This window comes from Quercus suber, unplaced genomic scaffold (assembly GCF_002906115.3).
Source record: "Quercus suber isolate HL8 unplaced genomic scaffold, Cork oak 2.0 scaffold_438, whole genome shotgun sequence".
NCBI classification, from domain to species: domain Eukaryota; kingdom Viridiplantae; phylum Streptophyta; class Magnoliopsida; order Fagales; family Fagaceae; genus Quercus; species Quercus suber.
Window position 1 is genome coordinate 113632 of NW_027069889.1, and position 72089 is coordinate 185720.

Consider the following 72089-nt stretch of genomic DNA (forward strand, 5'->3'; position numbering starts at 1 on the left):
CTACAGCTCCTCTAGTGGCTTTGCGGAGTGACATTGCCTCTACCCACTCGGTGAAATACTCTGTGACCACAATGATCCATATGTACCCATTGGAAGGTGTATTGACTAGTCCCACCAAGTCAAGCTCCTAGGTGTGGAATGATCATGCTCTGCAAGCTTTGCAAATGGTTATGGATCAAATTAGCTTGCACTTGGCAGCCATGGCACTTCCTTACAAATTCTGCTGCATCCCTCCTCATAGTGGGCCAATAATAGCCCATCTGTAATATACATCGGTATAGCTTCTTCCTTCCCTGGTGCTCTTCACATTCTCCTATGTGTACCTCCTTCAACATCTCGTTGGCCTCTTCTAGCCCCAAACATCACAATGGGTCTCCGTCGTATCCCTTCTTAAAAAGAACTCGTTCGGGAAGTAATGGGTTGCCAACTTCCTAAGTTTATACATTTCTCCATGCTTCTGTGGCAGGACACCTTCTGTCAAGTATCCCATTAATGGGCTTCTCCAATCCTCTGTGGTAAACACAGCGTAACTCTCTTCCCTATCTATGACTAGATGGCAGGCTTCACATCGGGTTTGGATTAGGTCTGCGTCCTTACTCATATTTGGCCAATAGAAACCCACTCTTTGCAACCTTCGGTATAAGCTAACCTCCCCGCAAAACCCACAAGTTCTACTGTGCACTTCCTCTAGCTTTCTCTGGGTCTCCTCATACCCCACACATCTCGATAAAATTCCTCTTGGCATTCTGTGATACAGCTCGCCTTTCATCAGAACATAGTATTTTACTGTCTTCAATTCTGCCACGTCTTCTTCCTTCAACAGGGCTTCCTGATGGGAGCCCTCCAATCTTCTTTGCATTCCTCCCTTTCCAGAAACCTTTCTTGGAGTATTTCAATTACAGATTCCCTTCGCTTGTTAATCTCAACTCTGGCACTTCCTCCTTTAAAGGCTATTTGTGAGCCCAACGTGGCCAGTACATCCGCATACCGGTTCTCACTCCTCTAAGTGTGCTCTATCTCAAATGTACAAAACTTTTCCTTCATCCTTTGCATTAACGTTCTGTACAGGGCCAAACTTGGTTCTTTTAAAGAAAAGCTCCATTTAGCCTGGTAGACCATCAAATTGGAGTCGCCTATCACCCTCAGGAGTTTGATCCCCCTCTAGAGGGCCGTTGCCAACCCCGTCAGGTAAGCCTCGTATTCCGCTTTATTGTTTGAACATAGAAATTCTAACTTGAATGAGAGTGCCAATGTCTCTTCACCATTGTGATAAAGGACCAGTTCTGCACCTCTTGAGTTTACTGTAGAGAAGCCATCGAACTTCATGATCCACTATTCTTCGGCCACTTCTATCGAGGCTACTTCTCCTGGTACCTCATCATCTAGCAAAAATTTCTCTTCTCCATGAAATTGGGCCAACAAATCTGCTATGGTCTGGCTCTTTACCATTTTGGGTGTTTCTGCTTTCAACTCATACTGTGATAATTGTAACAACCATTGAGATATTCTGCTGAACAAAATGGGTTGCCGAAGAAGTGCTTTGATCACGTGAGACTTCATCATCTGATTTACTTCATAGGCCAAAAAGTAATTACGCAGCCTTTGCGATGCATAGACGATTGCCAAGCATACCCTTTCTACCCTGGGATAATGCGTCTCAGCATCCCATAAGGTATGACTTATGTAATAGACTGGCTGCTAAACACCACCTCCATCCTCTTGAGCTATCAAAGCCCCAATGGCAGACGAGCTTGAGGCTAAGTAAAGCAGTAACGGTTTTCTACAAACTGGAGCTTGCACTGTGGGGAGGTTCATCATAATCTGCTGTAGCTTTTGAAAAGCTTTTTGTTGTACATCCCCCCACTCGAAACTTTACCCCTTCTTTAATAACTTCGTAAAAGCTAAAGTAATTGATGCTAGACCAGGGATAAACCTCTTGATATAAAAGACTTTGCCTAGAAAACTTTTCAACTTTTTGACCGTGGCTAGTGGCTTCATAGTTGCTATTGCCACTACTTCGGCCTGATCTACATCTATCCCTCTGCTATGGACCAAAAATCCTAGAAATTTCTCGACAAATACTCTAAAGGCACACTTCAACGGGTTCATCCTTAGCTTGAAAAGCCTACGTCTTTCGAACACATTTCTTAGAAACTTGACATGATCTTCCCGCCTTCTTGACTTCACTACTATGTCATCCACATAACTCTCCATTTCTTGGTGCATCATGTCGTGGAATATGGCAATCACGGTGCGCTGATAAATTGCACTTGCTGAATCCGCTAAATCAGTCCATAAAAGAGAACATGGCATTCCCTACAGCAAAATCTATTAGCAGGTCCATGTTAGGCAACGGGAATTCGTCTTTAGGACAAACCCGATTAAGATTTCTAAAATTGATGCAACATCATATCTGCCTGTTCTTCTTTTTCACAGGTACAATGTTGGACAGCCACCATGGGTGTTAAATTGGTTTGATGAACCCAACAGCTAATAATTTATGTACTTTCTTTACTATTTGATCTTCTATTTCAATGTGGAACACCTTGGTAGGCTAGGCTACTAGGTTAGCCCCAAGATCCACATTGAGCATGTGTACCACCAACCCTAGGTCTAGCCTAGGCATTTCATTGTAATCCTATGCAAAAACATCTCTGAACTCCTTCAACAGCAGGATTAATTCTCTTTCCTCTCCCGACAACTTTGAACTTATTGAAATTGGTCTTGGCTTCTGTGGGTCTGTGCCTTGGTTGATTTCTTCCATCTTTTCTTCTGCCATTACTTGTGCTTCTTTTTCTACCGCAATCTTCTTTTCACTTTCTGTGTCACTTTCTTCTTTCAAACCTTCTTGGGCCACATAGCATACTAGAGTCTTATTTTATGGCTCTCTTTCGAGACCCCCTTACGTGCTGTAAATAGGCCCTGCACACCTTCATAATTTGTATATTATCCTACCTTCAAGTGTTCAGACCCTAACGTATCGTGGCATATAGCCTTACTCCGGAGTTGGTGCTTCTTTCCTTTTTCTTTTTCGCATCAACAATTCCCTCAAATCAGGTTCTAGGTCATCTTGAATGTCCTCCCACTTAGGGACGAAAGTGCCAGTTGGCTTAGATAATGAACTTTCTCTAGATAGTGCCCATTCGTCGTAGAACATAGTCTCAACCAAATGGAAGGCCTACTCGTATAGGGATAGGTTTGCTGCTATCTATATCATCCTGCCATTTAATCTCCCTTTCACACACTAGTGATAGGTGGATGGAATGAGGAGATGCTTGTGTAGCCATGGCCTTCCCAATAGTATATGATAGGAAACTTATGTCTTCACCACATGGAATCGGGTTAGAAAGGCTATTAGGCCTACCTTCAGCCATAGTTGTATGTGTCCTATTGTGTACTTGCTTCTTCCTCTAAACCCCGTCACCTCCATTAGGCATCCTTGAATCTTGCTTTCCGGTATTCCTACTGCTTGCAGCGTGCTGAGTGGGATAAGATTTACTGAAGCGCCCGTGTTGACCAGGGCTCTATTAATGGGAATTTGATTTATGGAAGCCTCTAAGTAAAGGGGCCTTCTGTGGTTTGAGTATCCCATCCCCATGTCTTCATCACTGAAAGTGATCTCATTAGTGTCTTGCAGGAAGACCCTGTTAGTCTAGGCTTCTGCAGTAAGGCATTCTACTCCTGCTCCTGAAGCAATGCCTACTAAAGCCTCTATGGCCATCCTTCGTTCATTTGCTGTGAGCTCTAGTTAGTCGAACAATTTCTTGAACCGAGAGCTTTTCTACAGGGTTGTGATGGCTGCGGCATGCAGTGCCAGTCTTTCCTCTTCGTCCTCATCTGAATCTGCATAAATGACAACTACTGCTATCCCCTTCCCATTATGATTGGGGTGTGGGTTCCTTTATACCTCTAGTTGGGACAATTCAAGGGTTCCTTTTTTGATCCTGCGATGTACCAGTCTGCGAAGTGCCCAACATTCTGTGGTAGCGTGCTGCAAATAATTATGCAAGTGGCAGAAATGTGGGTCCCTCCATTCTTCTTCAATGGGCTCTCTGGAAACATGATTGGGTTTGAAAACCCCGTCTGCAATCCCTTTGTCTAAAAGCACATCCTGCTCCTTTGGTGTGCATCGTATTGGAGGAGGGCTCTCGTACTCCTTTCCTTCTGACTTCCTTTTCTTCTCGCCGGTGGACACTGTCATGGCTTGCAATGTGGACCTCCGCTCTTTGTGCTTGTCAAAGCTAGGCCTGACTGATTGGGCCATCTTTCTGGCCTTTTGTAGCAACTGGGCAAACTGGGAGATTTCTAAATTTTTCAAGATAGCTCTATATTCCATGATCATATTGCCCATACAAATTTCCACCAACGTCTTCTTTTCACAGTGATCATAGCAATCAAGGTTTATGTCCCTAAACATCTTGATATACTCCATGAGGTCTTCGCCGCTTCTCTGTTTAGTACCTTGCAAAGTTGCGAGTGTCACCATTTCTTCTCCGTGGAAATACTTGGTGTAGAACACATCTACCATATCCTCCCACATTGGGATTGATCCTGGCTTCAAGCCAGTGTACCAGGTATATGCCTAGTCACATAAGGACTTTGAAAACTCTCGGAGGCAAAGGTCCTCGTCTGCTGTGTAGGGACCAAGGGTGTCAATAAACTTGCTTACATGCTCAACGATGCTTCCCCTTCTGCCATCATACTATGCTCAGGTTCGTGGATCGTATCTATCAGGATAAGACTTGCTGAGTATCCTTAATGAGTAAGGAGGTCTTCGTGAATAGAATCTCTCCTTAAGCACCTTGGCCTTTTCTTGCTCTAGTAGCGATACTACATCAACCATCATGACGAAGCATTGTTCTGCGTTCAACAGGATTCCTTTGCTACTATTGTGGCCTAGCCCCCACTCCATTGGCACCCTTTGCTTGGTTGGGCTAGTGTGGCGTGGCTAGCCTTGACTCTGCCTATGATGGCACAGCACTCATATTTCGCATCGTCTTCAATCTTGGGGGCATAACTTGCGAGGGATTAGCTTACTTTCCCTATCTTTCTCCCAACTCCCTAGTGAAGTTGTCAATTTAAATGTGGTGGGCCTTTTTTGCGTAGTTGAGCCTCAACCCTCCTGCTACGCTACAACCTGTTAGTTTAAGGTAAGAGAGTTAGGACTGGCCGTACTAGGGCTACGCTTCAAGCCAACTTGTGCACAAGTTGAGCCAACCCAATGTAGACGCATCTTAACATGAGCACTGTGGGCTGAGTGTATGGCCTGGCCACAGCAGCAACAACTGTTACAAATGTTATGGCAAGAATACAGTATAGCAAGGTAACTACAATACTATATGGAATAAATACAACTAATGCCAAGAAATTGGTTAACAGAGTTACAACAGAATAATACAGCAAATAGAGATAATACTACAGTAGAAAAGGTAAATAACTCAATAACTGAACAAGAGGCAAACCACTCAACAAGTACAAATAGTAAAGAAAAAGGAAAGAGTTTGTCTACCAAACAATAGGCTGAACTTTTCAGCAGAAGCAGACCCAAGAAAGGAACCAGTCTTCAATGCGAGTAACCTCAAGAAAGGCTCCTGCCATAGAAGTTACACACTTTGGAGAAAGGGCATAAATGGTTTGAGCTTCGATTCTTAATCTCTATAAAATGGGTCTATCAAGAGGGAGAGAAAAGGTAGCTTGTTAATGCATGCCTTTATTCCTACCATTCATTTTTCCTCTTTGGTTTTCTTTCCAGTCTTTATTTGTTTTCTCTCTAGTTTTTTTGTGTATTCTTTTGTTTTCTATTCTCTCCTTTCTTTCTATCTCTCCTCTGTTTGTCCCCCTTTCACTGCATTGTGGGATTTACCATTTTTGTCCCTCAACTACTTTTGGCTCTTTATGGGTATCCCTCCAGAACTGCTCACTAGCCTACCGACTACCCAGCCACTACCTCTACACAAAGTGTGTTGGTTGCACCACTCTCCATTCCTAGACAAAATTACTTGTCTTGTTTCTTACCTCTCTCTGATTTTGTTTCACTTATTTGGATAAAGATTAAGCTACCTCATCACCTACCTCGATAGCATGTATCAAGTGGTCCCAGCCCGTACTTACCTTTTTTGGGTGAGATGTCATCCTAACAGGACATTTCTTCCAAAGAAGCTTAAGCAAGAACCCTAAAATAGACCCCATTTTCTCCCCACCACCAAACCACGCCCTCTGAAAACCTTGACCCGTGGCCCACCTCCCATGTATTGGCTGGGTACAAGTAAGTAGTGCCTTGGCCCTTTGTGCATGCTCCACTCCATTTGAATTTGTCTTTCTGGCCTTCACACCATTTCTGCTACCTTTGCGTTTGTTTGATTATGTTGTGCATACTAGTTGATATTTATCTTTTATGGCGTGAAGGATGTGTAGGCATTTAGGCTCATATTTTCTTCCTTTCATCCCTTCTTGGACTGGGTATCGCTTGGGCAAAAGCCTTCATCTTCCTGCTTAGCCCGTGCTTTTCTTCTCTATGACCATAGGCCTTTTGGGCACTAATCCTGTCATATCACCTCATTGTGTCTGTTATAACTTTACCTCTTTTTTTATTTCTTATTACCCTGTGGGCTTATGGGCTGATGTTCTTGCCATGTCAACCCATTTCTTCATCAATCTTTTGCTCAGAGCTTCCTTGGCCCACTTTTCACATCTTTACTTCTATTGGGCTTATTGGCCAACATTTCTACCTTGCTGGCCCATTTTACTACTTTATTCCTTGGGTTTCCTCGCTCATTTGTTTCTTCTTTACCTCTTTTACTCTCATATGCTTTTTTGTTAAATTCTTTAAACTTCCTCAGCCCATTTACTACATATTTACCTCTTATTACCCTTTTGAGCTTATTAGCCATTAAGCCAACCCATTAAGTTTACCAATTCATTTCCTGAGCTTCCCCGGCCCATTTACTTCCTCTTTATCTCTTATTATTCCAACAGGCTTACTACTTCATTCATTGGACTTCCTCAGCCCATTTACTTCTTCTTTACCTCTTTTTATTTTCGTGGGCCTGCTGGCCATCAATCCTGCTACTTCAACCCGCCAAGTTTGTTTCCTTATTTCTTTACCATTTTGCCCATCATTTCCTTCTCACCTTCTCTATTGTTGGGCTTCTTCTGCTGTTGAGCCCTTTGTCAAAAAATGGGCATCAATAAAGGGCCAACTCCTATTTTGTAGCCTATATCTTAAAAAATGTTTAACAGTTATAAATATTATAATGGATTTAAAAAAATAAAAAAAAATAATAATTGGGGGCACAGTCCCCACACCCTTGGTTGTAGTTCTACCCCCGTCTCCAATTTAATATTTTCTTTCCTCCATTTTTCAATCATAGGCCATCCTTGTCTACTTTGTGTGATCTTATTTATACCAATTGACATGGTGCATTGGGTCATAACGGAGAGAAATGACTAAAATAACATAGTAATATTTCTTAAATACCTCATAATATCATTCCAACTAGCTTCACTGTTCAAATAAATTTTTTTTTTTCAATGAATCAAAACAAAGAAAAAGGAAAAGAAATAGTTGTGCATTGGTTATAAGAATCAAAACTGGGTTTCTTGGTGAGTTCTATCTTGTGTCAATACTAGAGAAGCCCTGCATCCTTTTCCGGACGGCCAGCACCAAATATGAATAAATCACAGTTGCAGCCACAAAAGACACACCTATATAGACGCATAATGTTGTTGCACAGACATAGAGGTACCTGAAAGAATAATGCACACAATAAGTTTCAATAATGTATGGAAATAGCTAACTTAGACAACATACAAGCAGCCAAGAGCCTTGTAGCTTGCACTTTCTAGTGTTTCCAATGGAGATGTCCAGGGTTTAAATCTCCACTCCCCCATTGATGTAAGTTGTAACTATTGAATCATAACAAAAAAATAAAAGGACAACATACAAGGAAATACTTGATGAACAGAATTCTAGACGGAAAAGAAAAGGGAGAGAGAGGAGGGAAGATGGAATTTTAGTTAGAATCATGGAATTATAGCAACCCCTTGGCCCATGCAACTAAATGTCAATTCCTACATGCACATGCTACTAGTATAATGATGGTCAGCACACTTTAGGTTCAATTGAAGACTTACTTTGGAGAAAAGACACTCCAAACAAATAGATGATTCCTCATCAACAGCAGTACGATGGTGTATGCCGTCAAGATAATGGAATTCACGCCCAGTGGAACCAGACAAGGAAATGCAAGCATATTCTTGAGAAGATGTTCTGAATCTGCTTTCTGGGGAATTACAAGATAGCTTGTGTCCACTGATATATACATCACTATGCTAAGAAGAAAAAAGCTGGGGGATGCATAGGTGATGATGAACATTAAGATGCCAGAAAGTAGGGTTGAGTAACTTGACATACCCTGCATTGGGTAAAACAATTAGGGAAAATTAGATAACCCAGGGCTTTGTAGATCACAAACACAGTGCAGATGACAAAGTTTGTTTATAAAAAAGTACTTTTCTCTATGTTGTAAACTAAAATAGACAAGAAAAGGATATACAATGAAAGCTCCAGCAACATCAATGGTAGCCAAAGTATTGCTGTTCCCTAGTGCAAAATGGCCTGCCATTCCCAAATAGTACAACGCAGCAATCTAGAAGAAAACAACATTTCCCAGAATTAGTTCATGAAATACATTTAGTCCCAATGAAATACATTTAATCACAAGACAATAAATGCGACAGTGCGACTAACCTATTTTACCCAATATAGAGTACAAGTTCAAGTGCAGTCATTGTTCTCAAAGTCAGCCTTAATGAGATACAAGAAAGCACAATACTACAATTGCTCTAACTTATTGTGGGTTAAAGCCAAGGTCTTCCAACACAAGCCCAAGATTTTACAAATAATTTTACAGATCCCATAAATTCCCACCCTTATTAACATTCACATCTTATTAATCTGAAATATATATTTACCCAATTCTTATACAAAGAGTACTATGCATGCAAGCCTATAATTTGTATTAACACCTTAGAAAGCAAATCTATTGTTATTTTCAGGAATGTTGCTAAATAATTAGCACACCAGAAATCTGTACACTAAAATAACATAGTGATATTTTCTCCTTTGTATTAAACAAAAGATAAAATAAAATCTAACCTTATAAGTGTTTTTAAGGAAAGAGTTGTGCCAACAAGAACATTTTAAAAAATCTTAAAAGTGCTTTCATTAACCACACATTTGCCAAGTTAAGAGCCATGGTGCTGTAATTCAGGCAAACATTGTTCTCAATTTGGACAATCATCCTACCCGTCAATTTTGTTAAACTAGAAGGGTCTCTTTCCCTTCATACTAAACAAAGCAAGATTATAAGTCCACAAAGCAGTTGAATTTTTACACACCCATTTTAAGGTGTCATTACTAGTCAAAGATTCAGGCCCCAGTTTATTTGGAAGTATAAATTGAATTAATATGCTGTATGTTGTATGTATCTGGTTAGGCCAGTATTCTTTAAGATTTGGCCCCAGCAAAATAATTATTTGCTTTCAACATAAAGAAGAGGAAATCAACATTTACTCATAACAAGATGATACCGAAACTGACCTCAACCCACTGCTTATGATGTACACCGCCATTAGAAGCATAAATTAAGCTTGCCAAGATTTGCACAAAAAGCAATAACATAGGCAGTGCATTAATTGGTTGTTGTAGTAGTAGCTGAAGAAGACACCAACAGAACAGGTATGCCCATCCAATCAAATATAAAGAATTTTTCAATTCAAGAAGCGGATACTCGTTTTGAATTTCAATGGGAACAGAACCTGACATGAAGCTATGATGACTTGAGTAAATCTTAGATACACAAATAGGCATTAGCCATGGATAGGCCACAAAAGTCCCAATTGTGGCAATACCCAGACCTGCAAAGATGATTTGTACCAATAAGGTAGCATTATAATTTGATGACGCAAATATGTTGTCTTGATATTTCTGGATATGTTGCAAAACCAACAGCCCAAACATCAAAAAGCTAAACCCAACCACCAGACTAATTTTTCTCCTTGATCCTGATAAAGATAGAGCAAACAAGCACAAGCTGATCATCAGGAGGCCAGAGACTAGCTGAATGGATTTTACATGGTTGCTTCCAGCATTCTCAAGCCACTTTGAAATGTCAGGAAGATAGGTCCAATTCACACCTCCTTGATGCCAGCCTCTCAAAGTTCTTCCCGAAATAATAAGCACAAAGATGGAGCACATTTGAAAAGCAATTTTCTTATTTCCCTTGTACAATCTAAACAAACTTCGTGATGCCTCCACTAGGAGGGACTGCATCATTTTACGGAGTAATAACATATTTAATGTGGAGGTCACAAAATGCCAAATATATTGCTCTTCCTCTACCATGGAACTTGAACCCATACTTACAACAAGTATCAAAATAACTCCCAAGACAAAAGTCTCGTCTAAACTCCAAGTGTGCATACTATACTTTGAGTCAAAACACTGTTGCATCTTTGTATTGTAAACTTCTTTGTAGAAAAAAAATATAAGGCTCAACAATATCAGACATGACAGCATCATTGCTGCAACTCCAAAAGCAAGAAGGTTAACAGGTTTCTGGAAAATAACAAGAATTGTCAATAAAAGGGATAAAATAGGAACACAAGATCAACAGGATGACAAAATTGACAATTTGCTGATATCCCCACACTGAGAATAACCATGGATTTTTTCTTCACCTTCACATTGAAAAGACTTTCAATCAACACAGAAACTTTAAAAAGGAATAGACATACATCAGTAACTCTGCGTGATAACCACTCACTTGCAGTTTTCAGGAACTCATAATATGCTGCAACTATGCCACTGTAGTCTTCCCTATTATAAGACCTACTGGATTTACAAAAGCAGCAACATTAGGCACCAGTAATGTTTCCAACGAATTTCACTTTCATGATTATTATGATATATGGCATCATGTACCCACCTGGAGACATCCTTCAACCTCCATGAACTGTGAAGCATTGTGGCTTTCAAATATAAGCAGCAAATCGTATTCTCTATATTCCCACTGCACTTATTTATCCTACACCCTTGATCATCACTAAAGCCATCACATAGGGAATTTTCACATGATAAACCAGGTAATTGTGCTTGCAGTAATCTGAGTAACTGCCAGGAATTTAACTCCAATGCTTTCAGTTGTTGATCATCTAAACTCATCAAGAACAAAAAAACATTTTTTTTTTAACTTTAGGAGAGTTTTGTGTACACATCCATTTTACAAGAACTTTCCCCTCTATTCTAATTATAAAAAAAACTATTACTAATTAAAAAAAAAAACGTAAAAATAAAAACAAACAAGGAAACAGGATCAAATCAGATGACAACATATATTATAAATGCAACTCAACTAAGCCTTGACCCAAACTTTAATTGTAGTACACAAGTTCACATATAATATGAGAATAAAAGGTATTATAAGTTTTCTGCATGCCGGCCTTTAATCTGATTAGTCCACTGCAAGATCTGACACTACAGAAACTATTAACAGTCTGCACCTATTTCAGTGTAATATATGCCAACAAATATCTATCAGTCTCAAATGTACACGACTAGATTTTTCAGAGGTACAGATGATGATAAAGACACAGAAAAAGTTAACATTTACACAGGAATTCTAGAAAACCAATCTACATTTAGTTCATAAAATGAAAAACTAATCAAGAAGTAATCAGCAATCAGTGTGGAAGTCAAATAACTAAAGAAAACAAATATAACCCCATTTTAGAAGAATGCTCAAGAATCACATGAATCATCAAAACTCCAAGTGAAAATCTTAAAAACACTGAGCAGTCAACAATCTCCATGAAAAAATTTATATGTTCACATAAATGTTTGGACAATGATCCTTTCTCAATAATAGTTACACTACCATGTTATCCATCGGTAAGATACCTCCCGAAATAAAGATCCTAACAATAAATGTGGTTCATCCTCAAAAGCTTTCAAGTCAGCTTCCTAATGAAGTTTTAAGTCAAAATAAAGAAACTCAATTTTTTCATACTTAAATCAAAAACATAACAAAAAATAACCTAGTTAATCTGCAACATACTGCCAAGTTATTGTAAGCACACTTGAAGTTGTAGAATGTTGTAGAACCAATTTCAAAGGTTTCTGTGGCTGTTAACCAAAAGGTTAGAGGTTCAAGCCCTCCCTCTAGCACTCATATGTTTTAACTTTATTAAAAAATAAATAAATTAAAAATTAAATATAAAAAATTAAAAATTTAAAAAATTTAAAAAAATTTTAAAAAAAAAAAAAAAAAAAAAAAAAAGCTAAGCTTCCAAGGCCATCCTACATACAAAATGTTGTAAGCAACAAATAGCATAGTACAGACACAGTTCCAATTTTGGGTGATCCCGTTTAGTAATATGGATGAGTATTTCTTATTCTATCATTTCCTTTCCTGTCACTCATCCAATGCTTACAGGGCATAACTTAATAGCTAACTTTCTGAAGTACCTCTCCTCTCCATCCATCCATCAATCTATTTGTATGAAAAATCCTATGACAAACAACCAGATATTGAGTACACATACAGTTAATAGGACTAACGTATAATTTTAACCAAGTGTGAGCAGACAACAAAGGGTTAATTCAAACAGCATTTGTGAATTAAAGCATTTGATCTAACTTCAATGAGGATAATGAGTAATGAAGCCCTCCATTATTAAAGCAGCTTTTGATTTCATACTCATATCATCTACTTCTATTTCCTTCTTTAAAAGCTTTTTTCTGAACTCTTTTCTTTTGTTTTGCAATTGAGAGAGAGAGAGAGAGAGAGAACCTGTAAATGAACCAAAAGTGCCCGAGAGAAGGACACCTACATTGTTTTTAGGAATTGGCACACCAAATAGAAGGGCTAATGTAGGTGCAATGTCAACCTGGGTCACAAGAATCAGAGTCTATTAATGAACATCATTACAACCTTGAATGAAGTCATCAATTAAAGAATTTGTTAGAATTATGATTAAGTGATTATTCACCATTTTCTAACAACTTAAGCTTTTGGGCCAAGCGTTAATTTATAATGGTATCAAAGCAAGAAATCCTAAATTCGATCCCTGACTCCATTCTACCTCCCATTTAAAATATTAAAAACTCCACGTGTTAGGCCCCACTTTAGGCCCACACATGATGGAGAATGTTAGAATTATGATTAATTAATTAAATTCACCATTTTCTAATAGCTTAAACTTTTGAGACAATTGATAATTTATCTGAATTTAATATCTTCTACATAGAAATAAACAAAGAAATAATCTAAAGGAAGCCTAAAGTTCAATAGCTTAATTACCTGGTAAACTGTATTGAGAGTGTACAATGCATAATCAGAGACATGATTTCTCAGGCCAATAAAAAGAGCTAAGGAGTCGGTTTCTTCAAATGAGGAGCCCCCATGATTACCGTTGTATGTCATGCCATGGTCACTTACAACCACCTATGAGTAAAACTCATTAAAGAGACAGATACCTAAGAAAATTCAATGTATTGAATGGACTTTACAGCTTGAACAGCTAAACAGAAGTTATGACAATATGAATATCAAACTATTCAAACAAGTACAACCAGGAGGGTATAGCAGTAGAGTTCTACACAAAATGAAGAAAGATAGCCAAAAACGGGCAATAGAAACACATCAACAAAACAGAAGTTATGACCATGTGAATATCAAACTGTTGAAACAACTACAACTAAAAGGGCATAGCAGTATGGTTCTACATAAAATGAAGACAATGATAGCAAAAAAAAAAGCTAACACAAAACATTAACAATCATAATCAGTGTGCACATTACGTGTTAGTATACTACTTACTAATACTAAGAACATAGAGTCCTGCATGAAAACATATATAGCTGCTTTACACAAACAGGACTCCAAAAAGGGATAAGCAAGCAATTAATGTGGATAATCAGATATTTCCAGATTAGATGGGTAAAAGCATGTATCATATTCCTAAAAAATTTGGGGGGGAGGAAACAAACAATCATTAATTCATCATTTGACCTTCAATATGCTAAAGGGCCACTCTTATAAAATAAAGGCCAAAAATGGCAGTCAAAAAGACATTAAAGTTTTAGAATAGAACTGAAGAGCCACTCTTTTTGCCCCCCAAAAAGACGAGATCATCAATCCCAAATGCTTAGATCTTTAGATAGTGGGCCAGCAATTAATATCATGCTCACAAACTACACTAACATTAGGCACACAAAATTCACATATTCCTATTTATATGGATCAAAGTAATCTGAATGATAATCAATAATACACTAAAATTCTCAAGAAGGGTAAAAAGGAGGAATCACAAACCAAAAGGGTCTGTCCTTGGCCATTCTCTTGATCCGCAATAACACTTGTATGAATCATATTCACCACCTTATCCATCTCCAAAAGTTTTGGGGCCATTAAGATGCTGAAATAGTTTAATAAAAATCAATAGTGAAGCTAAGAAAAATAATATCCAAAATAATTTGGATAAGATTCGCAGTGTTATACCTGTTACGCCCACCAATATGTCCCACATGATCCAGCCCTAGATAATGTAGAACCTGACACAATAGCTTCAGTTAAAGCAAGAGAATGAATTACCTCTCAAAGTGGAAATTGAATTCATCATCCAAACAGCAATATTATAACTTTTATAAAGAATTATTAAACAAACATTAATCTGAATACATTACATTGGACGCTGTTGCAATACAAATAAATAAATTTAATATACATAGTTTACAAATTAGAAAGAGAAATTTCTGAAGTACAAAGCAAGTATCAAAGCACACAACCTTGTGCAACGTATGTATCTTCTGCAACAGAAATCTATGTAGTGGAAAGAAAGCTTATGATCAAATTTTATTCTTAAGATTTTGAATAATAACAAGTAAGCAGAGTTACTAGTAATCCTAAGAAGAACTAAAGCTAAGACAGGAAAAGTTATGTTAGGCTCAAGAAGAAGCCAGCAGACATTAATTTCAAAGGCATTATAACCATTATCACTAGTGGAAATACTAAGAAGATATTATTGGTCGACTAGTAACAAAGACTAACCATAAGATCCCAGTCATCTCTGCTTAGCTCATCCCCCAAATGCCGAGAAACATTTTGATCTACTTGTACAGTATCTTTTACCTGTCACAAGAAGAAACTTGAGTATCTGTTGCAATTAGTCAATGATAAAACCTTCATTCCTGAACCACTCCAGAATCTCAGATGAAAGTTGCAAATTATTAAAGCTGATTTTATGAGTGTTGACAAAAGATCATGTAGAAACAACAAAAACAAGTAGTAACCATTTATGACCAACCAGAAATGTCAAAATACTGGCCTAACTAGATCGTGGTAACATGGCATGGGAAATGTGCAATTTCTCCAGTTTATTTGGATATGAGATAAGATACATATTTTTTCACAACAGGGTATACACAATTTATATCATCACATGCAATCTTGCAACATTCTGGTGTGGGGAAAAATATAAAAATACTATCAATCATCATGCTGACTATTAAAAATCAGGATGAACTTTTTCTTTAAAAGAAAAAGAAAAAAAACTCATTTGTAAATGAACCCACAAAATGGAGCTATGAATACTTAGAGCATTCACAGCAGTGGGGGCAAAATTTTAGCTATTTAGCTACACCAAAAATCACTTTATCTATTATACCTGCATACGTGCTGCAGCAGTGGATCTATTTTAGCTTCTAACACAATAAAATAATATAAATATTACAATAAAATAATATAACTACTCTAATAAAATAATATATCACACCCAAAAAAAAATCAACAGCACCACCCACAACCCACTCTACCATTAGCCACAGTCACAACCACCATCACTACCACCCCCACCACCACCACCAGTCCACAGCAGAAAAAAAAAGAGAAGCCGGAGAGATAGAAATGGGAAAAGATTATTTAAATGAGAGATGAGAGAGGAATGTAATAAAAAAATAATTTTTTTTTTTTACCTGTGTGCTACAGTACACATCTAAATATAGATGTGTACTGTAGCTGTGGAGCTAAATCTTTTAGATTTAGCTCCACTGCTGCATGATGTTTTTTGTGATTTTAAGCTAAAAATATAGCATTATACCTATTTAGCACCACTGCTGTGAGTGCTCTTATGTATTGTATTTTATAAAACTGCCACACGCCCCCAATAACTTGATTTTTCCTTTTTTTTCTTTTTTAAATACCGAATCCAACTTTTAGAGGGTGATTAATAAAGCAGTTTGATTAATGTTATTTGTAGTTTTTTAAAATATGTGTAAGTGAAAATGTGTGTAATATTATTTAAAATGTAACTTTTTATTTTTCTAAAAGATAATTTTTTTTAATTAATGGATTTTTCAGTCACAAAATTACCTAAGAGTGTGATGCGATTTATATACAAAATTATTTCACCCAAAAAATGCACAAATCATCACATTCCTTAGATATTTTTGTCATTAAAAATTTAGCAATCTCGAATTATTAAAAATGAAAAGTATTACATTGTAGGGAAAAAAATTGGAAATTAGACTTGACACATATGTGATTAGGCAAAGTTTTGATAGTCTTTCCTTCTCTTAAACAATTTCAAAAAGTAATTTTCATCATTCTATTTTTACAAATATATAATTTTATAATTTTTTTATGTTTTTAATTGATACTAGGGACCACCCAACTGAATTTAAAATTACACTGATCTCTAACTTTCTCTACTTTCTCTTTATTTTGTTTTTAGTCTTTATAAGGAAGACTAAAATGAGCTCTTCTTGTTGTACCATCTTTTGCAATAAATGCAATATCAAAATGCATGTGGAGAGGAAGAAGGAAATAAATGTTACCTTTTATGCAAGTAAATTGATCTTTAAATTTATAAGAGAACATTATTAACTTTGTTAGAGTGCATCATAATTCTTGTGTTTATTCACAATACCACTTAACCATTATAGTAAATAATAAATAAACATACAGAGAATAACTTTCTCTATATATATTCATACTATTTCAGATAAAAATAATATATGATTTTGTAAGTATAAAAACTTTGTAATACAATTTTTATTTTTTAAATATATATATATATATATAAAGAAATGATGTTTCAGCCTTTGGTCATAAATTAATATTGTGTTAAATTGAATATAGATTAATATTGTGTTAGATGCTTGATTGAACATGATATTTCATACCAATAAATCCATCATCGAATACATCCAAGATAATACATACAAATTATTATTTTTTTACTCATGATAATTCAAACGGATTAATGTATAACTAGCCTTTCACGTGCATGCTCAGAGGCTCTTCTATTTTTTGGGTAAAGATTAATAATTTACATTTATTATAATTTGGGATTTTTACTTTTTCCAAACACCAAAAAAAAAAAAATATATATATATATATATATGTGTGTGTGTGTGTGTGTGTGTGTGTGTGAGACTGAGTGTACGGCATAGCGTCCATCAAAGCCTTGGGCGGAGGCTTATCATCCTTACCAAGCACAAATTCTGCTGGAAGACCATCAATAACCTAAACTGACATGGTTGTAATAAATGACAAACTGAACCTTATCCCATTATATTACATAGCATCATTTAATGGCCCAACATTTATCGATTTAACTAAAGTAAAATTTAAGTTTGGAGTTGTTTTCATTCTGGCCCTCCATGTTTGATTCCATTTCATATTGGCCATGCCATCGCCATCCATTTCGGTAACTAATCTAGTGAAACGTGGCATTATCCAATATCCAGGTAACATTGCTTAATCGAGAAACAAAAAGCATGGTCAATATGAATGCGAAATCAAACATGATATAAATTTTGAAACGTAAAATGCCAAAATGAAAACAATCTCAAACTTTAATTTTCGAGACATTGATTTTTAACGGATATGGTTCATAAGGTAAGCTTTACATACCATTAAAACCAGTCTGTCAAATGGAGCAATTCCAGATAGTTCCTACATTAACACACACCACCAATTTTCAAATACAGCATCAACAAGAATTTAAAAAAATTAAAAAAATAATAATAAAAAATAAATTGATACAAATTACATAGAGCACAAATCAATAAAAACAGACCTCATAGAGCGATTTGAGGTTGTGCGGAGGCAGATCTGAGTCAGTCTGATTGTGAACCGGAGTACACGTCGGAGCTCGGAAACTCTCGGCGCCGCTGAATCGTAAGCGAAGGAAGGAAAAGAAACTGTGAAATTGTTTTGATTGCAGAGAGAGAGAGAGAGAGAATTGAGGGATTATAGTTATACCTGACGCCGGAGAGGGCTGGTTTGACGGGAAAGAAGCCATAAACGAAGAGTAAGAGGCCAATGATTTGGATTGTAACTCCGGTTATTGTGAGTATTGTTAGCTTAGTGCAAGTTAACGAAGAAGACATTTCATTTCATTTAGGGGTTTAGACTCAGACTCAAAGAGAAATTAATTGGAAAAACCCCAAAGACTACCACTGTGTCTTTTTGCTATGCTTCGTGGATCTCAACTGCTGATGGAAGAGCGAGCGAATACGAATTCAGTTGGAAGGAAGCATTTTGCATCTCTTTTCTTTTCTTGTGTTTAAATTTTAAATTGAAATATACAAAAAGAAGGTAGTGGAGCTTGAGCAGTCTTATTTGTAATTTTTTTGAAAAACTTAGGTAAAAAAATATGCGTAATATTGTTTAAAAACTAAAAATATACATTTAAAATGCCCTACTAAACGGGTCATTCGTGTGAGTTATACACTACCATACCATTTAACTTGAATGCATGTTTTTATGTTTTAGTTATAGTTGTAAAATGATGAAATTGTGTACGTGTTTTTAACTGTGCTTCGAATACACAATGTGTAACATATGTAACTGTCACTACTCATATTAAGAAATGATTATACTCTGTTATGATATGCAAATGAGACAAAGGTCTCATGAGACCACCATTTCTAAAGAGTACCAAAATGATGCAACCAAATCACCTATGATCTACATAAAGGAACAATTGATGTAATACTAATTCACACACCTTCCTATCAAAAATAAAATAAAATAAATACACACCTCTTCTAACTAAGATATCAAAATTTGTTATAAAGTATACGTCTTCCATCTAAGATATCAATTTGGGTCAAATAGATGTCAATTTGTGTCAAATAGATGTTCAACTAAACTTTTTGAATTGTTTTAAATTTGTGAATAAATTCTTCAGATATCCAAATTATTAAGTGTAATTTATTAATCAAATAAATGATCTATTTTGAAGTAAAAGTTATACAACATTTTTTAAAATTGTATCTATTCTTTATAAATTCATAAACAAAAAATATTATATTTAATTAACCGAAATAATTAAATTTCTACTATAAATTCATTATTAATATAGATTTGTGAACTAAAAACTGCTTGGTCATAACGTTAATTATATTTGGAAAAAAAAAATAAATTAATTAAATAACTTGCAAATAAAATATGAAAACCAAAATTAAACGCTTAATCTAACTTAGTGATAAACTCAAACTCAACTTGTGTTCAATAAAATTAAATGAAAAGATTCTGGCTTTTAATACTTGACTCAACCTATTCACAACTCTAATTTCAGACAATTAAGGGCAAGTATAAACATCACACTGTTTCCAAAACTTTAAGGATCAAATATTTAAATTTTGATACAATATTTAAGGACAATTAAAATCTGACAGTTTAATAAGAATCAAAGGAAATAGATGGGTCTATTCAAAAAAAAAAAAAAAGGAAATAGATGAGTAAAACAAGGCAGCGTTGTATTCACAAGAAGCTTCACTAATTTACACAAAAAATTGATACAAAAATCAGCGATGACTCTCATATCGAATACGTGTATACAATCCCCATTACGGCAAAATAACAGTTAGAATTGGAAAAGAGAGTGTTGCCAGGCGAGCCACGCTATATATTACAACGCCAAACTGGACAAACCCCCCACACTAATACAAACAGACCTCGCACAAGACAGTCGAGCACAAGGCATAAAATCATTTCACAAGAAAAAATTTCAATCATGATCTCACATCTTTCAGTACTCCCCCCTTTTCAAGCTCACCGACGAGATCCCTCAATGAAGGAACTTTCATGGCCAAAGTTCTGTACAGTCTAGAATAACGAGCTCGAGTTCCATCTGCAGTCCTTGCTAAGGAAAGCAAGCTTAGAGCCTCAGGAAGTTGAGAGAACACCTGTTTAATCTCTTCCAAGCTCATGTTTTCCAAAACAGATGGTCTTGGAACAACCCTCACTATCTCACCACCTTTAGGTTCCTGAACCCTAGCATCTGCTTTAATAACCAGTTCGGAATTTGAGTTTGCACCACATTTAATTATAAACGGGGTTGTTGAGCCTGTGTTAAACTGCAAGACATTCCACTGAGCCACATCGACTTCAGAACCAGACCCCAAATCTGCAGATGCTCTGTGAGCATGTGATGTCTCTTGAAGGTGATCATCTTCTTCCGGAATTGCCTGCAGCAATGTAGGGCAAATTGAAATTCTAGATAAGGGATGAAAATATATTAGTGCAGTCTCATACAAAAGCCAGATCAACCAATATAGAGTGTGTCTTGATTGCACACACCCCCCCCCACCCCCCCCCCCCCCCCCCACCCAAAAAAAACAGCTCCTTTCTTCATATTTAGAAGTTGGCAGTGAACAAAAAATTAAGAGCATTACTATTCCACATGAATTGCACTAAGCCCATTTTGTTTCTTTCACAAATTCAGTTATTTGTTTCCATACCCACCATACAACTTAAGTTCATTCCAAAAAAATGAAGATTGTCTTCTTTTTTGCTTCCTGGAGATGCATGAAAAGGAAAAAGATTTGAACAACATTATTGTCCATCAAATGTATGCCTGTTTTCTCTTAACTGTAACAGTCCTCATAAACTTATCAAAAACTTTTTCTCTAACATGTAGATCTACAACAATGCACTCTGGGAGAGGGAGAGAGAGATCTACAACAATCCATGTGATTCCCCTACCCAACAAACAGGAAACAAGAGTTGAAAAAAAAAAAAATTATCTCCTCCAATTGCAAAACTTTTACAAACCTCAATCACACGGCGAGCATCAGCAATTTGCCTCTGTGCACATGGATGATCAATATCAAGAAGGGAAGGCATCCGTTCCATAAGTTCATCTAATGATGCAAGCAGTGCTTTCTTCTTACTTTTGCTCAAGGTGCTAACAGAGGATTGCCTCATTATATCCTGGTCAATATATATTTAGGATGCTGCTTGTTTGCATTCCACATAAAATTATCAAGTAAAGCACTAAACTAGTTTTGAAAAAGGCAAAAACCTTGATTTGCTTCAATATGCCATCAAGGGAAATTAGAGATGCCAATCGTGCATCTTCAGCTGCAGTAGAAGGATTCTGAATAGGAGAACCACCATCTTCCAGTGTTAATAACGCTATATCACCCCTCATTTGTTGCAAAAGCTGATTGTAAACATGAAAAATAAAAATGGCATCACAATACTGCCATTGAAAATTTATATTCAGGCATAAATATAGTAGGTATTAGGTAACATATTTGTCATGGCACAAAACGAATATCTTCAGTAACTCTGATGTATACAAAGGGATAAAAAAAAGAATGGAATTTAAAGCCCAACTGTAATAGTGGGCTTACTAAGTCTTCCGTCAAACACAAGACAAGCAACATCAGAACTAGATAAGAAGCTAAGAAGAGTCAGCAACTTCTTTAAGAGCAAGATGCAGGACAGCAAAAGATATAAGCAGTCTAACAAGATGAGCAACTGAGCAGAAACCTTTTGATTTAACAAGTGCAGTGACAATAACACTATTGACCTATTGGAGATCCAATTTGAAATGTGCTATGTTTGGTTCGACGGAAATTCATTTTTGGAAAATATTTTCCACATTTACAAGTGTTTGGGTGTGACGGAAAATGGTGAATTTTACGATTTCATTTTCTGTAAACTATTTCAGCCTCACCCAAAACTTATCAACCTAACCTCCACCCCCCAACCACCAACCCCCCACTAACGTCCCTAGCCTCCTATGGCCAACCACCTCCGCCAGTGGCCGCTGCCACCGCCCCAATCGTGATATTTTAATATCTAGAATCTTCCTTTTTTATTATATATGTGCTTGGGAGATAAGAAAATACGAGAAAATAGTAGAAAATATGTTTTTCATAGCATTTTTAGGAACACAACCAAACATTTCTGAAGTATTTTCAAGAAAAAAAATCAAACACTTGAAAATAATTTCTTTTCCAGAAAATATATTCACCCAAACCAAACACAGCCGTAATTCAAACAAAAGAAAATATACTAGAATATGTTAAGTGAATATATGATTTAAACAGAGCAGAATTGCAACTTTCCAACACATAAAACTTTACCCTAAAAGAAAGTGGGAATTAAGAAACACCAAAATCTGAGTAGAGACTAAGGAGCACCAGACCTAGTAAGATTTTAAGCACTACATACACAAAAATTGGTCTTCTGTCTAACCTAAATATCTAGTAGAATTTTAATCCATATTTTGTCTGGGATTTCAGATGTACAATTTTTTTAATTTTAAATAACAGAGGAAATTGCAATTTACCACTCTACCCCCCATTTACACTTATCACCATGAACTTTCAGAATGCACAATTACCAGCCTAAACTCCAACCTGTGTTTCACTTTGCATCCTACCGTCAATTAGGCTAGTAACTTGGACGGAAAAGTATGTCACGTATGACTCACATGACCTCTACATACATGGCACCACATGAAAAGACCAAATTGCTCCTCTTCAATCCCTTAAAACAAAATCTTTTAACACATTTAACCCTTGTGATGCCACATAACCTTTGTTTTAAGGGATTGAGGAGGGGAAATTTAGTCTTTTCATGTGGTGTCTGTCAAGTAAGTAGAGGTCATGTGAGGGGAAATTTAGTTTTTTCTTTTCTGTCTAAGTTAACAATCCAATTGACAGTAGGGTGCAAAGTGAAACAAATGTAATAGATTAGGGTGGTAATCGTGCGTGCTGAAAGTTTAGGGTAGTAGGTGTAAAGGGGGTATAGTTTAGGGTGGTAAAATGTAATTATTCCTAAATAATATATAAGTCCACAACAACTAAAAAAACCAGTAATAACTTGGATACTTAGACATGAGAAATGGTTATAAGTGAAACTTTCTCAGGTGAAAACTTAAAATAAATGACTAAGTATGACACTCATAGAGATGAAGAAAAAGATGATGGTTGAAAAAATATGACTACCTTTCTTCTTTTGTGATCAACAGACTCCAGAGCTGAACGCAGCTTTGATACTTGCACTGCATCTTGTGCCTCTTCTGTTGACAAGGTACCAGCAATATCCTGATAAAAGAATGAGAAAATAGTGTCAGGAAAACTTTTAGAGAGGACAACTATAAAACCTTCATATCAAGCCAATGTCAAAAGCCACAGGAGCTGGCGCAAATATCATCAAATTGACTTGATACAGATTTCATTTTGATAGGTAAGAATAATTTTATTGAAGAAAGAGAAAGACTACTTCATGCATAACAGACACAAAGTAGACTAAAGAACTGTATACATAATTTATATTATCATAAAAAAGAGCTTCTCAAGAATATGTCCCACCTAAGACCCAGACATACCTTCAAGTGCTGCAATTGAGAAGTGTAGACCCGCTTTGCATACTCATATAAAAGCTGTCCCAGAGCATCCGTATGGGGAGGCAGTGCAGCACCAAGTCCAGCCATCCAACCATCCATAATAGCTGTTGAAAGAAGCTCCAACTGACCAGTTGTCCCCCCTGACGCATCATCTCCAGTAACAGACAGAAACTCAAAGCTCTCCGCCAGCCAGGATCTAATTTGGCGCTGCAGCTCACCTGCAGGAGTGTGCACAAAGAGAGCAGCAAGAGCTTTGTTTCCAGTTGCAAAAAATTTCGCTTCCTCCTGTATTTCCCTAAGCTTTCCACCAGTTACCTGCTGCCTCCAACTATCCTGTACATTTGAAATTTTAGTCTTACATAACATATCTAAACATGCATGTCTCTGCATTGGGTGAGGAGAAAACATGTTTACCTTCATAGCCAGAATTAAAAATCAAATCAAATCAAATAATAAATAAAAGTAAAGAAGAATTAAAAAATATAAGACTACAATAGCAGCAACCTGATCAATTCCTCGTATTTTTAAAACAACTGATGAGAACTTAGACTTCTTTTCTGGTTTTATATTCACTTTAAAGCCGTGGATGTGCTCATCAACATAGCGCACAGGAGATCTTCCTGGGCTGTTACCCCGGCTGGAGCTCCTACTGCGTCCACTATTGCCCTTTTCTAGAAAGCACTCCACAGGAGAAACCTACATACCAAAAGAATAGATACAAACTACACTCAGTAAAAACTGGAAAAGGAAGAAAATGCTTTAAGGGGAGAGGTAAGATCTGAAATTTCATTACCTTGATGGATTGTAGTTCTGGTGACCTAGCAAGCAAAGATCTAATATACAAAATTCGAACACGGGAAACAAGCATGGTATCCATTACCCTCTTCGGTTCCATTTTACGGATAAATGAGAAAACCGCATCTCTAATTTCAGCAAGTATTTCATGCTCTCTAGAAGCACCTGCTTTAATGACTGCAGCCAAAACCTGCAAAATTGAAATTGGGCAGCCACTCTTATTAGTCAATTTGAAGTTAAATTAATTGTCAAGCCATCCATAACTCTTTAGCCAAAACAACGATTTATTTTGATCAAACTGCTTCTCTTTCAGGATATAAGCACTCATTGTTGGAATTATGGTACAAAACTGCCAAATACACACACACACACTTCCACAGAATTCCATAATGAACCAAAGTTAGATATAATATTCATGATGCACATGTTTGAAATCACTCCAAAAAATTTCAATTCAGCCCTTGAAAATAAGTCTTTAATCCATTCTCCCCACCCAAAGAATGTTTCAGGCATCAGAAAGAACAATCATGAAATAGCCCAGTTACAACAAGCAGATTCCCAATGTCAGAACTTGTTAGAGCCTTTCTGGTGCCCCCATGTTATACAAAAATTAGAGAAGACTATCCCTGAGGAAGTTACAACAATATCAAGCATCTAAAAGAAAATAAGCATTTTTATAAATTAAAGGTTAATAATCTCCATTACATAACTAAATCATACCATATTTATAAAGATATAAAAGACCAGTATTATGATTATTCAAATTGTTAGAAATTCCACAATCTTACTCCACGTAAAAAAAAGAAAAGAAAGAGAAAGGGGCGCGGGGGGAGGGGGTGGGGGGGGAGGGAGGAGGTGTGGGTTAATCAAGGATTAAGAGAGTACATATGTAATGCTTGTCATGACATAAACATCATTTGTTATATTACTTTCCCTATGATAACATCTCTGAAAAATTACAGAAGGGCTCTTCTTCCCTATTTTGAAATGGAAAACACATTATCACCACATGAATAATAATGTGACAGTAAACTGAAAGGATTGTAGACAGAATGACTAAGCATACCAGCATCAAAAGCTTGTTTGCCCCATCTGAAATGGCAGCAAGGCTGTCATATTGTTCAGGATCAAAGTCATTCAAGGCAGCAGTAAGATACTCTCCTGCAGGGGTTGTTTTAACTTTCTCAGAGCCCGATTTCACCAAAGCAACTGTGCCATCACTCTTTTCTGCTGCCGATGGCAAAGGAATAACATCCATTGAACGTCCTTTATTATTGCTATTATTATCAATCCTTTTTTAAAAACAAGGACAGAAATCAAATGAGCAGATATTAAAGAGAATAAGACACAACAATAACAAGCAATATCAATGTCAAATTAAAGTTATACCTCCCCTGCTCCCGAGGCTGAAAATTCACCTGTCCTCTGGATAATGGACTTGACACCTGAAAAGAAAGATAAAGAGATTAGAAGTCTAGAACCACCATTTAGATGGAGCATTGGAGCACAATTCCACAAAATAAATCCACTTTGTCACTCCAGCGCCCAGCAATCTTAAAAGGAGAGCAATATAGTTACAAAAAATTCATTACCTAACAAACTTGACAAAGCATCAGGGAGAAAAAATATTAAAAACAATACAAAATGACCGAGAAGTTTTAACAGTTTTTCAAGGCAAAAATTTCCTTTTTCTGGATAGAGATGCACAATTATTCCATTCTGAGCAATAGAAAATCTACCTGGGCTGATCCAAGCAAAGATGCCTTTTCTGTTAATCTATCAAACAACTTCTCATTTTCTTCATGTAACCTCTGCAACAACAGAATATAAATGATCCTATCAGAACATAATGACATTTAAGGGAGCAAGATGGTGCAAGTCTTTCAGGAAAAATGGATTCTGCTATACGTCATTGCTATAAATCCAAAACAGTTACATATTTCATAACATTGGCTATGGTGAAAGATGGACTCACTTCCATCCTAAAAAGATCCTAGAACACATTTATTTGAACAAGATTGAATCATTGAAAGCTCTCATGAACTTGACATTCCAAGATCATGTGCTCTCCCAATCTTGACACTCCAAATAAGAGTTATTATAGGTACCTTTATCAGCTGCAAATCCATACAAATCTGGGAACACCTCTCTCAGGACTGTTTCCCACTCCACTTATCACGCCAAATCTATCCCAACCTGACCTAATACTCCTCCATAAATTACAACCGTGATTACTACACACCCATTTTGTTGACCAACGACCCTATTCCTTCCCATTCTTCAAGGCAACAGCCTGTCTCCACAAGTGGTTATCTTCCTCCTCCATAACCATTTGCCTAGAAGGGCCTGATTGAAAGTGCTAAACATTCTAAACCCCATGTTGTATTGGAGAACACACAGTATTCCAATCTTCCATATAAAATTGGAAATCATCACCCAAATCTCCCCACCAAAAACCCCACTACAATCTTTCTAGTCTATTAACCACATATGAGGGAATGGTGAATAGAGGTAAATAATAAGGTAGGAAGACTAGATAATGTACTTTGATATCCAAAATATGATATTGATAGCCATAATCAATATAAAGTACATGGTTGAATCAAAATATACACCAAAGGCAAAGACAAAAAAAAGCACAAGAATGGTAACTAGTGGCTTCCACAACTAACCTTAAAAAGCACTTTGCTACCTATTATTGGTTTTGAATTAATTTTGCTATGTTTTTTTAAAGTTATTGATAGTTATTAATTATTTTGAACATTAAAATAAACACAAAAAATGCCTAGAAGATTGTTTACCCGAAATGACATCCTAATTTTTAAAAAATTATCATGCCAGTGTGTCTTGTATCATGTTGTATTTATGCTTCTTAGCTTTGCACTAAATTTAAATAAACAAATAAAACTTAAAGAGGGAAAAAAAAAAACGTTTAAAGTGCCCTTTGCTTTAGGTGCTTCACCCTTGGCACTATACACACTTCCACCAACACTAGATTGAATATGTATTATTATAAAAATAATTATGATAACAATAAAAGCCCAAGTATCTACTTGACACCTCCCCTCCCCCCCCCCCCCTCTCCCCAAAAAACCCCAAGTATCTAATCTAAACTCAAAATAGAAACAAGCTTTTGCACAATCTTGAAAATCATAGATTATTTTTGTGAGTAAATATTTCATTTAACGAGTGCAAAGGTGCACAACTGGCCATAATAATGGTGGGAGCGTAGAAAGGAGAGCAAAGATAACTGGTCAAAACAATTCTGAGAGACCCCTCACATTTACATCTAAGATCCACAATAGAAAGAATCTAGTTAAGCAACCTTTTGTATGATAGTATGAGCCCCTCCCCAAAAAAAAAAAATCCCCTAAATATCTAATCAAAACTCAAATAGAAACCAGCTTTTGCACAATCTTGAAAATCATAGATTTTTTTTTATAAGTAAATATTTCATTTAACAAGTGCAGAGGTGCACAACTGGTCATGATAATGGCAGAAGCGTAGCAAGGAGAGCAAGAATAACTGGCCAAAATAATTCTAGGAGACCCCTCACATTTACAACTAAGATCCACAAATAGTAAGAATCTTAATTAAGGAACCTTGAGAATGATAGTAAGAGACCCCTCACATTTACAACTAAAGTCCACAAATGATAAGAATCTAGCTAAGCAACCTTTTGAATGATAATATAACCAAAGTATTAAGTACTACAGACCTCAATTAGTGCATCACGTTTTTTAAGTTCCTCTTCAAGTTTCTTGGTCACTGTCACTGCCGAAGAATCTATGCCATCCTCAGTTGCCTTAGAAGATAAAACTCCAGGCCCTTCTGGGCCAGATGTTGACCTGGCTTCAGTGGAATGAAGAGCACCATTGAGTTGCAATTCAACACTTTTAATTTTGGCCTACATCAGAAAGGAGATAATAAGAAATACTTAAGAGATGCAAACATGTAAGGAAGCAATTTCTTGATTAGGATAATATGGTCAAAATGCGACTTATGTTAATGAAATTGCAACATATAGAAACTCAGTTAAATTGTCACTAAAAGCCGAAAGTCCCATATAAGTGAAACTCACATGCATGTTCAAAATACTTGAGGATGAGAGAGTACCAAAGTAGTCCGATAACAACATGAAAAGTTATAAGACAACTATCCAAAAATATGATGAGTCTCCTTATCAAACAACCAATCAGTAAAAGACCATCTGCCAAATTACCACCCCACTGTTTCCTTAGACCAAATACAAGAAAGTCAGAAACTATCTCATTACAAAGGGAGGCAGATAATAATAGATTGGTGTTGAATGTGTAAGAATAGTGTTCAGCAAAAACAATTCATCATTGTTTCTTACACTTTCAGTTAACTTGAAATAAAAAAATAAGTGAATTGAGTTTTTCCAGTTAGCATTTCTTGCAATTCATTAACGTTTTCAATGGGTTGTAAGTTAAGATCTCTGGTTTCTTAATATAGTTCCGTCATAAGGAAGATGTAGCAACACTGTTCAAGGAATTGTGCCAATGAGCTATGGCTAAACTGGCACTTCCTTCTCTCATAATAATGGATGGAAGGTGAGGTCAATGGTTCAAGACCCACTAGGTGCATACGTAATTGACCAATAAAAAAAATTTGTTAAAGGAATTGTCAAGTGACAATCATAAGTCATTACCATCATTCACTAGATAAATAACCATATTTTTTTTTTTTGATAAGTAGATAAATAACCATATAATTGTGATGTATATATCAATATTAGATTAACATTTTGAAAATATAGTCCAATACGGTGCATGAAAACTTCCAAGAGAACCTGTTTAATCTATCATACATGAGAAAAGCCTTATATATATAACCCACATATCAACCTAAGATTAACAATATGCCAATGGTCCCTGGACCAAAATTAGTTATTATTGAGTCTTTGTATTTAGCTTCTTTACTTTTGGAAATTATTAGTTAAGCTTTCCTAAAATAGGGGTAAATTCAGTAATTTCCGGATTTTCTAGAATAGGCTGTAATGTGCATACGAAAGGCCCATGAATCTTATTTTATGTTTTGGGTCCTTTTTCTATTCCGTTTATAAGTCCTTAATTACTTTTCTTTGTTATTAGGAATCCTAATCTTTCTACAAAAAAAGGTCATTTAGAAAATTAGAAGCCCTAGTCTTTCTAGGAAAGGGATTGTTAATAGCCTATATAAAGGCTTCATGTAATTAATAACACATACAGAGAGATTGGATTTAACAATATTACAATAGTGTAAATACCTTCTTTTTCCTAAGTGTTGATTGCTTAGGAAACCTAGGTGTGATTGCCTAGGGTTTATCTTTCTTTTCTTCTTGTTCAATTTACTGTTTTAACTCGAAACAGCCAACAACTTCCCTCAATATTCACTCAAATCCATTCTTTTTATTACCTAATCCTACATAATCCATTAAACATCAAACCCCATTTAAGAATCCTAATTTAGTGCTGTATTTAAAAGATCCTTCATCAAAACCGATATTAGAGCCTACTAAAGCTTCTGTCCTGTGCCAATCCCCTCCCCCCACAAGTAACGGATTGAGGATAAGATCATAGGTTCGGTCATATTCAAGCATGTCAGTTCTGTACTTTAAAAAATCAAAAAAGGGGGGAGGAGGGGGAGACCAACCTGCAAAGTCTGAATTGTCAAATCCTGCTGCTGTATCTGCATTTTTTGATCTTGCTCCAACTGTAATAGTTGAGCAACTTGATTTCTGAGCTGAGCATTTTGCTCCTTCTCAATCTTAAGTTTATCCGCCAGCATAATATTCTCTGACTGCATCAAATAAGATAATGAAACAGCTCACTGATATGCTTAACTGAAGAAGCAATATGATCTATCCTGACAGTACAAGACCATTTTCTTTTTCTTTTCTTTTTTTGATAAGGACAGTAAAAGGCCAATTTGGAACACAGACTTTGCTGTTGAGCTAATTAAAACACCACTTACATAACCCCAGTGAAACAACATAATTAACAAATAAAATATAATTTCAAACGTTGTGACAAGCTAGAGAAATAAATTTAACTGCAAACTATTGGGCAAACAAATATAGTAAACTTTGCTTCAGAGCTAGTAAAAAGTGTAAAATTACCAATCATTTAAATACCACATAAGTACCACTCAAACGTAAGAAGTTCACTCATATCTACATGACATACATTAAGAAATAAAAAGCAAGAGTATACAGCATCTTAACAATCCTGTACCAGCAGAAAACATGAAAAAGATTGCCCCATGGTAATATAGTTCCCAGTAAGAGTCTTGAAGCTAATCAGTGAACAGGGTGGGAGGGGTTTTTGAGTTGCACCTTTTTTTACAGTGGGAGGGATGGCAGTAGGGTTCATTTCTGCCATGAGATGTGGTGCACAGAGACATGCCGAAGAGTTTAGTTTACAAATCCTTCTACTTGGCAGACAAGGACACTACAGTGGTAAACAAGATAGCTTGTCTGCAGGGGTTTTGCATAGGTGTCCTAATTTTTGAAATACCTCTACAAGATTGAGAGGTGCACACCATGTTAATTTATTTTGAGCACTTGCAGGGAACAAAGGTGCGGGGGGTTTGAGAAGATGCATGAGGTTGGCAGCACAGTAGTACTAATTATTTGTGGTTAGCTTTTTAAAATAAGGCCTTTATTGGCTGCCGCAGACATGTTCCTTGGAATGAAATTGGTGAACTCACACTTCCACTGAGGAGCTTTTCATTGTTTGTATAGAAGCCCTCCAGAAAATCCTCAAGGGGGGTTATTAAAACACATTGGGATTAATGATACATAGTGTAAAAGGAATGAGGAGTATGTAGATCATGTCTTACTACATTATTGGGTCTCTGAGGTTTCTGAGATTTAGCATGCAAAGTTTGATGAAAGAGGTTTGCCTGGAATGTGTTTATGTGGAGTATTATGCTGGAATAAGATAAACCTTCAAAAGTATAGCATGGTTCACTCACCTTACCAAGCTCACTTTCCTGAAGAGCGTTTTTTATTTGCTTTTGGGATTTGTCATTCCCTATTCCGCTTCCATTTCTTAATCAAATTTTTCCTATTTTCTTTTCTGTGCGTTAGTGCTGGCTAGCTACTTAGGTGTTTGTGCCATTTGTACACTCCCCACATAAATTGGCTGCATCAGCTTCAGTGCATTTTAGTAAAATTTCTTACCTATTCATAAACGTGTGTTGTGCGTGCACTAATCAGTAAGCCAAATCCAACTTGGGATCCATTTAAGCAAACACACAAGGCTGAATCAAAAAAGAGCATTTCCACTGCTGAAAACCTGATCCAACTGGTATGCAGACTTTCCAAAAGTTAATAGCACTTTTCATCAAAATAGAGTGAAGGGAAGATATGAGGCTAATCACCAAATAAGATTCAATAAGCTAAAATGGGGGGACAATGTCAAAACTTCATGTGAACATATAACTCATTATGGAAATGGAAAACTATACCAAAAACATGTAGTTACAAAACCTTTAAATCCGACTGCAGTGTGAGAGAAACTTTCCACGCCTTTTGAACTTCATTGAAGAGTAGGACAGACTGATCATTTGCATCTTTAAGAGCCTGTTTTAGTCCCAAAACCTCTTGTGTCAGATCTTCGATTTCTTTCCCCTTTTCATACAACTCTTTACGTGCATCATTTGCCTACAAGATTCATTACAAACTAAATGTTAGAGAAGAAAATCTGTCAAAACTGTGATTTCTTTGGGAAGTACAGTGCACCAAAATGCATTGATTACATTTTGTGGACTTGGAATCTTTATTTGGGAGAGAAAATGAATCCTCTAATCAACCCCTAGCTTTAACCGTACAAGAGATTCTTATACATAATTATCTTTACATAAATTTTTTCTGTGGCACTTTTTTCTCTAAGATATAGGGTCCTTCCCCCCAAAAACCATAAAGTAGTAAATTAACTTGTTAGACTCAACATTTATTTTGGGAGAAATCAGATCCTCCAATCAACTACTCACTTACAACTGTAAGGGAGTAGCTTCTCCTTCTTCTTTTTTTTCTTCTTTTTTAAAACAAAAATCTCTTTGGCACATTTTTCTCTAGGCATGGGGTCCTTGCCACCCGGCAGCATTCTTAAGTTTTCATTCAGTGGTCATATGGGAGTTCATGGCACCCTACTGTCCATACCCAGCTGTTATCACCAAAAGGTGGGTTAAAATTATTAAATCAAAACGAGTGCCACAAAGTTTCTCTCTACAGAATGAACAAGTTTATGAAAGCAAGGCATAAGCATTATCACCTACTCTTTAAGAATAGGAACTTACAACATCTCTCCATTTCTTAATCGTATCTCGATTGCCAAGGCTTAGCACAGCATTTCGGGCTCTGCTAGAGAAATTCAGAGATGATAATGTCTCAGACAAATTCTTTACATTGGGACTTATGTTAACAATCATCAAAGTTTTCGAACTTCCACCTACAGAAAGAATAAGATTTTATAAAAAAAGTAATAGTTGGTTAAGAATGAAAATTAAAAGCAGAGAACTTTTCACAAGACCAAAGAATAAAGATGCCAAGAGCCTTGTAGCTCAGAAGCATTGCTTGGGCTCCTTTATGAGTAAAACCAGGGTTCAAGTCCCACCTCCCCCACTCGTTGTAACAATTCAATCATCAAAAAAGAATAATGATAATTCTATTAAAGATCACTGAAAAGAGGGGAGAATGAGAAGAAGAAAAGCCAGTGTGGGGAGTTCCATATTTAAGCATGTGAATGTTAATGCGGACCAATCAGCCTCTAATGCAAGTACATTGTTAATGTCCACCATCTGGAGTTAAAAAAAAAAACAACCAGCTGCATTTATAGAGCTGATAGTTGATAATCTCTTATGTGGGGATCTACTCACTATACTAATACAAGTACATGAACCTGAGGCCCGGAATGTGTTCTCTGTTTTTAAAATTTTTTTTAACATTGGTGTTTCTTTATCACAATTCTCAGGCAAACCCATGTGCTTCTGAAGTAGGAGAACTTTTGGGACAGTTTAATGTAACTTACCACAAATCCAATTGAATATGTTCTCTTTAGAGGTGTTTCTGATACTACTCCCTCAATTAAAACAAGAACATTTCCAATATGACAGGTAGCATTAAGTTTGATTTAGTGAATTTGGTGCCTTATCCCAATAGGACCTGTAATAGACGAGTACTAGTTGGTTTAAAAATTTAAGACTAAGGGCATTCCCCTAGCTGCCCCTATATGCTTAGTTTATCCAGGACCCTTCCATCTAGTGAATAGGAAAGTTGGGTTTAGTACCATGATTATTTGTGTTTGCAGGTTCCAAGTTGTTGAGATTTGGCAAATCCTTTTGTTAACGATTCTTCAAAAAGCTCAAGTGGTGAATTTAATCATTCAACCATTATTCCAACACTCCCCTCATGTGTGGGCCCAAAAACCCCCTTAACAAGTGGGGCTCAACACGTAGGATTTTCAACATTTTAAATGAGAGGTAGAGTGAAAGCAAAATTCAAACCCAAGTCGTTGCTCTAATACCATGATAAATTACCAATTCTTCCAAAAGCTTAAGCTATTAGGAAATGGCGAATTTTTTTTTTTTTTTTGATAAGTAGAAATGGTGAATTTAATTATATAACCATTATTCCAACACCCTCTACACACACCCACATGTATGACTCAATGTATAACAATATTGCTCATATGTCAAATCAGCTTATTATTATCATATTCATTTAATATGTATGACCTTTTTAATACAACTCTAAATTATTTTAGGCATACATTGGATCTTACACTTATTAAAAGTACAAAATGCAATCTAGGAATCACAAAATAGCTATTGTTTTACACCCAATGTTGTAACATGTATGTGTATGTGGACCACTATCTCCACCTAAGCTTGAAATGCAAAACCAACAACCAACAACTGACACTTGCCCACAAACCCCCTCCCTTAACTCCAAGACACACCAACAACTTAAAAGTAAAAACATGGTATGTCAATGATTATATTGAACCCTATCATAAACTAGTTGACAAAAGTAATTTACAAACAATCTTTTCATCTACCCATGACGTTTGACTTTTGGTTGACCTCATAATACTGTGCCACATAAGTTTTTTAGGCCTCACAAATTTACACAAAATTATATTAATATATGTTTTATGATTGAATCTAAATTGTATTATATATTTAAACCCTCCATTAGAACCTAAGCAAATCATATTTTCTTTAAATAGTACTATAAAGGGACTTTCTATGGGGTGATAGCAAAATTCATCTAGTAGGATGGGATAAAGTTTGTGCGCCTATAGCCAACGATGGCTTGGGGATAAGGAAACTTACTACTTTCAATAAGGCCTTATTGGGGAAATGGTTGTGGCGGTTTGGGAAGGAAGAGGATCAGTTATGGAGAAGGGTGGTAGCTTCAAAATGTGGGAAAGAATAGGGGGGATGGACCTCAAAGCTAGGTAGGGGAGTTCATGGGTGTGGATTGTGGAGAGGTATTCGCATGGAATGGGAGGATTTTAGCAAAAATTGTCAGTTTGATGTTGGGTTAGGGAATAGAGTGAGATTTTGGCAGGATGGGTGGAATGGGGATCAACCTTTCCAATTGGCTTTCCCAAGGCTATATGGTATTGCCATTGATAAGAAGATATATGTAGAAGCTCGGCGGAGGATAGAAGAATTTGGGATGTTCATTTTATTCGAGAATTTAATGATTGGGAGATGGATGAAGGGCTGCATTTTTTTCGTATATTGGGAGCTAATACTCCTCCAATGGATGTTGGAGACATGATGAGATGGAAGTTGAAACCTAATGGGGATTTTGACATCCGGTCGTATTATAACAAATTGCGGGATTCTCCCTCAATTGTCTTTCCTTGGAAAGGTATATGGAGAGTTAAGGCCCCTAGGCGAGTTTCTTTTTTTGTTTGGTGTGTAGCTTGGAATAAGATCCTAACGGGTGATAACTTGAGATTGAGGAGATTGGATTTTGTGGACTGGTGCACTATGTGCCGACATTGTGGAAAGACGGTGGACCACTTATTTCTTCATTGCAAGATGGCTTATCGGTTATGAAGCTTTATCTTTATAAATTTTGGTTTGTCTTGGGTTATACCTAAATCGATCCCAGATTTGCATTTTGGTTGGTGGAATTGGTTAGGGAAGCATTCGTCTCAAATTTGGAACTTAGTTTCGTTGTGCATCCTATGGTGTATTTGGAAGGAGCGGAATCGGTGGACTTTTGAGAATTTGGATAGTTCCGGTGATCAGATGCTTGCTTCTTTTAGTGGAACTCTTTTTTATTGGTCTCGGGCATAGGAACTCACGACTAGTGATTCTCTCCCTTCTTTTCGTAGCTCTCTTTCTCTTTTGTAATTATTCTGTTGATTGGTTTTCTTCTATGTTTTTTCTCTGTTTTCTTCTTTTTGTATTTTTGGGTTTGCTCTATGTTATTCATTCAGTAGCCATCTATGTTGCACGGACACGGACACGGACACGGGGATACGGCAATTTTTGAAAAATAAGGACACGACACGGCGGGAACACGGCGGTTAAATAATTAATTAAATTTTATATTTAGGCATATTTTTTAATATTTTTAGACATAAAATACATTTATGTTTAGAATTTAAATTATATAACAACTACAAATAAATAAATTAACACCCAAATTAGTATAATAATACACATAAAATATTTAGAGTACAAACCAAAAGTTTAAATAAGCTTTAGAGTACAAACCAAAAGTTTAAATAAGCTACATTCAAATACTTTTCCATAATAATATTAAAAATAATAGTCAAAATAATAATATAAATTATTTTTTTTTGGGACCAATGGCATCTTAAAGACATCATGGCATTGACATATGGTGCCCAAAAGTTGAAATTTGAAATTGAAAGTTGGGAGTGATTTTCACGTGGGTTGGCAGAAGACACAAAACAAAGAGGAAATATAAAAAAGTATTATAAAAGTTAAAATGAATAGAAGAAGACAGCAGGCATCTGGGTCTGCAAAGAAAAAGAAAACGAAGAAGAAGAAGAAGAAGAAGGAAAGAGGAGGAGCTCGCCGATCGGAAGGGACAGGGCACGCCGGCACAGCGTCGACGTCTATGGAGTTCGCCGATCGGCCCGATCTAGCTCCGGCAAGGGACAAAGGGCAGCGGCAGCGGCAGCGGGCAGAGGTCAGAGGTCAGAGAGAGGGTGGAATCTGTGATTTTTTTTTTTTTTTTCACTGCTGGCATGTCGGACGCGTCGGATCTGCATCGGCGCCGTGTCGGAGCCACGTCAGCGCCGTGTCGGAGAAGAAAAAAAAAAAAAAGGGACACCGCCAGACACCCCAAACTGGCGCGTCGTACCCGTTCCGGTGTCCGACACATGTCGGACACCAACACGACGCCAAAAATGGCGTGTCCGTGCAACCTAGGTAGCCATTCGTATATATAACATTCTTACTAATCAAAAAAAATATACAAATACAATCATAATAAATGCTTAATGCTAGAATATATAGTTTCATATATAGTCACAATCATAATAAATGTCTATTCATATCTACCATAATTATCAAATTTCATATTTAGACAAAAAATTATATTATGTTGAACTTGCTTGTGCATTGTGCTGGTTACCGACCAGTTAGATAGGTAAAATCAAAATCTGTCCTGCTAAATACCAGGTGCCAAAGAAACTCTTCCATGGACTGAGTCTCTTAAAAAAAATTGACAATCATAATCAAAAGGTATATATATTTAAAGTGATTAAAACTTACACCATACTCATGAGTATAAAATCATAATTTTCTCTATTTGAAATGGGGAAAGTTTTAAGATTCTATACAGGGTTACAGCACTAGAAATCAGTTTGAAGGGAGACACACAGAATAATCCAAGTCAAAAATGGGCCTCATAACAAAGCGGCTTCAGTAGACTCATCTTTGATATGCCAAGTAGCAAAGGATAGGAGAACTTGGGATGTTCGTTTCATTCGGGGTCCTAATGATTGGAAGGCGGATATGGTGGATGATTTCTTTCAATTCTTGGCATCCAATTTACCTTCAGTGATGGATGGTGATCGTATGAGACAAAAGTTGATGAAGAACGGGGATTTTATTATCCATTCTTTTTATTATAAGTTACATGGTTCTTCCTCCATTGTTTTTCCATGAAAAGGTATTTGGAAAGTTAAGGCACCCCGGTGTGTCTCTTTCTTTGTTTGGACAGTCGCATGGGATAGAACTCTCACGGGAGATAACTTGCAAGTTAGGGGCTTTGATTTCGTTGACTAGTGCATTATGTGTCATTCTCGTGAGGAGACAGTGGATCATTTGGTGTTACACTATGAAAAGGCTTATCGGCTATGGAGATTTGTCTTTAGAACTTTTGGGATTTTGTGGGTTCCCTCACATTCGATGATAGATTTTCTATTTAGTAGGTGGAATTGGTTGAGGATGTATTCATCTCACATTTGAAATTTAGTTCCGTTGTATTTGATGTGGTGTATTTAGAGGGAACGCAATCGGCGGACTTTTAAGGACTTGGATAGATCAGATGACCAACTGCTTGCTCTCTTTTCTGGCTCCCCTTTTTATTGGTCTAGGGCTTGGAGACTCACATCTAGTGATCCTCTCCCTTTGTTCCTTAGCTCTCTCTTCCTTTGTAATTAGTGCTTCTTTTAGGTTTTTGCTTTTCTCTCTTTTTTAGTACTTTTTGATATGCTTTGTGCTACTTTGCATTTAGCATTTTTTTTTAATATATATCTTTCTTACCTATCAAAAAAAAAAAAAAAAGAAGGGCCTCATATCATTTTAAAACCAAAGAGGCTATGATGCCAACTAGGCGTCCCTTCAGCAAATCTACCATCAGATTTACACATTTACTCATAAGAAAAGTTTACTCGTCATCTCAGTATCAACTGAGGCAATCTAAATGTTAAAAAACAACAAAGAGCAGTAAAGCACTATAAGAAAGGCATGGTACTAAAATTACCGCTGCTACCATTATTCACGAAAGCTGTTTTTGTTGCCCTTGCAATTATATGATTATAATAACTGCTAGCATAACTTCAATAACACTAGAAAGAGAATTGAATACCTAGTGAGTCTCCAAGTATCTGCGTAAGCATTGAATTTTCATAAGGAACAACATCCTTCTTTGAAGTCAAAGATGACAAAACATCCCCCAACCTACATGTGTAACAAAAAAACCAATAAGAAGGGAAAGGCCAGAGTGAATGATGACAGTTCCACATGTTGAGAATATGCTACAAAAGTTTAAACAAAAGAATCGGACAACAAATAACCTCCCCTACCTCACCCACCACCAAGATCAATTCAACATATTAAATGAATGTAAAAATCTTCTTTTTTTTCTTTTTTTTTTTGAGGATAAACAGCAGAAGATGAATGTAAAAATCTTGATTAAGTAATAAAGCAACAATCACACCAAGATACATACATAGATACATACATACATACGTATAGAGAGAGACATATACAAAGGGTTGGGTTTAAGTTACACTTAACTTTTGTAAATGTCACACCACTTAACGATTGATTATTAAATATTTATTGCACTCTAAAATTATATATAAAACTTGAATTTAAGGATAAGATAGTAAATAACATCTTATCACGAAAAAATTAGGCATGCATGTTAAGAACAAATAAACCGTATAATTCAATGGGCGGATTTTTCAAATTTATCCTAATACAATATCGATTCTCCCAAAAAATTACGTGGTTAGAAAATTGTGAATTTAATCGTTTAACCAACATTCTAACACACGTCACATGTGGGCCCAAACTCCTTAATAAGCATGGCCCAACAAGTGGGATTTTAAACTTTTCTATTGGAAGATAGAGTCAAGACAAGTTTTAAACTCAGATTCACATGCACTAATACCATGATAAATTATCAATATTCTAACATAGTCCAATAGAAAGTAATTAAATGATGCAAGATTAACAAAGAATTAAACCATTTGTAAACTGATTATGTATGTGTGTGTATCGTACAAGGACCAGTAATCCCATTGTATGGAGAGTGCATATTATGCTTGATACACAAGCAGCATGTCCAAGTTAGGATAAGCTAAGATGACATACGCTGAAAGCGACTTCATAACATGCAGCAAGTCTGTCACGTGCTCCCCACTATAGTCTTCCCCAATTGAACCCTCACTTCCAGCCAAGTCCCCAAGAGAAAGCTTGCTATACGAGTTCTCTCCAGTAATCAAATTGCCATAATATATATGTATTGTGACGATCCTAACAAATGAGACAAGAAAGTACATAGACAAATTAAAAAGAACATTAACATGATAGACATACGTAAATGACACACATATACAAATATACACATGAATAACTAGGAAACTTTGCCTATATCATATGTTTCCCTTTCTGAAATTGACAAGTTCTATCTTCTTTAAAAAAGAATATCAAGTAAAACATTTGAGAAGAAACTAAATAAAGTTCATAATCTTCTAAAAACCTCATCATTTGCCTTTGAGAGTAGAAACAAAAGATGAAAACATCTCCCATTTCAAGTTGTAAGAACGGGCCCAATGCTCACTTTTGCATTGCCCAGCTGACAGCCAAAAGGATCTACCATCTGATATCCCATTTAAAAATCAATAGTGCAAACAATCATGTGGATTTGATGATTCTGTCCATTTAATTCTGACTAAAAGTCGCAAACAACTTAGACTTTCATTTTCTTATTGTTCTCTTCATAAAGTAAAGATTCATTAAAAGTGCAAAAATGCACAATCTACAACATACAGACTTTTCAAGAATCTTTTTCTAAGTATTCAAATGAGATATTAAAGAGTAGGCCAAAATTCTTCTTTAACCTGAATCAGCAAAGATGTGAAAAGCAACCAGAAGACTTGCTTTACATTCGCTGCTATAGAGCACAAACCATATTGGAGAAGCAGTACAGGAACAGCTATACATCTGAACTTATTGGACAAGTCTTTTTACATGACAACTTGGCAGTCTTATAACAGCAATGTGACAGGACTCCATTTCCAAGAGAAGAAGACAGCTTACTTTTACTCTTCCAAAATTATGTTAAGTCAACGTATAACCACAATCTAATAAAGAACCATTATAAATTTAAAAGCAGAAACAATATGGAAAAATCAACTAAATTTTAATAATTTTTTAGGGCACCGAGTGAAGACCATACAAGTGAGAAACATTAAACTTTGATATGTCATTTCCCCGGCTCTGAAAAGCAGCCTTCAAAACTCTAGAGAATTCCAATGGATTATCAACTTTTTCCTGCACAAGTTCTATAATAGAGTCTGGTGATCCCATCCGGACCTTTTGTAAACTGCTCCCTGATTCAGAAAGCAGATCCCTAACCTAAAAGATTATAAAACAGGTCTAAATCAAAAACATCACAATGGTGCTATGTTAAAACTATCATCTAACAAAATCAGAAAACAGAATATTTTTACAACAGATAAGTTATGTAAGTAAGAGAACCTGTTCATTGTAGAGCTCAAAAATTGTAATAGAGAAGTTGAATCGTGAGGTGAAAGTTGAATCTGAGTTGGCTAGATCAAACAACTCCTCAAAACAGCGAGAATATAAACCACGATCATGACTAGATCCTTCCTAAAGAAAATGCAAAAGCACATCAGAGAAGCAACCTACCAGGACAAATATCATGAAATTTACATGAAAAAAGATTAAAGCGCCCAAGCAATGTGCACACAAGTTGGTCAAACATGAATGTATGCTCCAATTAGTTTCGTATACAAAATTTCTCCGGATCATTTTAAAGTGGGTGAGAGAGAAAAGAAGAATCTACCACACAAGAAGAGGAGTCGGTCAGATGGTGAAAATTAATAATCATTCTAATTTACTCAACTTGAGTCAACTAAGCCTTAATCCCAACTAGTAGTTGAAAAGTTGGAGTCAGCTTCATGAATCCTTGCATGCCACTTGGCCCTACCTAGGGCCATACCCTCATTTACCTTTCTTCCCAATTAACCCCTTATGTTTGACCAAAAAGAAAGGAGGTAATTCAAAATGCAAAACTCTCTAACCTTTACAACAGAAGAACCCCAACTTAGAAGCCCTTAAAATTAGCTGGCAAGGCAGCACATTTTCATGCATGTATAAATATGTATGCAACATAAAGAATGCATCACATGCATGGAGAGAAATAGATCACACACAAACGCAAGAGAGAGAGAGAGAGAGAGAGAGAGAGAGAGAGATAGCAACCATTGTGTGTGTTTTTCCAGAGTGAGTTTGTCCATAAGCCAATATGGAAACATTATATCCATCCAGAGCTGACTGCACCAGTGGCTGTACATCCCTGAACAGTTCAGCTGCACAAAAAACCCCAAAGATACTAAGCAACATAGCCAAACACAGTATAAACTATTACATAAGAATTTCACACCATACAACGAGGGTGCAACAACTAAGAAAAAAAAAATGAATGTTATGCTTACCTTGTCCAACATGAGGTCCATAAACTCGGTCAAATTCAAAATCCTTCTTGGGGTTGGAAATGCTATCATCACCAGTATTGACACGGATAGTGCAATCATCAGGAAATTCAACAACAGAAATTCCTTCATCTTCAAATAATGGCCTGGTACGACAAAATACCTTTATGTTACCTGAAACAAATAGCTTAGGTTTTTTAATAAAAATGACCATCAAATGAGCTTTTTGAGAAGCACACACATGCGCGAGTGTGTGTGCGTGTGTGTGTGTGTGCGCGCGCACGTCAGAGAGAGAGACTTTTGAAATGGAAAATCACAAAGGAGTACCTTTGGCTGTCAACAAGTCATTAAACAACTTTCTTTTCTCATTGATCAGTGGAGAAATTCTAGCCTCAGTTTCCAGGGCAACTTGATCTGATATTTGTACCCAAAAAAGATATTGAAAATACTGAAAACCTTACAAAATAAGTACAAGATGGTATGATGCATATCAAGACTGGCATAATTTTCACTTTTTTTGGGTAAGTAGCATAATTTTCACAAATTAACTATCCAAAGATGAAATGATGTCCACCAAAACAGTTTACAATTGTGGCATTACATATAAATCCTTATACCCATATCAAAAACATCACTCATGAACGTCGGAAAGCAGTCTCATAAAGTCCACTCCACATATATCAAATGGAATACCTAAATTCACAAACCCTTACCTAGTTTACGGGTTTTCTCAGCAAGAACACCTAAATAACGTGTAACTCGATCAAGTTTAGCATTTGAATATTCCTGCAGCTCATTTGCTTCTTGCCTTAACTCCAAGTAATCTTCTCTTGCAATCTGCCCAAAATATGAGATATGGTTGTCAACAAGAAGAACACGTAACACTATCACATGTTCCACATACACACCATCTAAATCACCATATGTAAAAAGCACCTAATAGGCAAACAAAAAAAATCATGATTTGAAAGCTCTAGAAGAGATCTAAACATTACTTGATTTGCTTGACAAGGAATAAAGTTCAATAGGAAATAAAAAGCGTCTCCAACATAGTTCACAACTATTGTAATTCTATCGTCAACAAAGTGAAAGAACTTTCCAAGGACAGAAAAGTCTGCACCTCACCTGTTATGAGAATAAAAGCTTTAAGTGGATATCAATATTTTACTCTCAGTTTCATCTTCTATGCTGATGCGGTTTACTTGTGAATCTAGTCATGCAAATATCAAGTCTTGCATAATAAAATGGCAAATAAAATATTAATTGCAATCTAACACTATGGGATTTTTTATAATTCAATAGTTGGGGGTAGAGGGATTTGAATCCTGGACATCTCCGTTGGAAACACTAGGAGATGTCAGTTGAGTTACCTTGCAGTTTGACATTATGGAATTTTGGCCATCAAATCAACACAATCTAGATAGACTCCTCAAATGATGAGAAACCTGCTAAGCTTCATGTTAAATGTAGTTTATTAGCACTTAATTTCTCTAGCCAATAACCCTGATAGTTGTAAGAACCTCCAATTATTAACACAAAGTTCATGCACCTTTAATCCATATGTCCTGGCATCTAAAAATCATGATTAGCTTCATCATTTTGTCACCTTTCATCCATGTAGAACCCCTAAGAAAAGGCAATTCTACTAACCAATGTTTTTCATATAAGCAAATCCATTGCTTACATTGATATTGACATGTAGAAGCAAGTGCATTGATTCCCAAAACCCCAGCAAATTAATCCTACCAATCAAAAGCAAACCCAGAGATATAATATTATATGACCTTATATAAAAGTAAACATTATTGACAAAAGTTATAGCTTAAGGCATCAAGTCTCCCCTTCATTGTCCCAACTAACTGAACCTGGACTTCCAACAAAAATTATGATTTACCAGTCACCTCTGCTCTTCCGAAACATTACAAACTAATTACAGCACGTGATTTACATTTACCATCTCATCACATATGCCAGCAAAACTAAACAGCATCATACTTCTTCTGACAAAGGAAAGAATTTAATTTTATTATATTTGTAAATGTAATGCTGCCAGAGGCAAACATACTAACCTTTTTATGCTCAAGTTACTCCCAATTCCTAAAAATACTTGAATTTGAGAGTATGTTTGGTCTCATTCTCCAAAAACAAATACATATTCAGCGTCAAAAGAAAAATGAAACAATTCTTCTAGTACCATGCCATTTGCCACAACATGCTGAAGTGGTTGACTATGGTGGTGGACAATCTTTTTCACTTGGACCCACCATTATTTCTCCACCAGTCACAATCGACCTCTGATAGCACAAAAGTTGTGTCCCTATACTTTCTCAAAATGAAACATATCTACCAACTAATCCAGATTCTTGGAAATGAATTCAAAAATTATGGACACTTTTCTTCTTTGTTTGATAGATACGATAGGTATGGCGTCCACTCCATAATGATTACTCCCTACCAATAGGCTCTCCTATTCGACAACAAAAAACTTACCCATTTAAGCTAACCGAAACCCAACTTTCTTTCTTTATTATTTTTTTTTTTTTTAAGTATGGAAGAGATTTACCACCAACATTTCACATTAAATCAAAAATGCACTATTTAACAACCACCATTATAGCAAACTACTAAAAAAACACTATCACTAATTTACCACCACAACTCAAACAGTGAAATTTTTTTAATTTTTTTTTCAATGCTATAAAAATAAAGTAAAACTTTGTTTACCTTAACTTGGTCCTTCAATCGCTGAAGCTTGGAGGAGAGCGAGTGCTTGGAAGACTCGGAATGGGACAAAGCCGATGTGGCGGAGATCGAGTACCGCCGGACCAGTGGTGCAGCACCGGAGGACCTGAAATCGCCTTGCTCAAGCGACGACGTTTTCCGCGGCTCGAACCCGCTCACCTCCCAGTTCCAACGGTTCCTTTGCTCCCCCATTCAAAAACCCTAGCTTTGTTTAGCTTAGCTCTCAGATTTGATTTTTGAATCAGAGAGCTCCAAAATCTTCTGAGGAGAGAGCTTTTTTTCTCATCACTGGGGTCTCTGCTTTTTTTTTTTTTTTTCTTTCTATCTCTTATAAATGGAGGGAGGGGGGTTTTTGGTTTTTGGATTGGGTGAGAGAGTGGAGACGGCGTCGTTTCCAATATATATATGTGACACTCTTGAGCTGTTTAGCTCACACGTATATTTGTGCTTAACATTCATTCACGATTCACGCTGCGCTCTCACATATTTCTCGCTTGCTTGCGTGGGGTGGTTTCATTTATTTTTAAGATAACGAGGCTGGTGGAGCACGTGAGCGCGCGCGTGAGTGTTCGCTCTACAGGGAGCCACCGCGCACAAATTTGAATTATGGCTAGATCAATGAAATTATATCGAGCCGATATCTGTATTATGTATACATTGGATTTTGGTGCTCCCACTTATGACAGGCATGTGCGACTGCAACCCACGACAAAACACGGCCAGCTCACTTTCTTTCTCCAAAAATGTGCTGGACTCAACTCTTCATAAGATATTAAACACCTCAACTCATATGTACATTTCGTATTATAGTTAGGTCATAGGTGTGCATTATATGTGTGAGACGACAATTAAATCAATCAATAAATTGGTTCAATAGTCCAATCTTATTAGTGACCAAATGATGTAGTGACTAGTGGGGCAGAAGATAGGATCAGTAAATAGGCCAAGGTCGAGCCCAAGGTTACCATTTGATTTAACCTATGTATGAGATGAGCCAATATGTCCATGTTCGGTAACCTTGTCCTCGTGCTCAAAAGGGAAAGCTGGAAGGTGCGAAGCTCATTAGCATTAACATTGGAAATTGCGAATGCTATTCTATTTTACAATTCTAAAAACTCACAATTCTATTATACCATACCATTTTACAATACCTCGATATCCCAAAACTCTATTTTTATTAAAATATTATTTTTTTAAACTTTCTTTATTATTTCTTTCAACTGTCAATTTTTTTTCAGATTTTGGCATGATTCCAAGTTTCCAACGGTCACATTTCTTTCCAACTATCAATTTCTTTCCTGGGCTTTCCAAGTTCCAACAGCCAATTTTTTTCAACAGTAATTCTGATATTTTGATTTCGGCAGTCACGTATATTTCTTGGCCTTTATATAATTTCCTTCTAACAAACCCTTTTTTTTTTTTGTCAAATTCAACATCTATTCCAAACAACCTACCATTTTTTTTTTTTTTTAAAAAGAACCTGTCAAATATCTTTTCCTGGCCTTTATCATTTCTTTCCAGCAAACCTCTTTTCTTTTCTTTTTTTTTGTCAAATTCAACATCTATTCCAAAGAACCTACCAATTTTTTTTTTTTTTTGAAAAAGAACCTGTCAAATATCTTTCCCTAGCCTTTATCATTTCTTTCCAGCAAACATTTTTTTTTGGTCAAATTCAACAACTATTCCAAACAATCTGCCAAATACATACATACACATATAGAACCTGCCAATTTTTCTTTATAGAAAGAACTTGCCAAATATCAATGTACTCAAACTTGCTAATTTTAAAAATCCACATACATACATACATAAACCTGCCAATTTTTCTGATCCACACACACACATATAGAACCTGTCAAATTCAACCTGCCAACTTTAATGATTCACACACACATATAGAACCTGCTAATTTTTCTTTATAGAAAGAATTTGCCAAATATCAATGTACTCAACCTGCCAACTTAAAAAATCCACATACATACATAAACCTACCAATTTTTCTGATCCACACACACACATAGAACCTGTCAAATTCAACTTGCCAACTTTAATGATCCACACACACATGTAGAACCTGCCAATTTTTCTTTATAGAAAGAACTTGCCAAATATCAATGTATTCAACCTGCCAACTTAAAAAATTCACATACATACATACATAAACCTACCAATTTTTATGATCCACACACACACATAGAACCTGTCAAATTCAACCTGCCAACTTTAATGATCCACACACACATATAGAACCTGCCAATTTTTCTTTATAGAAAGAACTTGCCAAATATCAATGTACTCAACCTGGCAACTTAAAAAATCCACATACATACATAAATATATATATATATATATATACATGCAACCTGCCTAATATCAATATACTCAACCTAAATCCACATACATATATATACATGCAACCTGCCAAAAGTCCATCTACATATATATAGATGCAATCCACATACATAACTATCAATGTTGTCTTTAGAAGACTCGTACATATATCAAATTACAATAAAACACCACACGCATAACTCACACACTTACTAAGTTCCTACAACTCCCCTTGTAATTGCCATAAATGCGCAATGAGATCTGATTGGAGTTGAAAATGATTTTTATGGTCTCGAATACATTGATGGGTTTCAATGAACTCCGTAAATGTATTTGTGTTCTCCCGTGACAGTTGTATAGTAGGATTGTCACCAATTTGCTCATAATCTAATTCCACTGCTTCATTTACATCTCGGTCATCCTCAACGATCATGTTATGAAGAATTATACATGCTTTCATGATGTCTTGAAGCATTTCACTATCGAAAAATCTTGCAAGTCCACACACAATTACAAATCTTGCTTGAAGCACTCCAAATGCACGCTCTACATCCTTCCTATTCACCTCTTGGGCTTTTGCAAATAATTTGTTTTTGTGTCCTTGCGGAGATGAAATTGTTTTAACGAATGTTGACCACTTCGGATATATGCCATTAGCAAGGTAGTATCCCATTGTATACTCATGACCATTGATTGAGTAATTAACTGTAAGAGCACGTCCTTGTTCGAGCTCAGAAAATATAGGAGACCATTCTAATACATTAATGTCATTATTTGACCCAGGTAACCCAAAAAATGCATGCCATATTCAAAGATCAAATGATGCTACTGCTTCCAAAACAATGGTTGGCTCACGAATGTGACCAGAGTACTGACCTTTCCATGCAACCGGATAATTTTTCCATTTCCAATGCATGCAATCAATGCTCCCTAGCATCCCTGGAAATCCACATCTTTCCCCATTGGCTAAAAGTCAAGCAATGTCTTCGTTATTTGGGGACCTCAAGTATTCCTTGGAGAAAATATCAACCATCGCTTTAACAAATTTTTTCAAACTTTTCATTGTAGTGGATTCTCCAATCCGCACATACTCATCCATAAAATCAGTTGTAACTCCATAGGTAAGCATCCTAAGTGTAGTTGTTATCTTTTGAAGAGAAGATAAACCCCATTTTTGGGCATTATCTCTTTTTTGGATAAAGTAAGATTCATTTGCCTCTATCTCATGCTGAATATGGAGAAAAAGATTCCGACTCATCCGAAATCTCCTCTGAAATAAATTAGGAGGATACACTGGTGTGTCGGCAAAGTAGTCAAGATAAAGTCTTTTATGGCCTGCCAAAAGATCATGTTCGATATACCGACGACGTTTACGTTGTTTAGTTGAACCCTTAAGAACTCGCCTCATTATCTCATCCTCATCTGAGTCGTCAAAAAGCAACTTTTTAAAAAGAGCTCTGATATCATCAAAGCAAAGCGATATTGTGGTTATGTGAAAAAGAAGAAGAGAACATGGAGGAGTTAGAAATATAAAATTGAGCGGATATATGAAGAAGAAGAGAACATGGACCTGAGTAGAGTGCATATATATGGTAGGACAATTTAGAAGAAGAGCTCTGATATCATCTAGATGAAAAAAAAAATGATTGTCATGCATGCCCTATAACTATAGGCTGAACATAAAGAGTTAAGATATAGAGAAACACATTTTTGGTACAGGCAGTACAAGTCTTATAACTTAAAAGAGTACAAACAGGCACACCAAAAAAAAACCATGACGAAGTCCCCTTCCCTTTCAGACAGCCACACCGAAAAAAAAAAATTTAAGTGGTACATGACATAGTGCTTCTAATCTCACCAAACAACCACACAAACAACAGTAAAATAGCCACACAAACAGCAGTAAAACAGCAACATAAACAGCTAGCAAATTTAACTATCATAAACAGCCAAAGAAACACCCTTAAAACAGAATTAAACAGACTTAAAACATATTCCAGCTGGCAAATAACTATCAGAAAAAATTAAACAGAAGTATAAAACTAAAAACAAACTTAAAGTTGGAACAACCAATTGGTAGAAGATATGATATCAAACATAGAAAATACATAAGTTTTTCATATAAACAAAAATGATGAGATTACATAGGTGGCATAACCTACTTCCAATTGATCAAGTTGGAACAATACATCACCTACATGTTCCAAACCTACGCTTAGAATAAGCCACTACCAAAATAAGGTTATTTACAAAATGGCATCTACATATGCCAAACCTAACCCCAAAATAATTTACTACCAAAATAAGGTTACAACAAGACATCTATATGTTCCTTGGGTCAACTCCAACTTGTCTTGCAAGGATTCGATCCTTGAGATTTTCAAAATAAATTATTTCTTTGTCATTCATGCCACTTGTATCCATGGTCATTATTCTTCCCTCCTCCTTAATAGTTTTAAGACGAAGCTTTTCCGCTTTGATGCAAAGAGCCTCTTGGTCTTGTTCATGTGATGCCTGAATATACTACAATTTTTTCGCCAAATAATCATCGAAACCCTTATCACCATCTGTCCTCTTTCGCTTAGCCTTTTCGGCTTTTCTACCAATTAATCTCTCTAGTACCACTGTGTCATCATCATTACTATCAACTTAATCAATTGAACTTGGAGTTTGAGAGAGCCTTTTTGATATTTCCTTAGGCATACTCCACTTTGGTTGGTTCTTCAACACAACCCAACAATGTTCATAAGCAAAAGCTATGTATTTGTCGGTTGCTAGATTTGGTGTAGCTTTATATAGATCCTTTGCTTCTTTCAACTAAAGTTTTTTTTTAAAGATAAAATAATCAGAGTCTTGAAACTATAAAGGAAATTAATATTACGACACTATTGCAATATAATTTATACCTTGTCCTCGTCAGTTATACCACTTTTATTTTGAGCTTCAACTTTAGCCATGAACCCAGTAAACCTACTTGTCTCCCTATTAATATTTCCCCATCGACTTGATAGGGAGGTACTAGAACGTGTGATTCCGTAAGTATTGTTCGCGCAAAATGATTCCCAAATTTTCGTCCAAAATTTGTCACCATTTTGTTCAATACCATGCATAGCATCCATGCCAATGTTAAGCCATGCAGAGATGAGGAGGAGGTCCTCATCTACACTGAAGTTGCCACCACATTTAAAGGTGACAATTTCAACTTCCGGTAAAGACTAGATGGGCATTGAAGGATTTTGAGACCCACTTAAAAATGGTTCCACAAAATCGGAATCTGCTTGTAGAAATTACCATATTGTTCATAGTCTTCTTGCCTAACCATCCCTTTTAAATAGGGAACTTAAAACAGTTAGTGTATGAAGTCAATTTTTATTTGTATCATTACAATCAGTATAAGCTAATCATAATATTTTGGTGGCAACTTCTCGCATATAGCAACATTCTACAATATATGTTGACAACTCCTAATCAAAACAATATATGTTGACAGCTCCTAATCAACATATTTCAACTATAATACAGTAATTTTTTGTTACAAAAATACTAGCCCTATACACAGCCAAATATTAAACAATTGAACATCAAGTTGAAAGACTAAGAAAAGAAATGGATACCAGTTATCTGGAAAGTACACATTCACCTTAAAATTAACACTACAAAAAACAATATATTATGACCATGTTTTCTGAACATTTAAGAAACAAACAGGAATCCAAACACAAGAGAGTAAAAACAAACACCGTGAGTATGAGCAAGCTCACCAAAACAAACAGGAATACATAACATATTTTACAACTTGTTGTGATGACAAATTATAATTAGTGCAACATCATTTTCATTAGGACCATTATTGACATCACTTTTATTATACAACAATCACAAGTTATCACCTCAGGCCGCTGTGAAATTTTAAATTTATTATGTTTTTAGACCTTTGTTCTACTTGAGCCTGCATTTTAAACCATATATTTCAAATTTCAACTAGTATATGTTTTATTTAGCAAAAAAAAGAAAAAGAAGAAGAAGAAAAGTCTGTTTCTACAAGTATTTATTAGACTCGAGAAAATCAGTAGGGTGCTGTTATGACACATTACCCTTCAAAAGAGCAATTTTACCCAAACGAATATATCCAAGTTTTGTTTTTGGATAAAGAATGTATTCAGGTTAAAAGGCCAAAATTCCCCTTAAAAAAAAGCCTATAATTAAAATTGGCATTCCATTTTGCTAAAATCGCAATGAGCATTGACAAATACTAGCAAAACTCACTACACTGAAAATTTCTTAAGCCATTTTTGCGGTATTGCCCAAGATAAAAATACAGGATTTCTAATTCAATTGCTACAATTAGGTCTCATTTAAGTGAATAAAACCTTCAATAAATTTTATTTAAAAAAAAAAAAGGGAGAAGAAGAAGAAGAAGAAGAGGAAGAAAAACCGTTTAGTCAATGAAATACCCAACTTCCATTTAAACAAATACAAAATTGGGGGATATAATAGCACCCATGCAATCAAGAATGAAGCACCACTCAACCTAACCGCTTTCATAGGGTTAATTTTTATTGCACAAGCTAGAGAGGAGTTTTTACAATAGCTTTTAATATTTGGCTAACAGAATGTTCTCTCTCTCTCTCTCTCTCTCTCTCTCTCTCTCTCTCTCACACACACACAGAGTATATCTCTTAATGAAGATTAAACAATGAAGCAAATAACTGTTTACAAAGACAGAAATCCAATGATTCAAAAACACCTGGAGAAACTGAATTAGATTGATCACAAAAGGGCTCAAGACTAGATCCTAAGGTGTTGAAACTAAAAATTCAGAGACTATGCAGTAAAATACAAGTTTGGCAACTTCTATAGAGAATCCTCGTATTATCAACAAAATTTACTCCCTTGAACCTCTTTTGTAAAGAATAAAACACAAATAAATATGGCCACTTATAAAACTAATTGAGCTGTGCCTGTGGCAATTCAAGCAATCCCACATATAACCCATTAATCATTTCTCTCTATACGTCGTTACCATTACTTTTTGCTATCACAGAAACCCACAACAAAACCTTCCAATTAGCAATCACAAAAATTCTGTAGCTGAACATTCTGAAGTCTGAACCCCATTTCTATTAAACACTAATAAGTGCAAACGGTACAACGTTATTCAATTTATGAGTTGCAACTAAATACTACATAGAATACAAGAACACCAATTACATACATAAAATTGGGATTTTGGTAGAAAGGAGGAGTTGTTGAATGATTTGTGAGGAAAAAAAAATGCTTATCAAAGAACGGTTTTACAGAGGGGTACAGAAACAAAGAGAAAAGAGAGAAGGGAGAGAAATAGATAGAGAGAGATACTTACTAGTAATTGAAGATAAAGCTGAGCAAACTTTCAGAAGATGAACCTAAGCAAACTTTCTGAAGATGCTAAATCAACAACAAAAACTCTGCAAACATCAACAACAATTCTTTGATCAAAACTCAAATACAAACACAAGCGGAATCCCTCTTTTTCTTGCAGAGAGAGAAAAGAAACACAAACACAAAACTCTAATACATTGATCAAAACCCACCTTTCAGTCAGCACCAACACCGACTGAGTTGAATCCGCCAACACCGACGGAGCTTCATTTTTGCAAAATCTGAACCCAAACCCAAAAACCCTTGAGAATGGGCGAGGGTGAATCGGTGAATGGGTGAGGGTGAAACTTCAGCGATGGAGATGGGTGAGGATGAATGGGTGAGGGTGAATCAGTTGAGATGGGTTAGAGTGAATCGGGTGAGAAATTTCAGAGATGGAGATGGGTGAGAAATTTCGGAGATGGTGATGAAGTGTGAAATTTCGAAGATGAGAGACCAAATGGAGAACAGAGAGGGAATAGAGAGAGAGAAGTCCCCGCACAGAATGTATTGATGATAGAGAAGTTTCGGGGGGAAAACATTCATAAAATATATTATTTCTGATACAATACTTGCTATGTTAGAATTGCACTATAGCACTATTGCAAAAAATTTTGCAATAGTACCGTTTACAATTCTCTGATGCAGTTAGTTTTAAGGCTTAAAATGCTATATTTCTCTTAGATTTGGCATTAGCATTCCCCAATGCTAATGCGCTTAGCTGTGTCATGGGAACATCGATCAAAGGCTGAAATTATTTGTCCATGACCAACACAGTCCTGCCATGTTTGCCCATGATGGAAACACCTGTGTCCATTTTCGAACACAGAAAAAATTATGGCTACGACTAAGGAGCCACATGCCTCGTAGTCGGGTCAAGCCTAGCCTAGCCTATAAATGGACGAGCTCCACGCCATAACAAGGAATGAGAAAAAATAACTCCTTCGCACACTTCCCTTTTTAGAGGTTATTAACATGGCCATCGAAGGCTTCCTCATCACCTATTTCTTGATAACCTCATTGATTCCCTTTATCCACTTTTGCATGTGTTCGATGGTGTACACACAGTAGTTTGGTGTGATTTTGCGTCATATTTATCATCGCACCACAGGTGTTTTTTACCCAAAGCCCTTACCGCACTTACCATAAATTGACCGATCATTGTGCAATTCAATGTGGCTTGATCATAGCTAGCTATAGGGACGGAACTAGGATCAAAATTTAGGGAGGCCAAAACCTCAATTAAAAAAAAAATTCTTTAAAATACAAATTAGCATATATTTAACGTTAAGAAAATATCAATAAAAGAGAGGAGAAACAAAATAACCGTTTATTAATACATTTTAAATTAATAATTTACAAATAGAATTCAACATTCTTTTAAATAACAGAAATCATCTATAGTTGATTTTGTACTAAACTCTGGAACAATCTCCCTTTCAATCCTAATTTTCTTTTGATTAATGATACATGAATTTATAAATTTTATATAACAAAATTTGTAATACTAATGACTGTACACTACACATTAGCACCAATTTATTAACACAACTATTCAATTCTATAATACCCCACATAAAATTAAACTAATTTACTAACAAACAACCAACTAGTAAGTAGTAAGTTAAAAAAAAATTAAATTAAATATTTTAAGTTAAAAATGAATAGCCAAACACACCTACCATCCCACCTCACACACTGATTAATGGCCACCCACGCAACCCACTCTTACTCACTACAAGTACATTAACTTGGTTTGAAATTTGTATTCATCTATCTTTTTTCTTTTTTTGTTTGCACTTTATTTTTTCTTTTCAGCAAAAATAGTCATATCTTTTTCACGAACATTCAAATAGTTAATCTTAACACTTATAAAAAAAAATTGCTTAGATCTAAGAAGAAAGAGAAAGAAAAAGCCAACACAGTAACTCAGATTTTGTAGTATAATTGTTTGCCAGTTGAGTTTTATCATTTTCATGGGCCAATTTGTAACTTATTGGGAGGAGGGGGGCCAAAAATAATTATTTTGGGATCAATTGTTAAACTATTCATTAAATGTGTATACTATTACTATTTGTTTTTTTTTTTAAATTCCCGGGATGGGGGGGGGGGGGGCAATGGCCCCCTCTGCCTCTTACTAGTTTCGTCTCTGGATAGCTAGGTGGAGTCTTTTTTTCTCATTTTGGATTAGACTGGGTCAACCTGAATATCTTTTTCCCCTTTGTTTTGGGTTGTGTGAGGGCACGAGGATCCAAGAATACAAATACAGGGATTAGGGACAAAGCCGAGGAGATGAACCTCAAAAAGCACCAGCAGAATGTTCTAGGAAAAATACAAGTAACCTTATGCAAGTGCAGAAAGACAACAATGGATAAGGACTCCAGGGATGTCAACTTGCCCTCAAAAAGCCAAGAACTAAGGCTAAAGGTTGTCGAGCACAAACCGAGGGCGAAGAGAAAGATTTGTCACCAAGCGGGGAAGAAAGGAAAGAGAATGGATAAAGAAACCATCACCTCTATATTTAACGCACTGCAACCACTTAGCTAGCCACAATAATGACGAAATGACCTTTGAACAGTGTCCACTCAGCTCATACCTCAGTGTAGAAACCTTCTAGTAAGGCCTTGATGAGACAAATATCAAAGAAATCCAATCCTGACCTTCCAAATGTAGGCTTAGATACATCTTGGCTGAATATATAAAGCCAGGAAGCCCCTGGATCAGAAAATGAACGTTTGGAGACTTAAAACTACCTATAACCTCTATCTCGGACTAAACCCGAGGATCCCTATATATGCATTTCAAGGCTGTTCATTATAAAAGACTTTCTGTCTACATGTGAATTAATTCTAACACACTAACTTAAGTATTTTCATCTTGTTAAGGGCATTTAAGATTGATTGAGCATCCCACCTCTCAAAAATTAATTGTGTGAGCAAAAGTAGCAAGTTTGTACCTGACATAAACCTTACTCACTTTTTGCCCGCCACAATTGGCACCGTCTGTAGGAATTTCTCCTAAATACCCATGAAAGTCTTCATAGTATGGCCAATTCCAGATAAAGTGGATCATTGGAATCCATGGGTCCCAGCATAGGGACCACTTTGTTAATCTTGAACGAAGGAGGGACTGTCACGTGGCCCATACCCATAGCGAAAGGGCCCCGTCCATGCATTCTAAGTGAACTGGTCAGCATCAAGCCAGTCATAATTCACGTGATGAGGAGGTGTATAACCCTAAGAAGAAAGTGGATCAATTATGCCAACGACTTCATCTCGAATAAGGGAGTAGAGGACTCCTACCCTAAGCCAGAGTTCTAACTTTGAGACTGATGGAAGTTACCAACCTCGGAGTAGAACTCCACCCAGCGAATTTTTTTCGTCGTCATCCCATCACACTTCAGGAAGAAAACATTATCATAGGAGATCTAGGACCCCACAAGGAGAAGCCAGGGGAATGACGCCATGGGGAAGGCCCTCCTCCAAATATCTCGCTCCCTCTTTACTCGTCGTATTGAGTAGGCCGAGATCCCTCGTTGCTTCAACCAGCATACTTTTACCATTTATAATGGCAACACCGATCATATTGAACATGTGAGCCATTTTAATCAAAGAATGGTCATCCATTCCAAGAATAAGGCATTAATGTGTAAAGTCTTCCCTTGGAGCCTCGACCCAATCACCATGAGTTGGTATGGTCTTGAGGAGGGATCCATAAACTCTTTTGAGGAACTAACAAGGGTATTTAGAGCAAGATTTGTGACATGCAACCAGGTTCCAAAGCCTCTAGACTTTTTACTCTCGATGACTATGAAGGAAAGGGAGACCCTAAAAATCTATTTAGACAAATACCGAGAAACTTATAATGAGATTGATGGGGATTTTGAAGATGTTGCCGTTAGAACCTTCAAAGTGGGCCTCCCTACACATTATAACCTTTGGAAGTCGCTGACCATGAAACCTCCTCGAATCATGCATTAGTTAATGGATCAAATTAAGAAGCACAAGAGGGTCGAGGACAATCAGAATTTGAGCAGGGGAAAGGCGAAGGCTTTTACCCCGAACCCAAAAGAAAATTCAGCTAGTCGGTTTACACCATCCCTACCAAGGAGAGAGTTTTTCAACCAGGTGCCTCATAACTCTACTGGACCCCAAAAGGTAAGCTCGGTATTTAAAGAGCCAATCTACTGAGTGCTAGAAAAAATCAAGGATGAGCCTTATTTTAAATGGCTAAACAAGATGGGAGGGGATCCCACCAAAAGAAATCAAAGTTTGTATTGTCAGTACCATCAGGACGGAAGTCATACTACTAAGGATTGCAGGACCTTACAAATCTTTCTTGATCAGCTAGTTAAAGCTAGAAAGTTAAGGCAGTTTTTACACCAACCTACTGGTTAAGGGGAATAGCCTGCAGCAAGACTGCAGAGGAGTGGAGTTTCTCGATCTTCCCTGGGAATGATGAATGTTATCTTTGCAGCTCCAAGGAAGGACTCCAACTTGATCAGTGGAGTTATGATGATATCCTCACAATTAATGGAGAATGGAGAAGAAGCACCACCTAAAAAGCTTAGGACTCAGGATCAACCAATCATGGGATTTTCCGAGGATGACAAGGAGGGAACAATTCAACCACACGATGATGCATTGGTGGTGACCTTGTGAATCGCAGGGTTTGATATCAAAAGGGTAATGATCGATCAAGGAATTGGGGTTGAGATCATGTACCCAGATCTATTTAAGGACCTGGGGCTTAAGCTAGATGACTTAAGTAGGTATGATGTCCCTCTGGTTGGGTTTGATGGGAATACTATTATCCCAAAGGGAATGATCTGACTACCCGTGCAAACGGAAAGTGAGGTGGTTAACGTGGATTTCATCGTTGTGGAGGCTTTTTCACCCTACACGACCATCCTAGCTAGGTCGTGGCTGCATGCTATGAGGGCTATGTCTTCAACTTTGCATGTGAAAGTGAAGTGTCTTACTGAGGAAGGACTTTGAGGACTACTAGGATGCCAAGTAGTGGCCAGGAAGTGCATGGTGGCGGCCATCAGGCACCAAGAGTCTAAAATAGGTTCCTCAGAGTCGAACCCAACCTTATAGCAATCACCAGTCGAACCTCTAACCTCCCCGAATTCCTCAGTGTCATGTGAAGGGCTGGAAAAAATCATTATTGGACAGGACGAGGAGAGGTACTTCCAGGTTGGAATTGAGCTTTCACCAAACGAGAAGGAAGAGTTAGTTGATTATTTGAACAAAAATTCGGATGTCTTTGCATGGAGTGCATATGAAGCACCCAGAGTTATCCAGAATTTATATGCCACAGCTTGAATGTCAACCCCAAGGCAACTCCAAAGAAGTATCAACCTCAGAGGTCCTCTAAGGAGCATTCTGAGGCAATGAGAGGTTCGAAAGCTTAAGCAAGCTAGGGCGATCAAGGAAATTTTTTACCCATAATGGCTAGCCAATACTATAGTTGTCAAAAAGAAATAAGGAAAATGGAAGGTATGTGTAGATTTTACAAACCTTAATAAGGCTTGCCCTAAAGATCCATTTCTCGTTCCAAGGATTAACCAGTTAGTTGATGCAACATTTGGCCACCCTTAAATGAGCTTCTTAGATGCTTTTCAGGGATATCACCAAATTCCTCTGGCATTATTGGATTAGGAGAAAACGGCTTTCCTTACCCCAACAGGAAACTACCATTACGGAGTGATGCCTTTGGCTTAAAGAATGTTAGGTCCACATACCAAATAATGGTAACTAGGATGTTTGAAAGTCAATTGGGCACAAATGTAGAGGCTTACCTCAATGATATGGTGGTAAAAAGCAAGGAAGTGTATAGGCACCTAAAAGATCTCGAGGAGGTCATTGCGGTACTAAGAAGGTATAAGTTTCATTTAAACACCTTCAAGTGCTCTTTTGGTGTAGGGTCTGAAAAAATTTTGGGCTACATGATTACCCATCGAAGAATTGATGTTAATCACGACCAGATCAAGGCCTTTCATGATTTGCACCCTTTTCATAATCCAAAAGAAGACCAGCATCTAACTGGGATGACAGCGGCCCTAAATAGATTCATATCACAGTTGGCTGACCAATGTAGACCCTCTTTCTAACAATTGCATAAATGGAAAGATTTTGCTTTTTCTAAAGAGTGTAACAAGGCTTTTGAGGACTTGAAGGCGTATCTAGCTCATCCTCCAATCTTGTCTAGACCAAAAAATAAGGAGATCTTATATGCATACATAGCCGTTACACCATATGTAGTAAGCTTGGTCTTGATACGAGTCAAAAAAGGGATCCAAAAGCCAATATATTATGTTGGTAAGTCTCTCCAAAAGGCCGAAGTACGATATGTCCCCCTTGAAAAAGCTATCTTGGCCATTATTCATGCTACGAAGAAGCTTCCACATTATTTTCAAGCTCACACTATGGTTGTCCTTACCCAATTATTATTGCAAGCATTACTTCAAAGATCTAATTATACAAGGAGAGTGGCTAAATGGGGAACTATGTTGGGAGCATTTGATATTAGGTACCTACCTAATACGACGATAAAAGGGCAAGTCCTTGCAGACTTGGTGGCAGATTCATCGAGGAATTAGATCAAATCAATCATGAGGAGGCAGGAACGCCCAAAGAGGAAGTAAGGATGAACCTAGTTTTGACCCAATAGACTTGGCACTTGTTTATTAGTGAGGCAGCTAACCAAAAGGGATCAAGAGTTGGAATTGTGGTAATCTCTCTAAAAGGGATTATACTGGAGAAATATTTAAGGCTCAACTTCTCGGCAACGAATAATAAGGCCGAATATGAGGCCCTCCAAGCGGGATTAATTGTTGTACAAAAGCTCGGAGGTAAACTCGTAAAGGGATATTGTGATTCAAGGCTCATAGCTGGGCAGGTTCAGGGTGAATTCAAGGCAAAGGACCCAAGGATGCTATGGTATCTGAATCAAGTAAAGTGTTTGCTGGGTAACTTTTAGTCCTTCATCTTAAAGCAAGTTCCTCGAAGTAAAAATTGCCGCACTGACTCATTGGCAACTCTAACTACCTCAATTGGAGAAAAACTCCCGAGGATCATACTTGTAGAAAACCTTTCAACTCCTGCTCTATAGTTAGGTGGATCCAATAGTCACATTCCTCGAGGATGGGAATTTGCCCGAAGATAAAGTTGAGGAAGAGAAAACTTGAAGAAAAGCACCAAGGTATTGGCATTTCGAATAGTAGAAGTTGTACAAGCACTTGTATTCAGGATCATACTTGTTATGCATACATCCTAAGGCAGTTGAAGCATTATTGGAAAAACTTCATGAAGGGATTTGTGGCAGCCATATAACAGGTAGGTCCTTGGCTCATAGAGCTCTAACGCAAGGCTGTTGGTGGCCGAGCATGTAGAAGTCCTCCAAAGAGTATATTAAAAAGTGTGATCAATGCTAGAGGTATGCCCCAAATATCCACCAACCTGAGGGAGTTCTCAATCCTTTGTCCAGTCCATGGTCTTTTGCCTAATGGGGATTAGACATCATTGGAATGTTCCTAAAGGCTACGGGAAATCAGAGATACCTCCTTGTCGCTACTGATTATTTCACCAAATGGGTGAAAGTCGAGCCTTTTGTGAATATCTGAGATCAAGATTTGAAGAGATTTGTATGGCAGAATATTGTGACAAGATTTGGGATCCTAAACACTCTTATCTTGAATAACGGGCTTCAATTCAATAGCAAGGCCTTTTGGAGATATTGTTGTGATTTGGGTATAAAAAACAAATACTCCACACTAGCATACCCTCAAGGTAATGGCCAACCGGAGGCCACAAATAAAGTCATTGTAGATAGGTTGAAGAAGAGACTAGAGGAGGCCAAGGGCAAATGGGTGGACGAGTTACCACATGTGTTGTAGATGTATCGTATGACTCCTAGGAGGTCCACTAGAGAGACCCCTTTTTCCATGACATATGGATCCAAAGAAATTATCCCTCTAGAAACTAACTTCCCAACAATGAGATCCAACCAATTTAGCAGTAGTAGTAATGAGCAACTCCTCTCCACTAATCTTGATTTGGCCGAAGAATGAAGAAAGATTGCCATCGTTAGGTTGGCCCAATATCAACAAAAGTTTAGGCAAGGATACGAGAAAGGGATAAAAGTTAGGACGTTCGGACCAGGGGACCTTGTTTTGAGAAGGATGGTTGGAAATATGAAGAACCCTTCCTAGGGAAAGCTCAAACCTAATTGGGAAGGACATTATCGGGTGACTTCAATAGCTAGATTGGGGGCTTATCATTTAGAAGATTAGATGAAATTTCGGTCCCTCAACCATGGAGTGTGAACAATTTACGGAAATAATACTACTAGTGTAAAAATCTGTGTATGATCATGTTTATATGTACAATGGAGATGTATTATTAGAACTTCTTCATCCTTCATTTCTATTATGTCAATCAAAATATGGATAAGGAGTCCGAAGTAAATTTTTCTAAGGGTTGAATAGAACCTTGGTTAGGTTCAATTTCTCGGATCACCTACATTGGGTAAATTAATTCCTAATTTCTCTAAGGGTTAAATAGAACCTCAGATAGAATCTCGATCAGGTTTGATTCCTTGGATCACCTACCTTTGGTAAATTAATTCCTAATTTCTCTAAGGGTTAAACAAAACCTCAGCTAGGTTTGATTCCTCGGATCATAAATTAATTCCTAATTTTTCTAATTGTTAAATAGAATCTCGGCGAGGTTCGATTCCTTGGATCACCTACCTTGGATAAATTAATTCTTAACCTCTCTCAAAGCCAAACTAAATCTCGAAAACTTCGATGCCTTAGATCTCTTGTTTTAAAACAATTAAGTCCTGAAGAATAGCGATAAAGGCAAGGCTAGGAACTTAAAGCAGTACATTCCAAGTTAAGTTAATCAAAAGAAGCAAAAAACCACAAAGAAAATGTATATGTTAGAAGACAAAATTAAAGGTTTTCATTAGTGGGATAAAGAACCAATGACAAAATGTCTTATAAAAACAAATCCCTAAGGAAGTACAAAAAACACATTTAAAAAGAAAAATAAAATAAAAACTACATAAAGGAATTAAAATCTAAGTCTAATCCCTATTATGGCAGCCTTTCTCTTTGCTCTTCTAAAGCTTCTCCTTCTTTGGCTTCTTTGGAAGATTTCCCCTCAACAGAAGTTTGCATTGCAGGATTAGAAGTCCCGCTCGAAGTTGGGGCCTCCTTTTCAGCAAAAGTCAGGGTCTTGTCACCTAATATAGGGCCAAGACCCTTGGAATGAGTAGGCTGGGTCGGAGGGGCATCGCTACCTTGAGTCGAGGAAACACCTTAACCCTGATAGCTAAAGAATAGAACACTTTCTTCGGATTCCTTAACTTTAAAGACTAATCTACCTTAGCAGCATCCAAGGCCTTGGTCCAAGTCTTGAGACAAAAACCTTGACATACAGTCGTGATTTGAGACTTCAAGTGGGCCATAGTCTCTTTCTGGCTTAGGTTGTAAGTTACTTGTTTGACCTTAGCCATCTCCTTGACATTTTGCTCCAACTCCTTGGTCAACTCCCCAATCTTTTCCCGAGCAATAGTGAGCTAACCTTCAGCCTCCCTCAGATGGCGAAGCTGTTCCCAAGCTTGCCTCTCGGACCTCTCTATTGAAGCCTCAGCGCTTTTCTGAGCCTTATCATGCTTGGTTAGTTTGAGGAAAGTCTTCTTTAACTTTTTGTTAGTCTGAGCCTGAGCCTTTTGAGCAACATAGCGCTTAGACTTCTCCTCTTTCTTTTCGTAGAGGGTTTGGTCCACCCACTTCTCAGCAATGTGGGCCGCTTGGGTTGCCTGGTATTTCAAGGTTAAAAGAAGAAATTAGTAACTAAAGCTTGTTCCTTCAAAAAAAAAAGACATAAACATTCTAGGGCAAGGTCCTTCTTCAAGGATAGGAACATTTCATGCTTCTTCAGATTACAAAGCTCGGCCATGTCCTGAGGAAGAAGAAGTGTCTGTTTCACTGAATTGGTGACATAGCTTGCCATCCTGTTGTCAAAGTCACAGATTGAAGAATCCAAAGTGAGGAAGGCTCCAACTAGTACCAGAGGAGGATTCCAACTCGAAACCCAAGAGTGCCACTCTGGAATTATCTCAGTAGTCTCTTCCCTCCTTTGCTGGGATCAAGTGACCTTTGGACCCCTAGTTTGTTCGAGAAGGGTCTCCTCCTAAATCTCCCCCTCCTCGGCAGTTCCTTTCCCTGCCTTTTTATCTCCTTTCCACATCTTATCAGCAGGCTCAGTCTAGGCGAGAGAAGGAGGGGCAAGCATTGAAGGCCCGGGCACCACAGGAACCTTTGGAGTAGCATCCCCAGCATGTGCTTCCAATAAGGACAGTAGATCGGGCAATTTCTTCTTAATCACCATGCCTTCTGAGACTTCAGCAACTTCTTGATCTTCACTAACAGCAACGGCAGCTGGAGCAGATGTGGTTGCTAAGTCCTCGATCACATTAAGGTGATAAAAGATCTCAAAATCTTCGTCTCAGACAAGAATTTCAAAGCTTTCTTCTTTAGCTTCTTCCTCAACTTCTTCAGATTGAGCTTTAGCCTCATCGTCCGAAGAAATAATCTCTTCACCTACAGCTAAGGGTTGAGCTACTTGTGGAGTGGGGAGCTCTGTGAGTTGAGTTTCGGTAAGGGGAGGCTTTCGAATGAATCCTTCGACGACCACGTCAACTCTCGCAAGACATGAATCTTTGGCCTTGATCACGTGTTTCGAAACTTGAAAACAAGTGGAGATAGGTTTGAAGCCAAGGATGACATGCATAGCCTGAAGTTGGCCATCCCGATGAAGGAAGATCTCAAATCTCAGAATACAGTTAAGCTCGTTGAAGTTCACCAAACTCCGTCTCTTAGCAGTGGCCTTCTTATATGAAGAAAAAACAACGGAAATAGAAGTAAAAGAAGGAATAAAAGAAAGAAGAAAGCAGAATGTGTTAGGTTCTAAAGGTTTAGGAATTTATGTATTTAGAACTCTAATTTGTAATATTGGCAAACCATGATCAAAACGATTTGTTTAGTCTTGTTATAGTGTGCTCAAAGTTGTTTAATTATTGTAAAGTTGGAATCGAGAGACTGTAGATGCATTAGGGCATTTCGGTCTAGCTTAATCGACCGAAAGTCGACCAGATTACGTTTTCTGCAGAATTTCCAACTCAGCCCTAACTCATTAAACGTTTAGGGTTTTATGTTTTTGCCCTAGGTATATAAGGCAAAACCCTAGCCACGTTTTTAGAGTTGCTCTAGTTATATTGTTGCTCATACATTGCTGTTTTGTGTAAATCTCTTGTGAGATCTAGATGAGCTTTCCTTTACACAAAGCTTAGGGTTTTCAAGTTAGAGATAGTATCAACATCTTGATGATCAACTTGGTTGCTACCATTGAAGTTTAAAGAATATCAAGCGTGGGTGCTTGTAGCTGATTGAAGAATTCAAGAAAGAAGGAGTCCGTGGATTCGGAGCTTGCACGTGGTCGTGTCAGTAAGTTCTACTGGTGGGTAGCATTAGGAAGTCTGTTAGGTTCTAAAGATTTAGGAACTTATGTATTTAGAACTCTAAATTGTATTGTTGGCCAAACCATGATCAAAACAGGTTGTTTAGTCTTGTTTAGGCTTGCTCAAAGTATGTTTATTTGTAAAACTGGAATCGAGTGAGTGCAGATTTATTGGACTAAATCTGTAAGGCTCGATCGATCGAAATTAGACTCGATCGATCGAACCACGTACAGATTTATTTTTCTGCAGAGTTCCAGTTCAGGCCCAAACTCTATTTAAACGTCTTGGGGTTCAAGTAAAACACTTCTATATATAAGGAAACCCAGAACGTTTTGGGACTTCTAGAGAGAGATTAGAGTGCCTCTTGTGCCTCATTTTATTTTTTAGGGTTTGTACCCAAACCTCTCTAAGTCTTTGTTGCTCATATATTGCTGTTTATGTGAATCTCTTGTGAGATCTTAGAGGAGCTTTCCTTCACATAAACTTAGGGTTTTTAAGGTAGAGATTATTTCAACATCTTGATGATCAACAAGGTTGCTGCCATTGAAGATTAAAAGAAAAAGCAAGCGGGGAGCTTTGTAGCTGATTGAGGAATTCAAGAAAGAAGTAGTCCGTGGTTCGGAGCCTGCGGCGTGGTCGTGGTCAGGAAGTTCTACTGGTGGTAGCATTAGGAAGTCGAGCGGGGAGCTTGTAGTCCTTTTGTACGAAACTTCAATCTTTCATAGTGAATTTCAGGTTAGCCTTGAGGATCGGGTCAAATCCTCCCCAGGTTTTTACCGTGTGGTTTCCTGGGTGATCATATCTGTGTTATTTATTTTTCGCTGCATTATATCTTGATATGATTGTTTGGATTGTTTTTAACCTAGAATTGCTTAATTGACTAAGTAACAACTTGGCTAATTAATCTAGGCTACGCAATTCTGTGTGTTTTAAGGGGCTAAAACCGTTCAAAGTCAAGCGGGGAGCTTGTTGTCCTTCTGGTATGAACTTCGATCTTTCGCATAATGGATTCAGGTTTACCTTGAGNCTATACCGTCTTTTGAACTCTTCCTTATGCTCGTGAGTATCAATTAAGCTAAAAAATCTACCCATTTATAAGAAAAGAAAGAAAAAGTGAAAAGATATCTAAAATATGTTAAAAAAGAATTACAGAAAAAACTTAGAAGAAAGTAGGAGAAGAGGGTCTCCTCGAGCGAGTTATCTGGGAAGAGGGCTGAGTGTTTGTTCTAAAGGTAAAAAATGGAGGCAGCAACCCCATCTCTCCCCTTTATATAAGGGTTAAAAAAATGAGCGATAATTTTCTCGCCCCTTTAATGAGAAGACAATGACCGTTGGATTGTGATCTCACTGTAGAACATGGGGAACAGGGAGCTACTCGCAGCATTTACTGTTGCATCGTGAATTTCAAAGCATCAGGAGCAAGTCTCAGTCAGTTGAAAAGACAATCCCTCGTAGGAACAAGACAAAAGCGTGTCAGAAGACCATCCTTCAACCACTAAAACCTCCTTTCCTAAAAAAGGTGCGGAAAGTGAGGTTTTGGGGGGGTTATTGGGGGATTAGGGACAAAACCAAGGAGACGAATCTTAGAGAGCACCAACAGAATGTCTTCAGAAAAATACAAGTAACCTTATGCAAATGCAGAAAGACAGTAACCTTATGCAAATGCAGAAAGACAATGATGGATGAGGACTCCAAGGATGTCAACCTGCCCTTAGAAAGCCGAGAACTAAGGCTAGTGGTTGTCGGGCACAAACTGAGGGCGAAGAGAAAGATTTGTCACCAAGCGAGGAAGAAATGAAAGAGGATGGATAAAGCAACTATCACCTCCGCATTTAATGCATTGCAACCACTTAGCTAGCCGCATTAATCAAGAAATGACCTTTGAATAGTGGCCACCCAGCTCATACCTCAGTGTAGAAACCTTATAGTAAGGCTTGATGAGACAAGTATCAAGGAAATCCAATCCTGACCTTCCAAATGTAGGGCTCATATACATCTTGGCTGAATATATAAAGCCAGGAAGTCCCTGGATCAGAAAATGAACACCTGGAGACTTAAAAGTACTTGTAACCTCTATCTCGGACTAAACCTGAGGATCCTTATATATGCATTTCAAGGTTGTTCCTTATAAAAGACTTTTTGTCTACATGTGGAATTAATACTAATGCACCAACTTAAGTATTTTCATTTTGTTAAGGGAATTTAAGGTTGATTGAGGATCCCACTTCTCAAAAATTAATTGTGTGAGCAAAAGCAACAAGTTTGTACTTGACATAAACCTTATTCACTTTTTGCCTGCCACAGGTTGATTTGGAGTAACTCAATGGGTTTTTAATTGTGAAAGCTTTTAGTAAATTTTAATCATGGAAAAGCATATATTAAATATATAAAATCTAAGTTATATATTATTAGGTGTGGTACGATACGATTTTTTTATTTTTGTTTTTGAAAACATAACCACAAACCGCACCGCATCTACAGATGTGGTTCTTGCACCTCTACTAGGGCGGCCGCATTTGGCAATTGGTTTTGGTTGGTTTATGTGTAGTTGTGCAGTTGGAGCAAGATTTTTGTACAATGCTAATGGGTGGTGATCGACAAAGTTTTCTTTCAAACCAGTTTGAAGAGATATCTTGCAACTCATTGCATGAGCCATCGATAAATCATCCATACAGTGGTGGATCATCATAAGGACTGGAGGGGGCCTTGGCCCCACCTAATTTTTTTTTTTTAAAAATGAATGATTTTTTTTTTTGAATTATCCTAAATAATTTGAAAATTTTTAAAAGAACCTTATTATTTTGGCCCCCCATACCTGATAATATACATATATATTTAAGAAAGTCTAAAATTAAACATAATTTTCATTCAAATAGAAGAATAATGCTAGAGATACAAACTATTTTACAAAAATATTACAACTGCTAATGTAATGAGTGATTATTAGTAAATAAAAAAGTAATATTAATAGTGAGCATAGATGAAAATTAATAAAAAGTTGGTCACGTCAACATTTTGTAAAAATATTGTAAAATATAATACAATCCATTTTTTTTTTTCTTTTTAGTTATTTTCTTTTCCCACTGCTACTGCAATTTTGTGTTTACAATATAAAAGTAAAAATTCATTGTGACTAAACTACACAAGAAATAGTGAAAGACAAATTTGAAACTTTGGTAGGCCCCTTACCTATGTACAGCGCTTCTGTACGTGTTACTTTGCTTTTTGTTTGCTTTCTTTTGATTTCTTTACTTTACTTTTCATTTGCTTTCTTTTTTATATTCCTTATAATACATTATTTGTTATTATATTAATCAATATATTATATACTGTATGTCATTATAATTTATAAATGTACTTGATTAGTTTGATTAAAATATACAATATATACTACTATATTAACATGTATTTAGCACTTCAAAAAAAAATTAACGTGTATTTAGTTGTTGTTTATAGCACATATTGAATAATGAAGTATTGTACATTATTATTTTTAGATTTCATACACACACACAAAAATTTATAGATGGCCCCCTAAAGATAAATTCCTAACTTAGCCACTGCATCCACAATAATTATATAAGCAAGTCACATGAGTCATTAAATCAATAATGTAATTAAAAATACACAAATAATTTTATCAATAGTCATATAGTAGGTATGAGAAATGCTACAGGCTTTCCTTCCAATGTGGGACTTGAAGCCAAAATAGATTACAATGTGCAACTCTTAGTCTTGAGGCAAAAATGTCCCTACACCAATATATATCTATACAATGATAAATAAAAGACTAAAATAAACATTTCATAAAAATAAAAATAAACAATTTGCCTCCTTAAAACTTTTTTTTTTTAATCCATGTAATATCTCAAATCTTCTTTATATAATTATTATTTCTCTTATGTTGTCCATCAATACCACTTATAACTTCCTCTTTCTAAAAAATCTTAACTAAGTTAATCCTCCTACCTAGTTTTTTTCTTTTTAATGTTGTAGGCGAGTCCAACAAGCTAAGCCTACTTAGAGCAATGGATTTAGGTTAGACAACTCAATACAATTAATTTATTAGAGAATGGGCTTTCGAGATCAACTTCAATGTGCTAATATGATTTCAACATTAGGTTTATTGTAAAAGTCAGGCAATTCAAAGAAGAATAACAGATTTTTAGAGTTAACACTTCCTCGAGCCTGGCCAAAGAGCAGTTGTTCATAGATTGTTCAAGTATTGATTACAGGATTATGTTACACAATATCGGTATTTCCTTTTAATCTTTTCATCCCCCCTATTGAGGTTTCCTTTCTATATATACAGTTAGCTGAATTGCATTTGAGCCCTCTACTTATGGAGTCACTAACCTTACTTTAGATGCTTGTCCCATCAAGATTTTGCTGGAAGTGATAGAGTGTGTTGCAAGCTGTTAAGACACTGTTTATAGGTCATTTCTCCATTAATGCGGTCTGAACGGTTTTAGACCCCTTAAAACACAACCAGATTGGTTAACCTAGATTAATTAGCCAAGTTGTTACTTAGTCAAATTAAACAATTCTAGGTTAAAACAATCAAACAATCATATCAAGATATAAAGCAGCGGAAAATAAATGAACACAAGATATGATGACCCAGGAAACCACACGGTAAAAACCTGGGGAGGATTTGACCTAGCTATCCTCAAGGTAAACCTGAATCCACTATGCGAAAGAATCGAAGTTCATACAGAAGGACTATAAGCTCCCCGCTTGACATCCTAATGCTACCCACCAGTAGAACTTACTAACACGACCACGTGCAAGTTTCGAATCCACGAACTCCTTCTTTCTTGGATTCTTCAATCAGCTACAAGCACCCCCGCTTGATTATCTTTAAACTTCAATGGTAGCAACCAAGTTAATCATCAAGATGTAGATAATATCTCCAACTTGAAAACCCTAAGCTTTGTGTAAAGGAAAACTCCTCAAAGATCTCACAAGAGATTTACACAAAACAGCAATGTATGAGCAACAATACAATTGGAGCAACCTTCAAAAACGTGGCTAGGGTTTTGTTTATATACCTAGGGTAAAACATAAAACCCTAAACGTTTAATGAAGTAGGGCTGAGTTAGAAATTCTGCAGAAAAAACAACCTGTGTGATTTTCGATCGATCGAGTCTATTATTCGATCGATCGAGCCAGGCCGAAAGTCCCAAGTACTTCTGCAGCAACTCGATTCCAACTTTACAATAATAAACCAACTTTGAGCAAGCCTAAACAAGACTAAATACATTGTTTTGATCATGGTTTGCCAACATTACAAATTAGAGTTCTAAATACATAAAATCCTAAGACCTTAGAACCTAACAAACTCCCCCTTTGGCAATCCGTGACAAAACCCTAATTAAAAGCTCAAAGTTTTACAAGTAAAAAGCCCTTTACAAAGAAATGCTCATAAATTTCAAATTCAACCTAACTACTATCCATCGGTTGCAAGTGTAGACAGTAGCTTAGTTGAATCAACCTGTATATTCCTGAAATACTCAACAAACGCATAAACGCAAGTGTGACAAAAAAGAATAAAACAACAGGTATAACATTCTTGTAAGATTTACACAGCACAAAATAAAGACATATATAAATGATCAACTCATAAATATAAATCAATAAGCAGTGAATCACAAATCAACAAGAATCAATAAAAAATATATCAATCAATGTTACTCCCCCTAACATGAATATCCTCAAAAAATGATATACAAAGTGAAGCATCTAGATACAATCTAAAAAAAACTCCACAAGTAACAAAAATCTCCCCCTAACAACAAAAATCTCTACAAGTCAAAACTCACTCCACTCCCCCTTTTTGTGACGGAATGCCAAAGAGCAATCATGAGTCGCCATCAAAAGGAGGTGGTGAGGGTGAATGAAAACGCGCTAAATCGGTTCGGAGAGCACGAATCTCATCTAGTAAGTCCACCAAAATCTGACCATGAGCCGCCTGAACGGTCACGACAGTCTCCAGAGTACGACGAACATCAAAGTCGGTCGAAGGAGGTGGAGGAACATCAGCAGCACCAGCATCATCACCAACTGGATCAGGAACATCCTCACCAGCAGTACCTGTAGAAGAAGAAGGAGGAGAAACGCTACTAGACGGCTCAGACCTAGGGTGTTTAGAACCAGCTCGAAGATGAGCGGCCCTCTGTCTAAGAAAAGACGCACTTATGGGAGCTATCACATGAACAGGCTCAGAGGAAGGGAAGTCACTAAGGTCAAGATGGAGCAAAATCCTATGAATAAAAATAGGATGAACAAGGGCATAAGAAGAAGATGAACTCCTATAAATATCGTTCAAAGAACGAAGAAAGAGATGGGGAAAACTAATAGGAGCATCAGTAACCAGAGCGTACAAAAAGACACACCGCTCAAGAGGAATGGTGTGAACATGAGAAATGGGCCAAATGGAATGACAAGCTATCCTAAAGAACAAATAATGCAACCCGGAGAGCTCAGCAGAAGTGATCCTAGGATCAGAACCCCATTGGACAGAAGTCCCAGTGATGTAAGATAAAACATCGCTCAGCTCGGGAGACTCGTCATAAAGATAGACAGGATCCCTAACCAACGGTACCCCTAGAGCATCAGCCACTAACTGAGGAGTAATGGTGTACCCTACACCTCGTATCCAACTCTTTACTAAAGTGTTGGAATCATAGACGTGGATAGAGATGTTCGAATAGAACTCTCTAATCAAGGCAGACGGTGGAGGAGGATCAGAAATGTCTAACAAGGGTAACCAGCCCCGACGCTCAAACTTTGCCCTAATGGCAGGATCTAGCTCATCTAACAAAATAGAACGCTCAGCCCAAAACTTCCTCTTAAAGTTAAGCTTCTCAAAAAGATCTTGGTTTTTCTCACTCAGAAACCTCTCACGGTCAAAGGAAGGAGGGGATGGAGAGGAAGAGGGAATGGACCTACGGGATCTAGTCTTCCTAGGCATGATGCTAAGGAAAGGACAGAGACACAAAAGAGAAAACCAAACAGACACAAGAAACAAAACCAAGGGCAGATTGCAAGTTAGCAACAAAAATAATAGAATGAAAATCTATATGATGCATGAGCAGATATAATGCCATGATGCATGTACTAATGCAGTGAGCAATTGAGTTTAATTGAGATTAAATTGACAAAATTGGCTTGAGTAGGGAATTTCTTAACAAAAACCCCAAAAATTGGAAACCACTTGAAATTTTTTAAACAAATTGATGTATTGAGCATTACAAAACTTATCACATAGATTATAATGCTTAATTACATCAACACAACAAGCCAATTTCATCAAATTCTACCCAATTAAACAAAAGCCCCAAATCGGATTAATTAGAAACCCTAGAATTTTCAATTTCACACCAAACTCAAAATTGATCAAATTAAACTATTTAGATCATGTCTATAGCATGTCCCCACAAAAACCCATTGATCAATTGCATAAAATATGGCTTAAATCAGATGAAAATCCCAAAATTGCAAAGTGCGAAAATTGCCCATAAATGCATGAAAATATGCACAAAAAGATGAAAATAAAATCAAAAAGAAGGGCAAAAGTGTCTTATCGGCTTGAGGAGTGAGAGATCTTGGCAAAACTACGGAGGAAAACGACAAAAAACTCTATGTGGAGCCTTGCCAACTCGGAGAGAGAGAAGAAAAAGTTTGAAAAGTTTGAATAGTGATTTTGAAAAAGTCAGAACTGAACTTTTAAAAAAAGCTTTTTCACGATATTCGATCGATCGAAAAATACATTCGATCGATCAAATGAAACAGTCATTTTAGAACAAACTAAAGCACTTTTTTAATCGATCGAAAAACAGATTGGATCGATCGAAATGGGCAGTGGCTCACAAAAAATTTTAAAAAATGTTTTGAAAGACACAAACCTAGTTTTGAAAAACTACTCCTCAAAGCATTAAACAAAAAAAAAAAAAACAAAATGCATGAGTATGAGATGAAATGCTTTTTCAAAAACCCAAATTTTTTAAACCTAAATTTTGTCAAAAACAAGTTTCAATCATTCTCCCATTGAATTTTCTCAAGCAACAAAAATGTTGTGCACAAATTTCAAGATATTTT

The 72089-nt window shown here is 36.7% G+C and overlaps 4 protein-coding genes across 5 annotated transcripts; all 4 read right to left on the reverse strand.

Moving 5' to 3' along the window:
• Nucleotides 1-7435: 7435 nt before the first annotated feature.
• Nucleotides 7436-15841, reverse strand: LOC111988172 (GPI ethanolamine phosphate transferase 2). Of its 2 annotated transcripts, XM_065762004.1 has the most exons (12): nt 15727-15841; nt 15111-15191; nt 14562-14614; nt 14376-14478; nt 13362-13505; nt 12852-12948; nt 10989-11214; nt 10741-10894; nt 9602-10618; nt 8556-8648; nt 8134-8414; nt 7436-7745 (listed from the first exon to the last, which is right to left on the reverse strand). In XM_065762004.1, exons 1-12 carry the CDS (start codon nt 15730-15732, stop codon nt 7610-7612), a joined length of 2391 nt encoding a protein of 796 aa, XP_065618076.1. In that variant the 5' UTR covers nt 15733-15841; the 3' UTR covers nt 7436-7609. The 2 variants fall into 2 exon arrangements, with proteins under 2 accessions (XP_065618076.1, XP_065618077.1); XM_065762005.1 differs by lacking the exons at nt 14562-14614; nt 15111-15191; nt 15727-15841 and having other exon boundaries at nt 13362-13537; nt 14376-14468.
• A 965-nt stretch (nt 15842-16806) lies between these two features.
• Nucleotides 16807-18654, reverse strand: LOC136062667 (uncharacterized). Its single transcript, XM_065762008.1, has 5 exons — nt 18327-18654; nt 18142-18235; nt 17976-18017; nt 17497-17585; nt 16807-16834 (listed from the first exon to the last, which is right to left on the reverse strand). Exons 1-5 carry the CDS (start codon nt 18452-18454, stop codon nt 16807-16809), a joined length of 381 nt encoding a protein of 126 aa, XP_065618080.1. The 5' UTR covers nt 18455-18654.
• Nucleotides 18655-19807: 1153 nt separating this feature from the next.
• On the reverse strand, nt 19808-45207 carry LOC111988177 (kinesin-like protein KIN-14B). Its single transcript, XM_024019958.2, has 23 exons — nt 44709-45207; nt 42698-42821; nt 42312-42398; nt 41988-42158; nt 41755-41861; nt 41008-41139; nt 40706-40884; nt 39619-39780; nt 38606-38697; nt 32815-32966; nt 32006-32179; nt 30166-30312; nt 28229-28417; nt 26250-26321; nt 25900-25955; nt 25577-25802; nt 24509-24700; nt 24220-24411; nt 23698-24048; nt 23315-23413; nt 21376-21516; nt 21126-21284; nt 19808-20539 (listed from the first exon to the last, which is right to left on the reverse strand). The coding sequence occupies exons 1-23, from the start codon at nt 44916-44918 to the stop codon at nt 20084-20086; spliced, it is 3870 nt and encodes a 1289-aa protein (XP_023875726.2). The 5' UTR covers nt 44919-45207; the 3' UTR covers nt 19808-20083.
• Nucleotides 45208-47277: 2070 nt separating this feature from the next.
• On the reverse strand, nt 47278-47730 carry LOC111988159 (uncharacterized). Its single transcript, XM_024019928.1, has one exon. The coding sequence runs from the start codon at nt 47728-47730 to the stop codon at nt 47278-47280; it is 453 nt and encodes a 150-aa protein (XP_023875696.1).
• Nucleotides 47731-72089: the final 24359 nt, after the last annotated feature.

What these genes read in the sequence shown, in the direction of transcription:
- LOC136062667 (XM_065762008.1), bottom strand. Translation starts at nt 18,454, where the DNA reads ATGTCTTCTTCGTTAACTTGCACTAAGCTAACAATACTCACAATAACC. An exon ending in CCAGCCCTCTCCGGCGTCAG is followed by an intron (nt 18,236 to 18,326) that starts GTATAACTATAA and finishes CTTACGATTCAG; the next exon opens with CGGCGCCGAGAGTTTCCGAG. An exon ending in ACCTCAAATCGCTCTATGAG is followed by an intron (nt 18,018 to 18,141) that starts GTCTGTTTTTAT and finishes GTGTTAATGTAG; the next exon opens with GAACTATCTGGAATTGCTCC.
- LOC111988159 (XM_024019928.1), bottom strand. Translation starts at nt 47,730, where the DNA reads ATGGGATACTACCTTGCTAATGGCATATATCCGAAGTGGTCAACATTC.
- LOC111988172 (XM_065762004.1), bottom strand. An exon ending in GCCAAGGACAGACCCTTTTG is followed by an intron (nt 13,506 to 14,375) that starts GTTTGTGATTCC and finishes TTTTACTCATAG; the next exon opens with GTGGTTGTAAGTGACCATGG. An exon ending in AGGTTGAAGGATGTCTCCAG is followed by an intron (nt 10,895 to 10,988) that starts GTGGGTACATGA and finishes TTGTAAATCCAG; the next exon opens with TAGGTCTTATAATAGGGAAG.
- LOC111988177 (XM_024019958.2), bottom strand. Translation starts at nt 44,918, where the DNA reads ATGGGGGAGCAAAGGAACCGTTGGAACTGGGAGGTGAGCGGGTTCGAG. An exon ending in GATTGAAGGACCAAGTTAAG is followed by an intron (nt 42,822 to 44,708) that starts GTAAACAAAGTT and finishes TATTTTGGGCAG; the next exon opens with ATTGCAAGAGAAGATTACTT. An exon ending in AAGTTTAATGTTTCTCACTT is followed by an intron (nt 39,781 to 40,705) that starts GTATGGTCTTCA and finishes CTCATTTGTTAG; the next exon opens with GATCGTCACAATACATATAT.